General features: G+C 47.0%; 1 protein-coding gene and 1 pseudogene across 1 annotated transcript; both read right to left on the reverse strand.

Moving 5' to 3' along the window:
- Positions 1 to 13735: 13735 nt before the first annotated feature.
- Positions 13736 to 15590, reverse strand: LOC124691896 (zealexin A1 synthase-like). Its single transcript, XM_047225179.1, has 2 exons — positions 14637 to 15590; positions 13736 to 14539 (listed from the first exon to the last, which is right to left on the reverse strand). The coding sequence occupies exons 1-2, from the start codon at positions 15549 to 15551 to the stop codon at positions 13913 to 13915; spliced, it is 1542 nt and encodes a 513-aa protein (XP_047081135.1). The 5' UTR covers positions 15552 to 15590; the 3' UTR covers positions 13736 to 13912.
- Positions 15591 to 42340: 26750 nt separating this feature from the next.
- On the reverse strand, positions 42341 to 44169 carry LOC124686648 (annotated as a pseudogene).
- Between the last annotated feature and the right edge of the window lie 27920 nt (positions 44170 to 72089).

Raw genomic sequence — 72089 nt, forward strand, 5'->3', positions numbered from 1 at the left:
AACAGACTCATTAGAGGGTTAGTGCATAATCAAAAACTCACATGTTCAGAGGTGACACAATCATTCTTAACACTTCTGGACATTGCTCAAAGCTACTGGAAGGTAATGGAACAAAGAAATCCACCCAACACAGCGAAAGAAGCAATGCGAAATAAAAGGCAGAATCTGTCAAAAACAGAACAGTCCGTAAAGACGAATTTTAAAATGGCACCAGACTTGCTCAAATGGAAAAACTCAAAACTAATGAAAGTTGCGTACATATCTGAGGATCACTCACGTAAATTGGCATAATTTTCTGAGTTACCTACAGAGAATTAGACCCAGATTCGTGACAGACAGCAATGCTATTTCTGCGCAGCAATCCAAATCTAGCATCAACTTTACCATAGAGACTTTACTTGGCACAAAAACATGATAAGGAGAGGTTTCTACAGTAGTAAACAACTTCCAAGACACAGATATAAAACAAAGTACTGTAGCAAAATAAACACATGGGTTATCTCCCAAGAAGTTCTTTCTTTATAGCCATTAAGATGGGCTCAGCAGTTTTAATGATGCATTTGCAAGAGATAGTATTTGAAGCAAAAGAGAGCTTCAAGAGGCAAATTCAAAACACATTTAAGTCTAACATGCTTCCTATGAAGAGGAATCTTGTACACAAATGAATTCATGAAGAACAAAGTGACAAGCATAAGAGGATAAAACACGAGTAACTTCAAGATTCTCAACATAAAGAGGGGAAACTTAATATTATTAAGATGCATATAACCATATTTCCCTCTCTCATAATAACTTTCAGTAGCATCATTGATGAAATCCACAATATACCCATCACTTAAAACATTCTTATCATGGTTCATATGCATAGAAGTATCATTAAATTTGGCATAAGAATAATTATTCTCATTAATAGTAATTGGAGCAGGATTATTATCAAGAATTTGAACATGGTAAACAAGTTGCATATTAAGGAAATTGTTTTTGGTAAGCCTATCATAACTATGACAAGTTTCATAAGGATAATTGTAACATGTGTCATATCCATCTCTATAGCGATTATCTAGACCAGAATATGTGATATCATCATTTTCACTAAAAGTAGAGGTCTCAAGTATAGGATCTTTGAGCACAACATCCCCAAGCTTAGAGCTTTCAATATCATCGTTTGAGGGGACATGAATAATGCTATTATCATTACTTTCATAATCAGTACCAAAGAGATTTCCAACATCAAAGTTAGTGTGCTCTTCCAAATCATGATCATTAATATGGGTAAAGGGTATAGGAAGATCATCGTACTCGGATTCATTATCACAATAATCATCGGGAGCAACATACTTACGGTTACCTATCGTTATCTCATATACGCGGGGATATGTTGTTACCTCTTTCTTTTTATTCCCCTTATTCTTCTTCTTCTTCTTCGTTCCCTTCTTCTTCTTCTTCTCCTCCTCCTTTTCCTCGTTCCCTCCTTTAGGAGGAAGAGGCTTGGGTGGCTTGTCCGCATAACCTGATTTACTTTCGTAAACAATGGAAGAAACTTGGGAGGATCCCTCCTTTTCATTAATTAGTTGAAAACACACAGCGGTCCTATCATATTTTGGTAATGTGTCATCTTCTAAAATATTTTGTATGTAAGTATTTGTATGACTATTATCAATGCAATAAGAAAAACACCCATGCAGGACATCATCAATATCAAGATCACTCATATGTAACAAAGAAATTTTTCTCGACAATTCTTCACACCCCAAAAATAAAGTAAGTTCATCATGCTGATTAGGAGTAATTTCATCATCACAATACAAATTTGCAGCACTCATTGGGTTCAAATTATCATTGGAGGGGCATTGAAAATTAAAATGACCCACTTCATGGCAAACTTCACAAATAAAAGGATAGAGGGCACAAACTTTTTACCAAGATCATCTAGAGCCCTAAACCACTTTCTAGTTTTTTCATTAGCATGATGGATACAATATTCATCTTTGATTTGATTAACTCCACAAGGTCTATGTATTCCACAAAAATTAACATGCTTATAGGAAATAACATTCTTAGGAGTTTGAGCATGCTCATTACAATAATTAACAACAATTTCATTCTTCATGCAAGCCTCTTTAAAAGGTTCATGATACTTATCAAAATTCTTTCTGGGCAATTCAAAATGAGAAGCAAAGGCTTTATAAAGATTTGCAGCAACTTGAGAGTCAAGACCATAAGTAGCACTAATATTTCGAAATTTATCGGTATCCATAAAAGTTTCAATGCATTCATAATCATAATTTATACCCGACTCTTTACCTTTGTCGTTCTCCCAATCTTCAGCGTTCTCCTTAATCCGATCAAGAAGGTCCCTTTTAAACTCTTCTTTGTTGCGCGTGAATGATCCGGAACAAGTAGCATCCAAGCAAGGTCTTATCTTGAAAAGAAAGTCTTGCATAGAAATTATCAATGATGATATTACCCGGAAGCTCATGATTGGGGCATTTGAGCATTAAAGACTTCAATCTCTCCCATGCTTGGGCAATACTCTCTCCATCATGAGGCCAGAAATTATATATTCGGTTTCGGTCTTTGTGAATTTCACTTGGAGGATAGAATTTAGAATAAAATAGAGGCACAATATCCTTCCAATCAAGAGAATGCTCATCTTTTAGCAAGTTTATGCCAATGCGCCGCTTTACCGGACAACGACATAGAGAATAATTTCTTCTTCACTTCATCCATAGAGATACCTCGCACACTTGAATAACCCGCATAATTCATGCAAAAACAAGTAAATGATCTCCGGGATGCACAGCTCCATCCCCTTCATAGCGGTTATCCATAACACGTTCAATAATTTTCATAGGTATTTTATATGGGATACTTTTAGTAGGTGCATTTAAAATATCACAAGCATCATTAGAGTTATCGCATATGGGAGATAAAGTGTTATCGCAGCAAATTTTCTCACCCGAAGATGGGAAGCTAAAAAGATCACAAAAACTAGCTTCCCCAAGCTTAGACTTCTCCATAGCATTAGCAGTAATTGCATTCATACTAATAACATCGCTACTAGCATGCAAATGAGGTTCCATTGGTTTTTTAATGTTTGCACCAAACAATTCTAAATCAGGAAAAAGATTAAAAAGCTCACTAATTTTTTTGTTGTTTTCCATTATGCCTAACTAGTGTAAACAAGAAACAAAAAGATGCAATTGCAGGATCTAAAGGAAATAGCTTCGAGCACAAACACAACGGCGCCAGAAAAATACTTTACCTGGGACCGGAGTATGAGTGCCTTTTACCTTTCCTCCCCGGCAACGGCGCCAGAAAAGTGCTTGATGTCTACGGGTGCTTCTATTCTTGTAGACAGTGTTGGGCCTCCAAGAGCAGAGGTTTGTAGAACAGCAGCAAGTTTCCCTTAAGTGGATCACCCAAGGTTTATCGAACTCAGGGAGGAAGAGGTCAAAGATATCCCTCTCATGCAACCCTTCAACCACAAAGCAAGAAGTCTCTTGTGTCCCCAACACACCTAATAGGTGCACTAGTTCGGCGAAGAGATAGTGAAATACAGGTGGTATGAATAAGTAGTAGCAACGGCACCGGAAAAGTGCTTTGCCCGGGACGGTAAACAAGCAGTAGTAACGCAGTAGTAGTAACGCAAGTAAACAAGTAAACAAGCAAGCGATAGCAGATATTTAGGAACAAGGCCTAGGGATTACACTTTCACTAGTGGACACTCTCAACATTGATCACATAACAGAATAGATAAATGCATACTCTACACTCTTGTTGGATGATGAACACATTGCGTAGGATTACACGAACCCTCAATGCCGGAGTTAACAAGCTCCACAATAATGCTCATATTTTAGTAACCTTTAGTGTAAGATAGATCAACGAGACTAAACCAAGTACTAGCATAGCATGCACACTCGTAACCTTCATGCATATGTAGGAGGAATAGATCACATCAATATTATCATAGCAATAGTTAACTTCGCAATCTACAAGAGATCATGATCATAGCATAAACCAAGTACTAACACGGTGCACACACCGTCGTCTTTACACACGTGCAGGAGGAATAGAACTACTTTAATAACATCACTAGAGTAGCACATAGATGAATTGTGATACAAAACTCATATGAATCTCAATCATGTAAAGCAGCTCATGAGATTATTGTATTGAGGTACATGGGAGAGAGATGAACCACATAGCTACGGCGAAGCCCTCAGCCTCGGGGTGGATTACTCCCTCCTCATCATGGAGGCAGCGATGGCGGTGAAGATGGCGGTGAAGACGGCGGTGGAGACGGCTCCGGGGCAATTCCCCGTCCCGGCAGGGTGCCGAACGAGAGACTCTCGTCCCCCGAATTGGAGTTTCGCGATGTGGCGGCGCCCACGGAGTCTTTCTGGAGGTTCGTCTTTTCTGTCGATGTTTTTAGGTCACGACGGCTTAAATAGGCGAAGAATCGGAGTCGGAGGGGCCACGGGGTGGTGCCACCATAGGGGGGCGCCCCCCCCTGGGCCGCGCGGCCAGGTGGTGTGGGCCCCCTCTGGCACCCCTCCGACTCTTCTCCGGTGCTCCGGAAGCTTCCGGGAATTATAAGGCCTTCGGTCTTGATTTCGTCCGATTCCGAAAATATTTCTTTACTAGGATTTCTGAAACCAAAAACAGCAGAAAACAGAATCGGCCTTTCGGCATCTCGTCAATAGGTTAGTTCCGAAAAACACATAAAAATGATATAAAGTGTGAACAAAACATGTTGGTATTGTCATAAAACAAGCATGGAACATCAGAAATTATAGATACGTTGGAGACGTATCACCCTCCAAGACTGCATGTGAATAAGCATATGATAGAAAGCATCAGCCGGGTTGCCGATCAAATTCCCTTCAATAGTTAGTTTATTCCTAATATTCCAAAGCGACCAGGTAAGGGTCGCAAAGGTGAACCAAACTAATCTACGAAGGGGGCCTGCCAAACCCTGAGCAAGCGCGATGAAATCCCCAGCCCTCGCCGGGTTCCAATCGCAATGTAGGAGTTCCCTAACCCCAGTCCACATGAATCTCGCCATGTGGCAGGTGAAGAAGATGTGGTTACAATCCTCAATCTCTCCACACAGAGCACAGTGACCGTCGGATGGTCCCATCCTCTTGGCCACTTGCTCGCAAGACGGGAGCTTCCTCCGATCATCTCGCCACATGAAGATCTTAATCTTAGGAGGCACCCTAGTCCGCCGGACCTCCTTGAAGTGAGTGACCGCCGCACCCTCGCATCAGGGCCGTGGTAAACGGACTTGGTCGAGAAGGTCCCGCAGTTGTCGAGAGCCCATGACACACTCGTCGTTCGCTCGTCAACCGGAAGGGCTCCGTACTTCCCGCGGAGGTTATCCCACTCCACGGTTTCCGCAAGACCGAATCGATGTCTGAACTGGATGCACCATTCACCAGGTATCCCACCTAGCACCCTGGTTGCATGCACCGTAATATCCGGGTGGGTGCAGCAGCTGAACAGGCGGGGGTAACGGGCACGCAGGGGCCCTGGCCCCACCCACCAGTCCTTCCAGAAGTAGGTCCACTTCCCGTTGTGAACCGAATGTTTCGCCCCAAGCTTGAAGTGCCACTTAATTTTCTGGATGGCATTCCAGAATTGTGACCCCCGCACAGGCACTTCCTTGGAAAAGAAATCATGTTCTCCAAGATACTTGGCGCGTAGGAGGTCTGCCCATAGACCCTCCTCCCCTTGGTAGATCTTCCATATCCACCGAAGCATGAGCGCAACGTTCATGAGTTTGGTGTTGAGGATCCCCAAACCCCCCACCTCTCTAGGTTTGCACACGGTCGCCCAGTCTACCATGTGGTACTTCCTAGAACTCCCGACTCCTTCCCAAAAGAATCGGGACCTAGACCTATCCATCGCATAATGGGTCGAGTCATGCAGCAGATACACGCCCATAGCGAACATAGGCAGGCTCGAGAGACAGGAGTTGGTCAGCTCAAACCTCCCAGCAGAGGCCAAGAAAAGGCCTTGCCACGGCTCCACCCGGTGTCCCACCTTCTCCGGGAGGAACCCCCAATCCGCAACCCTAAGCGAACCTCCGCTCACCGGGAGACCAAGGTACCGTAAAGGGCAAGTCCCCAGCTTGCAGTTAAGCAGGTTAGCCAGCCTGCGCTTCTCCTCGTCTGGGACCCCTGTCACCAGCACCTCGCTCTTGTCAAAATTAATCTTGAGACCCGACATGTTCTCGAAACACAGGAGGAGGAACTTGAGGTTGGCAATTCCAAGATCTGTGGGTTCGATCAAGATCATCGTGTCGTCTGCATACTGAAGATGGGTGACTCCCCTGGGATCAGATGCGACACCACCCCCTTGATGTGGCCTGCCGAGTTAGCCTTGGTGAGCATGGCCGCCAACGCGTCGACAAGGAAATCAAAGAGGATCGGGGAGAGGGGATCTCCCTGTCTAACGCCCCGCGCGTTCCGGAAGAAAGGTCCCACCTCTCCATTAACATTGATGGCAGTTTGGCCACCCCTGATCAACTGCATCAAGCGATGAACCACCATGGCCGAGAATCCCTTTCTCAGCAACACCTCCTGGAGAAAGTCCCAGTTGACTCTGTCGTAAGCTTTCTCAAAGTCAAGCTTGAGAAGGAGGCCCCCAAGCCTCTTAACTCGAAGCTCGTGCATAAACTCATGTAAGGCCAGCACCCCCTCATGTAGACATCTACCACGGATAAACGCAGTTTGACTACGGTCGATCGTCCTATGAGCAAGCGGCGCTAGACGGATAGCAAAAGCCTTAGCCACAAATTTGAAAACAACATTAATGAGAGCTATGGGCCTGAATTGCTTGATGGTGTCCGCTCCTTTGACCTTGGGGATCAGCGTAATAATCCCAAAATTGAGACGCGCCACATCCACCCTACCAAGGACAAAGTCGTTCAGAAGCGTGAGGATATGTCCTCGCAAGATTCCCCAAAATCTCTTGAAGAACAGAACTGGTAGGCCGTCTGGCCCCGGAGCCGAGTCCGGCTTCATGCTCAGGAGAACCTCGTCTAGTTCTTCTGGCGTGAAGGTGAGCTCCAGGGCCCGGTTTTCCCCCTCCGTGATTCTCATGTCCCTCTCCCAGAGGTCGGGAGCCAAGGAGAATACCCTATCCTCCCCAGGCGCCCCCATGAGCCCCCGATAGAAGTCATAGACATGCTCCATCAGGTCCCGTTGGTCTTCCACCTCCCCATGGTGTAATCAGCCGTGGGATAGAGCATTTCCTCCGGCGGCCGTTGGCGATGGCGTGGAAGTATTTGGTGCAGGAATCCCCCTCCAGAGTCCAGCGCACCCTACTCCGCTGCTTCCAATATTCCTCCTCCATCCGGTCGATCATGACCAACTGATCTTCCAAATGATACCTGAGGGCCCATCCCTCTTCGTCCAAACCCGTCCCGTCCGCCTGCCGGTCAAGTTCCTCGACCTGGCCGAGAAGGTTCTCTTTGAAGAGTCACTTCTCCTTGCCCAGATTGGCTCCCCAGCCCTTGAGGAACCGCCGCAGGTTGCGAGCCACACACTGCCAGAGATCAATGCAGTCCCGATGCGGACCCAAGTCCAGCAGAAAGTGGTTGAGTTTGGATCTCACAAGCTCCCCGAAGCCGTGGACACTGAACCACCAGGTTTGGAAGAAAAACCGTGGCGGTGGACATCTCGTCGCCTCCCCATTGTCCAGTAGGAGCGGGTTGTGGTCTGAACCAATTCTCGTAACCGCAGTGACCGAGCAAAGGGGAAAGCGAGCCTCCCAGGCCGTGGACACGAAGACCCGATCTAGGACGCACCTGATCGGGTTAATCTGTCGGTTGGTCCACGTGTACCGGGCCCCAGCCCGGTTGATCTCCCGCAGCGCCATGGAGGCGATGGAGTCATTGAAGCGGCGCACCCTAGGCCAATCAATGTTGTCGGTGCTCTTGTATCCCGCGGAGCGAATGAGATTGAAATCTCCGGCGATTACCAAAGGAACTTGACATTCGGCAACCGCCCGCTCCAGTTCTCCCAGAAACTCTTCCGTCCTCCCATGGTCGGCCGGGCCATACACCAACATGAAGCACCAAATCATGTTGATATTGCGTTGAAGAATCTTAGCGGAGATGAAGAAAACCCCTTTTCTCCATTCCCCCACCTCGAAGGTTTCATCCCGAAACCCCAGAAGTAGGCCCCCCGAGTGGCCGTTTGCTGGAAGCCAATTCCAAGCAAACTGTCCCCCGCACTCGAGGCTCCGGAGCTCGGCCGCCGTAAAATCCTGCCTGATAGTCTCTTGCAGGCCGAGGATGTCAAGCCGGTTGCTCCGCATGTAATCTCTGAGCTGGGTTCGGCGCCCCTCGCGGCCAAAACCCCTCAGATTATACGCCAGTGCTTTCATTTGGGTGCCTTCCTCTTCCCTTGCCCCTTCCTGACAGCCAAGGTCGCACGCCGTGGGCGAGTGGTGCGCGAGACCTTCCCCGGACCAGCCCCTTGTCCGTGGGCTGTCACCTCAGCTGGCAGAAGGGCGACAGCCTCCCCAGCTGTGCGCGCCTCCCCAACCGGTGTCACCGCCGAGCCGGCGGCAAGGGGCCCCTCCCCTCCCGTCGAGCTGGGCTGTGCAGCCTCCCTGGCCGCACACGCAGCCAGCTCCTGCTCCTTGCGGGAAGCCACCGCCGCAAGGGCCGCCTCAACACGTTCCTTCGCCCTAATGAGAGAGATGGCCTCCACCGGCGTCCCGGCCGCCGGTGTGAAAACCACACAACTGTCCGCCGCAACCGAAAGTAAGTGATCATCCGAGAGGGTATCAAGGGTGGTAAAGTTACCTGTCTCAAGGTTCTTCTCGGCTGCGCCGTCTCCATGACCGTCTTGTTCGCCGTCGTCCCTTTGTGCCTGGAGCTCTTGCGCACCGACTTGGCCCCGGGCTTGCTCCCGCCGTCATCCACCAGGATCGTCTTGGTGCGCCTTCCACGCGCCGCCGAAGGAATCACCCCCACCTGCACCAAGTCCACCTCGTTGGCCACTGTCGGGCCGCCAGTGGACGTCATCATCACCTGTGTGCCGGCCGTGGGGGTCGTGGGGTTCGGCGCAGCTTGGGCCCCCGGCCGGCCGTCCCCAGACGAGCTGGACATCACCCAGTCCGACGCCGGGTCCAGCACCTGCGACACCGTCTCCCCTGAGAGCATGTCGGAGTCCGTAGCCACGTCGAGGGTGCAGCACCTCTTCGTCGCGACACCCTCAGCATCCACCACCGTGGCCACAGCCTTGGAAGCCTCCCCGGCCACCAGCGCAGGGAAAGCACGCAAATTCGAGCCGTACTGATCGAACTAGCCGGCCACCTCCCTGCCCAGCTGCGGTGCGCTGAAAGAGCCCAGCACCGCCGCCAGCCTTGTCGAATCAGCGTCCCCCCTTTCTGCGAATCGACCTCGCCTCCCTGGCCCTGGTCCTTGTCGCCATTCTTCTTCCACCCATGGCGATTCCACGCCTCATGGCTGTGTTCCTCTGACTCGTCGTCACCGTCATCATCCCTGGGAGGCGCCGGCGGCATAGGAGGCCCGCCATCCCCGGACCCACCCGGGCCACGGCGTCCCAGCTCCGCCTGCACCCCAATGGTGTACGGCTCCCCGTTGACAGTGAGCTGCACCGTCCCCTTGACTCGCTCCGGGAACCGGCATTGGAACCTCATTCTCACAGGCTCCGTCGTCCACTTTCGAAGGGAGAGCTCGTCAACCTCCAACGGCCTCCCAATCATCACCATGCCGACCATCAGCCTATCCTTTTCTATCATATCCCTTGGCAGGCCCGTCAGCTGAACCCAAGTGGAGGGAAAGGCCTTCCCTGGCCGCGGCGCGAGGAAAGCCTCCCTGATGCTAACCTCGGCCTTGCTCAGCGGAAGGTATAGCTTGCCGCTGCCGGTGCTCATCTTGAGGGTGGCCCGAGAGGGGAAGCACACCGTGAACTCGGACTCCGACACCTTGGACACTTGCCAATCCCAAAGATCATCCACCAGGTTCTTCAGCTCGTCAGATAGTTGGATCGCCGAGAGTGGCTGTTGCTTGTCGAACTTGATGACCGCCATGAACTGATCATTCTTCTCCTCATCGCGAATCGGTTCCACCTCAATGTTGTAAAAGCCGCCGCCCGTGATGGCGAAGCCCATCGCTTGCAGCCGTAAAGCCTTCCCACGGGTTGGGCAGTTCGCCGAGATGTGCCCCTCTTTGCTACACAGCACGCAGAGGGGGTCGAACTCGCACTCGGATTGGAAATGCCCGGCACGCCCACACCGGAAGCATTCACCGCCGTTGCCCTGGCCCGGCTGCTGCCCACCGCCCCCTTTGGCCTTGTTCTTCCCCTTATGCTGTCCGGCCGCTCCCTGCGCCGGAGGTTTGTTCACCTCGGCCGCCGGATTACCGGGGTTGGCTCCCTGCCCACCCCCAGCCCCGCCACGATGCTGCTGACCCCTGTCGCGAGGCGCCTCTTGGGAGCTCCTGCGGCCCCCCTCCCTCGCCATCGCCCTGCCACGTTGATCCTCTTCTCCCCAGCGACCACCATCTTGGCGCCCCTCGGACAGCGGCCTCCTCCGGTCCCCCTCGTCGAAGCGCCGCTTGTGCCCTCCCTGGCCGGCGTTGCCGTGGTTGCTATTGTCGCCGGACTGCCGCTGACCGCCGTTGTTGGGGTAGTAGTTGTTGTAGGACTGGCGGCCGTCCCCGCCACCGCCACCGCGATCCGCCCCGCGCTCGGCGCCGCGGTCGCCGCCGGGCCCACCTCGCGCGTCGCTCCGGTCGCCTCCCCGCTCGCCTCCACGGCCTCCACCCCGTCTCTCCATGCGCACCACCTCCGCAAACGAGCGCGAGAACGGAGGTGGCTCAGGGATCTTGCGAAGCTTCCTCGCCCACTTCCGCCGCCGCCGCACCTCAGAAAGACGCGCAGGAAAACCTAGCTCAGGTGAAGTGCTGCCTTTGACCAGCCAAAGCCAGTTAACCCCCCCGGGCCGGGCCAACTGGATCAAGCCAGGCCCAGAATGGGCCTCCCCTTCAGCCTCCTGCACCACGGGCCGAAACAGACCAGAGGTCTCCCCCACCGGCCCACGCGCGGAGGGCACCAGGAGCAGCAGTGGATGGGCCGCGCAGGCCGACTCAGGGCCCAACCAGGCGGCCTCCGGAGGAAACTCCACCGAGGGGGCCCGTCCACCAGCCGCCGCCGCCTCCCTCGGCGGCTCCGGGCAACGACGACCAACCTCCGCCCGCTGGCGGCCCTCCCCGGTCACCGTAGCCGACGGGCGCGCCATCCCCTGGTGCGTCCCCAGCACCGGCCGCCGCACCGGCCCCTGCCGCCGCCCAGGAGCGTCACCCAGACGCCAGAAACGCCCAGCTCCACGGAAAAGGGAGCCCTTTCCGCCAGGAGCGAAGGCCGCCCTCCGCCGGTGACGGAGAGAACCCCCCAGCTCCTCCGCCCGAGCGATGAAGCTCCCTAGCGTCACTCGTTCCGGCAGCGAAGGCGACGGCGAGCTCAGGCCGGTGAGCTCCTCCCCGGAGGCACCAGCGCTCGCCAACACCTCAACCTCATCCTCACTCTCCAGATCTGAAAACGAGGTCCAGAACCTGCCCTGCGGTTCCTTCCCCCCGGTCTCCGGCGTCCGCCCCCCGGCGACCCAGTCCTCCGCGCCCTGACGCCTCGTCGGAGCGCCCGCAGGCCCGCCGCTGGGGCCGCCGTCCCCGCCTCTACGAACTTGTCACCACAAATGCTCTTGAAGGTGCATGATGCATCTCACGATTTCATCATCATTGCCCTCCAAACACGCAAGAAACTGCTCAGATAAACTCACCAGCTGCCGCCTCCATGTTTAAAAAGCTACCCTAGACAACCAGCGCAGTTGCCTGCTCGCGATGTCTTGCACCAGCCTTCACTTTGGTATCTGTCTGTTCCAGATTTTCCTTCTCTTTTTTTCTATTATCCTCTCTCTCATGTTTGTCAATTGTTAGGTTGCGCTCCAAATCTGCTCGACGTTTTGCCTCCCCGTGATTTGGTTGGATTTTCATTGCACTGAGCCTCCTGCTCACTCAAGGCCACTCCGATTTAATTTGGATTTCCGATGGTTTGTTGCAGCCGTTGTTGATCTTCCACAGTCCCTAGGTGTTCTTGATTTATTTGTTTTCCTTGGTTTTATTCTTTCAGATTGTATTTTAACATGATCTGTTAACTGTATAATGAGGCTGTCATCATCTTTGTAGGTCTGGTCCCAAGAAATATCATCAAATCCAACTAGGATATTTCTAGCTGCTGAACTACAACTCGGCTGGGCAGCTACTCGTGCCTTCTAGCATCCGTTGGGTAACTTGTCAGCAGTTTTTTTCCGTCAGAATGCCCACTGTGATAACATTTTACATCTCTGGTGTCAGGACAACGCTTTATCTTTGATGACACTTTGCTATCCTGATTTCCTTTTGATATTTGATATACATTCTACATAAGGATGACGCTTTGGCTGGGCACCAATCTGAAATGTATATACTCTACCGATTTGACTAGAAAGACAATTCTGAACTGCCTAGATTGCCAACAGATGTTGGATGAAATGGGTGAGAGATTTTTTACTCCACTTTTTCATCAGGTGCATTCCCCATGTCTATCTATTCTGTCTACTGGATCAAGCAATACTTTAATGAAGTTAATGAATTCATTTGACTGATTCTAACTCAAGTATTGCAATTTATTTTCCGACAAAATAGTATGGCAATTCTTTATGCAGTATTAACAATTTTCCGTTTTGCACCAGATATGTATAGCATTGTGAAATATGTACAAGATAGTATGAGAAAGGAATCTTTGATATCAGGTAGGTGCTAATTCTTTCTTCTCCCACACATTTTTCTGATAACATTTCAGTTCTTTGGGACATATATGAAACTCCGGTAACATTACCCTAATATTTCCTATAGTGTTTGTAATAAATTTCAGAGAGAGCAAAGAAAATTGGTTTTCTGACAAGTTATCTGGTCAGTTGAGGACTTCATGTAATGTTTGTGTCATTCGAATTTGGCTGCTGCAAATTGTATTTTTGTATGACACGCCACTTTAGGTTGAAGTTAGAACAAATGTAATGGTCAGTTGTTTTCTTCTCCTTTGTAGGATTCTATTGGTATAGGTTTGTGTAAAGTGATGTTGCACAAGTTGTCTAACCGGACAAATAGGAAAAGAGAGAAAGCAGAAGAAAATTAACTTATTTTACCTGAACATGTGACTATATTGCGTTCAGAATTCCATGGTTCTTTTTTCTTCTTGGAGGTATGCTATTCTGTCACTATGACTATATTGCGCTCAGAATTTCAGATATGGTTATTTAGAAGTAATTTTCAGTTATCAAAATAAATTCTGTAGAAGTAATGGTCAGTTGTTAAAAGAAACTCAGTTTTCTGCACCAAAGTGATATAGCTTAATTGTTTCCGCAAGTTGTGAGCAAAATGTCTTACCTTATTACGGTAGAACTGCAGTCTTATGTCAGGTTTGCTGCCTTCTGATAAGACACACAGCATGTACTTTCTTTTATAATGGGTCTGTTTTACTTCCAAATGAAACTTCCAAATGCAACCGATCTATTTATTCTCAGTATTGTTGTGTCTTGCATACTAACAAATGTGTAGAGAAAACGAAGTTGGACTTCAGATCTTGGATAGGATTATCATTCTATTGTGTTTTTTTCTGAAATTATTTTATTATGCTGTTTATGGGAAAGAAGATTTTATACATGACTATCGAGAATCATATATCAACTTCATCTTTTTTACTAAAATAAACTTTTCAAATGCAATTTCAAAACCCTCACATGATTGTCATTTTCTTCTATAGCTAATAAATTATGATGTGCAATATAGATTTTTACAGCAACCCGTGGGGTATCATCTAGTATAGATAGCCTATGTGGCCGTTTTTAGGGGCACACGAACAATTGGGCGCAGGTGAAGACCATTTTTCATTCGGCTTGTCATGGTCACTCCCATCTCCTCTGTCATGTCCATCTCGCTCGGCGAGACTCCAGCTGGGAGCTCCCAGTCAAAGTGGTAGAGTAGAGAGGCGAGCATAAGCTCGTGGCTCGCCAGACCAAGGGCCATCCCTGGACACATTCTCCGTCCAGCTCCAAAGGGTATGAACTCAAAGTCGGTGCCATTAAAATCAACTGCGCTGCTCTCGAACCGCTCCGGGATGAACTCCTCGGCGTCGACCCAGTACTTCGGGTCCCTGCCGATCGCCCACGCATTGACAAAGACGGTGGTGCCCTTGGGCACGTCGTACCCCATGATCTTGCACGTCTCCCTGCATTCCCTTGGCATGAGCAGCGGCACCGCGTTGTTCAGCCTCAGCGTCTCCTTGATGACAAGCTTGAGGTACCTGAGGTTGTTCAGGTCATCTTCTGTGACATTTTGCCTCCCCTGGAGGCTCTCGCGCAGCTCGGCTTGTGCTTTCTGCATCACTCTCGGGTTTCTCATGAGCTGGGCCATGACCCATTCTATCACCGCTGTCTCGCTCCCGCCATTGAAAAGGTCCTGAAGGATCGGGCGATCGATCAGTGCATCAGAATGATGGGGCAGTCAATATGAAATTGCAGGTACTAGTAGTATATACTATGATCATCAAGCTTACACGCAAGAAGGATTTGATGGTTCCCATGGTAAGCGGCTCGTCGAGGTCATCATCTTGGCTCTGCAACCTGAGGAGCACGTCCACCATGTCCTCCTCCTCCACGTTGCCTCTGCGCTCCTGGTGCTGCTTGATGGCACGGTCCATCAGCTCGAACATCTTGCGGTGGTTCGCCTCCACCCGGCGCATGTTGCCACTTAAAAGCCTCGCGATCCAGGATGACGGGAATAGGTCGCCGAGGCTGACTTTACCGGTGGCAAGCTTTTTCCCCTCCTTGAAGACCTGCAAGAACTCCTCTGGCCGATCGAAGCGGTCGCCGATCACGAGCCGAACCACCAAGTCCGTCATGGCCGCGCTTATCCGCTCGCCGACGTCGACAGTGGCTTTGCCCTGCGCCGCCGCTGCGGCGATGGCAGCGACGAGGCGGCGGGCCTCCTCCTCCCGGACGTGGCGGCACAAGCGCACGCGCCGGGCGCTGAGCAGCTCAAGGACGCATATTTTGCGGACCTGTCGCCATAGGGCACCGTAGCGTGCGAACATGATCCCCTGCGCGTCGCCGCCAGCCACCAGTACCCGCACGCTGGGGCTCCACGGCCGGCTCGCGAAGCTGAGGTCGTGGGTCTTGGTGATCTCCCGTGCGGCCTCAGGGGACGAGGCGACGACGACGGGGACCTCTCCGAGCTGCAGATACAGGAGAGGCGTGTCGAGGCGGCGCGCGAGGTCGGCCAGGGCGTGGTGCAGGAGCGGGCCGCTGGCCATCACCTGATGGAGGTTGCCGATGACCGGCAGCCGCCACGGGCTGGGCGGGAGGTTCTGTACGCCAGTGTCACCACGCTTCCACAGCTTGAGGATGATCCAAGGGAGCATGAGAGCCAGGCCGACCCAGAACCAACAGGCGACTAGCTCCACCGTGGCCATGGTGTGGTGCGCGTTGAGAGCTTGAAAGTTATGGAGCGACCTGATGGATGCAATACCAAAGCACTTGGCCCAGGCCAGCTTATATAGACCGAGCACCTTGTGTGTAGGTAAGCGAGACTGACAGAATCTGGCCAAGATCAGTCTATCCTGAGGATATATGAAGATAATTTCTATTGGAAATATGCAAATAAATGAACGCATCTTTTTTATTCTGAGGGGCTACAATTAATGGTTTATGTTGATACTATATGATATCGATATCTACCATGATGATACACGGATATTTTATACTTATCTATACATATATCTTATCTAATAATAATAAAAATAAGGCTTCCCGATCAATATATCTTATCTATATCAGGTGGTTCGCCCGTCCACATATGGTAACATCATGTTGGTGAGTTGGTCTCATTTGTACATAGATTTGTTAAGTTGGACTCTTTTATGCTAAAAAAACGTGTCTCTGAAAAGATTATTTTCGATTTGTGCAGACCATTAAATTAGGTGGTCAAATACTGATAATAAGTAATGAGGGCTGTGTAACAAAAGGTTCGGTCCTTATATTCACTGTGATCAGTGGAAGCAAAAGGGGCCATCTACAGATACACGATTTCGTACATAGTTATCAGCAAGGCTAGATTCATCGCTAGCCGAAGAATTTGAAAAAGGTTCGGCACAGGAAGAAGATGAAGGAATCTGCAGTACAACTTTCAGTTCAGAACATCATTAACATAAATCTCCCATCGGGAGCGCTGGAGTGTATATGTTACATTCAAAAGATTGTTCGAACTGGCTACAGAGCCAAAATAAAACAAGGTCGAGTCTAACTGCGTCAGGCCTTAATTACAATTAATAGAGCAAGCATTCAAGGAAGTGCAGACGATGAACCAGGGGCAGCCTCAGGTGTAGATTTGGTCTTTGCCTCATCAACCAGTTTGAGGAGCTGATTAGCGCATGTCACTGCCGATCGTTTGAAGGGCTCAAGGTCGATTAGATGATTGTTACAATTAATAGAGCAAGCATTCAAGGAAGTGCAGACGATGAACCAGGGGTAGCCTCAGGTGTAGATTTGGTCTTTGCCTCATCAACCAGTTTGAGGAGCTGATTAGCGCATGTCACTGCCGATCGTTTGAAGGGCTCAAGGTCGATTAGATGATTGTTGTCATCCACAGACAACGCCTTAGACAACTTCTCTAAGTCAGAGCCCATCCCATGACCCATCAGCAGCTGGAAAGTAAGTACCGCTCCAAACAGGCGGGAACGGCGTTTCAATACCTCTACAGGCTCAGAAGGGTCGACGAGGAAAGCATCTGCCATCTCGCCAAGAGTCTTGTCCTGCTTCACCTTTGGGAAGATCATCGAGTATAGCCTCGACAATGCTCCTCTAGTCTTCTGCAGAAGTCCAAGAACTTGGACATTGGCCTCAGCGGCGAGCGAAAGGGCATCAGATGTAGAGTCCTCCCGAAGCAGACGAGCCCGAGTGATGGTTATGTCGGCAGCCTCTGAAAGAGGACGAATCAGCAACCAGAAAGGAAATACTAAAGGAGGAGTTATGTGCTAAGAACTTTACCCAATAAATTAGTAATGGATTCACGAAGGACGCCTTCCTTCTTGTCGGCTGCAGCTGCAGCCTCGCGCCTGGCATCTTGTTCATCCTTCATCTGTTGCTTTAGCTTTTTCAACTCGTCCTTCAGCAAGGCGTTTTCGTTTTTAGCATCGGTGGCAAGCCTGTTGGCCTCCACCACCTGATCAGCCGAAGTTTTGACGGTCTTCCGAAGCTGAGCATTTTCAGATTCTAGTCGGGTGAACTGCTCGGCGAAGTCTACCACAGCATCAACTGTGGCATAAATCGGCTGCAACGGAGAAAACCAAGAAAATTCGATCGGATGAAGAAAGCTCGGCAAACCAAGAAAGAAATCAATACAAGTGAAACACTTACATAGTCGCGAGCAACCGACGAGGTGGGAGCGTCGCCAGAAGGAATAACCTTCGACATCGGAATCTTCTCTACAGTCGTTCGTGAGGGCGGCGTCGATTTGGCGGGAGAGGGCTTCGGTTCTTTGGCTGATACAGCTCTCTCAAAGGATAATTTAGCCCTCTTTGCGAGAGGAACGTCATCATCATCAAAGCTGCTTAAGAAGAGTAGATGATTAGCATACAGAACAACAAAGGATAAGTTACAAAGGGAAAATAGATGCTCACAGGTCCAGGTCGTCTTCGACAGCAAAAAAGCCTGTCGAACCTTTCATAACAGGGGAAGGCGGTGCGGTTTCATCGTCATCATTATCTTGTTCGCTAGGACTTGATTCAGCCGTTGTAATAAGGTCCTCGTTTATCTGTTTGCATCGCCTGCTCCTGATGAAGGCATCATCTTCGGCAGCTTCATCCTCTTGGACGTCACTGTCCTCAAGGGCATGCTGGACGTCCTCGGTTTCCTCGGAGTCATCATCATCATCCTCTGGTTCCACACCGCTTTCGGGTGTAGGAGGATAACATTGAGCCACGGTGGAAGCCTGCCGGCAGAAGCAGAATCAGCAAAAAGACGAAAAACAGCACGATGATGACGATAAAAGAACAAGAAACAGTAAAAGTTACCTCAGCTGGAAGATGGCGGAAATCATACGGGAGACGAGCCGTGGTCAGAACAATATTGTCCTTCATACTGAGGCACGTCAAGCGGCGAACTTCATCTCGGAGTTCATCAGCCGATAGGTCGGCAGAGCTGACCCTCGACTTGTCGTCCTTACCAAGTATAAAGCCACAAGCCGGTGGGGCCGAGACATTAGCGGTTGCACTCGACGCTGTAAGAACACTGAGACTACCTCAGTGCCGCACATTGTCAAGCCTCTCGTGTTCTTCAGATCCACGACCTGGTCGAACAGCTTGTCGGCTATTGCCCTCTCTTCGGGAGAAAGCGCGTTACGCCAGGACTTCTTCGGCTGAGCTATCAGGACATCTTCAAAAGGAGGGAGATTCGAGCGCTGCCCAGGCACCGAGGGGTCTCGCAGATAAAACCATTTATTGCGCCAGCCTTGGACGGATTCCTTCATCGGGTAGTCGAAGTAATCGACTTCCTTCCTGACAACAAAGCCAACGCCACCGACGACGGGGGGGCCATTGCTGTCGTTGTGACGCATAACATAGAAGATCTTCCTCCAAAGACCCCAGTGGGGGTCAATGCCAAGGAAGGCTTCACAGACAGTGATGAAGATAGAAAGGTGGAGAATGGAGTTTGGGGTCAGCTGCCAGAGCTGAATCCCGTAGAAGAAAAGGGAACATAGAAACTCGTGGGCAGGAAGAGAGAGACCACGGAATAAGAAAGCAGCGAACATAACAGTAAAGCCCTTCGGAGGCCTTGGGCGAGAAACATGACCTGGAAGACGAATGTCATCGTCAGATGAGGAGATGAGGCCTAGGGCTCGCAGCCTGTTCACGTCGCGGTTGGAAATGGCGGAGGCGCTCCAGTCACGGCTGACTTTGGTTGCGTCTGAGGCGCTGGTGCTCTTCTTCTTGCCCATGGCGCGTGAAGCTCTTGAGGGAAGAACAGAGGTGACAGGAAAGGCTGGGCGAGAAGATGAGCAGTGGGAGGCGTAAAAAGTAAAAGCAAGGAGGCTCTCTATTTATGCCGTAAAATTGATGCAAGATCATGGCCATAACTTCGCAGGCATCGTGGGAGGTGGATCAGATCTGGCTGTACATGTGGCATCTAAGAGAAGAACGGAACCAGCGGCCCATTATTCCCACGACGTGCGAAAATCGAGGAGATGCCTCGGTCAATGCGCGTGCACTGGTCACTTCCTAAAAACTGTCCGCGCAGAACTAGGGTGAGCCCGTCAGGTCAAGTCTTGTCAGTCAAACCACAGCAGCGATACGTCATCAGTGACGTCATGAAGACTGTCGTGAGCAGTCGAAGGAAAATGAAGAATCATCGGATGGTCACGCTTGAGTCTGCATCCGGTCACAAGCGCCCGTGTCCAGACTCGGGGGCTACTCCCATCGGGAGCGCTGGATGCGCACCCGATAAAATGAGAACTCAAACATATTCCTGTGAAGAAACGTCTGAAACGTCTGAAGAAAAGGATGGAATGTTGAGCTCGAATCTGCACCCGGTTGCAAGCGCCCGAGCCCATACTCGGGGGCTACTCCCATCGGGAGCGCTGGACGCGCACCCGATAGAACTTTTTGCACTCCAGGATCATGCCCGGGGACTTGATTCTGCGTAGGGTGACGTTGTTTTGCCATCAGCAGTTAACCAGCAAAAGTTGGGCACGTTACTCATTATCCCTTACGAGTTGAAAACTTATTGAAGAAAACAAGCCTTGGTACAAATGTATCGGATGACCCATGAAGACTTGCAGAAAAACTTCGGCAGAGTAAAACGTTCGAGTGGTACAACATGAGTCTACGCACGGATTGCAAGCATCCGTACCTAGACTCGGGGGCTACTCCCATCGGGAGCGCTGGACGCGCACGCGATAGAAGAAGAAGATGATGATACAAGATGGACAAGAACAATCGAAGAGAAGAACATTAGGTGGAGGCATGCTTTAGTCTCTACCCGAACTATGTTCGGCTAGACACTCGGGGGCTATTGACGTGGGCATGACCCGTCGGGTAACCGACATTGCCCTATCCTATACAATCTAACTGGAGGCCCATGAAGGTACTCGATGGCAAGGCGGGCCACTTGGATGGCGCATCAGAAGATTCTTTGGCGGACAAGAAAAAGGAGCAGCCGAACAAGGAATGTTTAGAGCTAGGACTCCTGTAAACCTAGCCGTACCCGGTTGGACCTCTTGAGACCTGGTGTCAACACCCGGATTTTTAAGTCCAGATGCCTGTTATGCCATACATCGCAATCCCAGGAATATTGTTGTTGCGAGACATAACAGTTGAATATCATAAGTCATCATTCCTTACATACCATAGTCGTCTTACAAATAGATCACATGATCCAATATTACACAAATAGTTGATCTACTGATCAACGGACATACACAAGTTCATAGCGGAAGCGTAAGATAGAAGGGACTCTCTAGTCCACGGGCCAACGTCTGACGTCGGAAGATTCCCTAGTTGTCGTAGACATCTTGGTTGCCGTCATCTTGATAGTTCTGGTCCTCTTCATAGTCCGGCCATTTGAATAGCCGGGGACTACGTACCGTGAGTACTTTAAAGTACTCGCAAACTAATACTAATGTAAGTACTAACAATTCTAGTAAGGGGTGCTAAGCTCTAGTTTATTTGCATAAAGCCAATTTTAGTTCACAAGTATTTGAGAAAAGACTTATTCATGTGCTAACTAACTCAAGTGGGAACATTAGTGTCATTCCCACAACTCAAGTGGTGATTCAAAAACAAGTCACCATTCACCATTCACTTCACCATCATTTTCAAACATTTGACATCGGACACTGTATGGCCTTTCCAACCGTCCGTAACCGTGGACACGGCTATTCGAATAGATTTACACTCTGCAGAGGTTGCACACTTATGCCACTACATTTGATTTCATCCGTCGGGATTACCCCGAATCATCGTAACACAGTACGCGGATCATCAACCATAACCTTTCACTTACAAATCCTAGTATGAGCATCTGTCCCCATAAGCTTGGCCTCCCAGTGAAGACCAACTGTCAACCTGGGAACTGCACAGGGCTTGGCCGTACAATTCACCTCAATTCACATCATTCATCAACAACGGAGGCAGCCTCGGCATAACCCCTATGATGTGTGTTCAGAGGGAACCCATACTAAGATGCATAAATTTCCAGTTAAGCCCTACCCATAATCAGGTATTGTGGGGGTACTCAAAATTGGAAAGGTATCGCATTCAAACCAATATCAGTTTTATATCAAAAATCACCATCTTCTCTTGGTCATATTCACCTTCAAAAAATCATTCAATGGAATGACTCATCATTCCAAGGTTTCAAATTCATTTTAAGTCACATGTTCCCATCTAGAGTAGTCAAGTTTTAATATTTAGCACTAGCACTAATCATGAGGGGTGCTATCTTGCTTGGCTAGCTTGAGACTAACTTTACTACTCTAGTAACCTTCTGTTGGCGTCAGAAACCCACTGGCGGGCAGCGACTGGCAACACAGTAGAGCCGGGAACAACTAGGGCTGCGGCTGGCCCCAGTCCCTCAGAGCGACGGCCCGCAAAGCCTCCTGGTCACACGTCCGATGCTATCGCAAGGGCGTGCCACCTGACCTATACCTGGTCAGGAAGGTGTTGGATGATGCCTCTCTTAGTTTCCTGCATGGCATACACGTAAACATTAAATACGAGCCTCGATCGGCTCTCGAGTTATCCTGTGAATCGGCTCAAAGAGCCGATCCACCCATGATTCATACAAGGTGTCCGAATATATGGTGGTCCTGCTTGATCAAGATAAAGCCGATGAGATCTACGACGATTTAGGGTTTTCACCGCATAATCGGATCATCCTACTCACGATTGGGCCTCGCGCTCGCGCACGGTGACCGTAAGCCGATCCTAGACAGGGCCTAAAAACCAACACAAAGTTGATCCCCGGAACGTCCCGTCTAGGGCTAGCAAACTCCACCCTACACGCCGCTGGATCCTCCAACCCTTTGTAAGGCCTAACTATTGCGGATGTTAAACTAATCCTTGATGAACAAGGAGCAACCGTAACGGATCGGATCTACTAAACTATGATCAAGCGGGTGCCGCCCCTACACCTAAGATAGGTGTAAGGGCGGCTAGATGCATGAGGGTTGCACTACGACGAGCATATGATACGAAGAACAATGCAAACCCTAACACATCTAAGATAACTACGTTGCTCGCCATCAAAAAGGCTTCAGCGACGAGCAACGCATGAACAACGAGATAGGCTTGTGCTGCCTAGATCGCAAGATGCGATCTAGGCAGCATGGTGCTTACCGGAGAAACCCTCGAGACGAAGGAGTTGGCGATGCGCCGAGATTTGTTTGTGTTGAACGTTGGTTGTTGTTTATTCCATAAACCCTAGATACATATTTATAGTCCAAGGGACTTTCTAATTCAGGCGTGCACCTAACCGTGCACGGGTAAAACTCTAACTCCTAACCGACACGTAATCTAATATGTTACAGATACAAGGGCAAACTAGCCAAAACTTTGCATGTAAGGCCGATTCACGTATTTCTTCTATATATATATATCTTCAAGTCCATGCGGCCCACCTCTGACTCGGTCAAATTCTGGTGATAACACATGCCCCCCTGGTTTTGGAAATGTCATTTCCAAAATCATTACGCTTTTCTTTCGTCGGGTCATATCGTGGCAGAGCAGAACTGCCGCAGAATCTTCCATCATTACGCCTCGCCTCCTGGGCTTCTCTGTACGAATTGACAATTTCGGCATCACATCCTCGAGAACCGTCATGGCATTAAATCTCCACTACACTCCTTTTATTTATCTGTGCCAAACGGTTCACCACTCCATCCCCTTGCTCTGCTCTCTGTCCACCAACGCCAAAAACCCTCTTCCCCCGTAGCCATGTCTTCCTCTTCCTCCTCCGCTTCGAGGCCTCCCTCTCCAATCGTCGCCGAAGAACAAGGAAGAGGACGACCCCCGCTCCGGGGCGAACCCCATCTCCTCTGACAGGGAGAAGAAAGAAGGAGAAGCAGAGAAGACCAGGGCCTCCCCCTCCGCCAGGCTTCCGTCGAAGAAGCGCTCCCGCATGTGGGCGGACAGCGAGGACGACGATGACGACGAGGAAGGAGAAGATGAGGAGGAGGAAGATGATTCCTCCTCCTCCGCTGGGTATCCTCCAACGAAGCGCTTCCGCAGCTGGGCGGATAGCGAGGATGATGATGATGACGAGGAGGAGGAGGAAGCCCCAGCCGACGGCTGGGACAGCAGCGGCGAGGACTTCTCCGGCAGTAGCGCCGATGGCGACGCCGACGACGACGCTAGCGAGGAGTAGTTATGTAGGACCAGTAGTCCCTTGAGCAATCGGCTCTTCTTTTGTTCTTCTTTTGAGCAATCGGCTCTTCATTGTAAGAAATCCCAATATTAATGAAGAATTTCCTTTTAACTTGATTTCGCCGATTTTTCCTCATCTGACCTTGTCGACTGTTGGCCTAATCCATGCTTAATGACTGATGGCAACGCATCAGTTTCTTACGATAATCTGCGAGACAGGCCAATTCAGTCATCCATCCAAGCTAGCCAACTCTGCCGATGACGATGGCACAGCCGATCTTAGTAGACTGGCGATTTGATCTTGAGCAGGCACCTTTAAGAGAGCCCTGGAACTGTCTTGGATGCTCAAACTGATGACTCCGTAACAAAAAACGCCACTCTCCAGACCAGTTGCGATGTAGGGCTAGCCGATTCCAACCAAATCGGCTTCTCAAAGCAAGGATCTTTAGGGCGAGCTGCCCCCCGAGCCTTAATCAAGGCGAATCAGCCAAATGTGCCGCCATTAGCCTCAAATCATGACGTAGCCAGCCGATCCGATACTGCAAACACGAATACTCGCAAAGAGAACCCGGAGATCCTTGAAGAGAGGATCCACTTCCTGCTCCATTGATCCTCTGATTATCACAGTTATACCTCTCGAGTCGATGGCCATGCATCGGCTTTATATCCTTAAGTCGATGTCTGCTGCATCGGCTGTGCTTAATTTTTTTTTTTACGGCCGATTTATGTATCGGCCCCCATACCTCCATACCCATCATCAAAGAATATCTTGGGCTGCTGGGCACTTGCAAGACATTCCTACTGCATATCCTCGTGTTTCATCCACCTAGGTGCCCCCCCGAGCCGATTCTGTCAAGAGAATTGATGGTATCGGCTCTTCAGGTATCCCCTGTTGGATTACATGCTGAACCCAGGCAGAATGGATGGTGAGGATAATTTTGGCCGATTGCTGGAATCGGCCTCCATGTTGCTTGCTCGATGAAGGTTTTGTAATGTTCCTCCATAAATTTTTGGGGCCGATCACAAGGATCAGCCTCGCCACGTTTGCTCATTGATTTGCTCCAGCTACACGGTTAGGCCAGTGGATAAAACCAGCCCAATCTCTGATTTTATCATGTTGGTGCGCTCGCTGTCGTCCACCTCGAGTGCATCGTGTAATCGTCGAGCACTAAGCTTCGTCGGAAGGACGAGCACCATGTTTGTGCCAGCCGATGTTTCATCATCGGCTTTCCTTTGCTTGGGGCGCCACTCCATTTTCCGTGGACGACCCTCTTCATCCAGGGTTCGCTGGACTTTCGCGGCCAGACCAGGTCGTGCCTTCCTCAGTGTATGCAAGTATAGCCTTTCGGCTTCCTCTAGGCCGCGCAATCGCTGAATCCTGCGCTTTTGGGAACGGCTGAGCCCATCAGGGCACCACCTTGGTCGGTGGTACCTGTCTTCTTCTTCCCCCTCGTCTTCTGAATCCTCGAGATCTTCTAACCGAGGGAACTCAGCACGTTTGCTTTGTGGCGGGAGAGGTCCTAGGCGCTTGAACACGGACACGTTGGCTGTCTCCTTCTTCTTCTGGTTGCATTCTGGGCAATTGCCGATTGTGGGCAATCGGCTCATTCCTGAATCCCAGCAGTGTCCGAAGAAGGGGCAGTCCCGGTGCCTATCCACGTCGTCTCGCTCCCTGACTTTTCCTTGGCACGGCGCTCGTGCATCTCCTCATCGCGATCGTGCCGACGATGTCTTCTGGCTTCTCTGGCCAGACGATCTCTTTCATCATCATCGCCGTATCGCCGGCGTTGGTCATACCGACTCACATACTTGTTGAGGAGGTGATCAGAGAGAGGTCGCTGATATCTTATGTTCTTCACTTCTCCCTCTGTGACGTAGCGCTTGCCGTCTTGGCGGAGCCGATCGCGTGGAGCGGCTTCCTTTGTATCTTTGCTATGAGAGCAGCTACCCTCATCTCCGTCCTTACCAGAGTGGTTTCCAAGCTCTACCATGTTGATATTGCACGAGATATCTGGCTGGCACCCACCATGGTAAGTATACTCCACCATGTTCACGGCGGGGAAGGGGTGTGTGTCGACTTTCATGGCGTACTCGGTTGAAAATTAGCCGTCCATTCTCTATCGCCATTTGGATCGCTGCCGCCACACCCTGCAAGTCGTTGGTGGTGTGGGTGAACGTGTTATGCCACTTGCGGTATGGCTTTCCGTTCAGCTCTTGCACCGTGGGGATCTTGTGGCCTTCGGGTACCTTTATATGCTTCTCCGTGAGTAAGAGATCGAAAATCTGCTCGGTTTTGGTCACGTCGAAGTCGAACCCTTTGGGGGGCCTTGTGGCTTCACCCATTTGCGGGACACGGGGCCTCGCCGCTCGAGTCCATTCAGCCACTCGCCACCTCTCGATCTCCCGCAACACCTTCATCCTCGTCTCGCCTCAACCAGGGTCACCGCACGCTTGAATTTGTCCTGGTAAACATCCGGGTGGCGCCTGTTCATATGCTGACAGCCTTCGCACCATGTGCGCCAATGAAGGGTAGTCTCGCTTGGGAGGCCACGTCCTTGATCGATGATGAGAGACCCACCACCGCCAACTCGATCGCTTCTTTTTCACTTACGTGAACCGAAAAGCATCGGTTCCTAATGGTCCTAAAGCGCTGGATGTACTCTGACACTGTCTCCCCGCGCTTCTGTCGTACTTGTGCTAGATCGGCAATGCCAGCCTCGGAAGCCTTTGAGCGATACTGTTCATGGAACTGCTCTTCCAACTGCTTCCAAGTCCGGATGGAGTTCGGTGGCAGCGATGTGTACCACCCGAAAGCCGATCCTGTGAGGGACTGTGCGAAGAACCTCACACGCAACTCGTCTGATGCTGAGATCGTGCCCAGTTGTGCCAAATATCGGCTCACATGCTCGATGGAGCTGGAACCATCTGATCCACTAAACTTTGTGAAGTCCGGGAGCCGATATTTGGGTGGTAGCGGGATCAGTTCGTATTCGTTGGGGTACGGCTTGGTATAGCCGAACGTCTTCCTTTTCGGCATCATGCCGAACTGATCTTTCAGGATTGCACAAATCTGATCCGCGGTGATGGCTGAAGGTGTCGAACCCCGAAGATTCGCCGGGGTGGCATACTTAACCAACCATGCTTGCTTTTCCGGTTCTAAGCCAAGCTGCAGGAGCTGGGCTCGGAGGTTTGTCGGAGTGGCGTACTTAGCTAGCCACGTTAGCTTCTCAAGATCTGCTCCTGACGTTCCTCCTGCTGTTCCAGAGGCCCTGCTGTTGCAACCTGGTTCGAGAGTGCCCAGGTATTGCAGTCTGGTACGTATGCGCACGCGTATCCGTGCGGGATCTCCTTGGGTGCCTCAAGTAGGAATTGGTAGTCACAAGGATCACCACCAATCTTGTAGACGACGTATGCCGATGAGTTCGGCAGTTCCGGTGCTGCCCATGCGAACGGCAGCGGAGGATGGGACCGGAGTGGCATCTCTCCTTTGAAAGTCCCCAGAGCTGGTCCCGACGGAGAATACCGGTGGCTCATGCTTTCCTGGACCACGCGCAGAGCGACACGCTCCAAAGTGTTCACCAGGCTCTCCGAGTGGCGGTGCAGCGAATGAGCCACCATGTAGTTGATCTCTCGACGCAGCGACCTGGTGCGTTCTTCTGACGGGGCGGACATGTCCACTCCATCGAGTGCGCCTTCAGGTGTGAACCCCTTCCACCTAACGCCATGGGAGCGGGTTCGGTGGAAAGAGCCGATGAGTTCGGCTTCGAGGGTTGCCTTGATCTCGTCATGTTTCTTCTTGAGCTCATCAGGCAGATCCTCGTACTTGACCGGAGTGCTTTCCGCCATCTCGGATGTAGATGGCGATGTGGTGGATGTCGAAGGTCGTCCCACCGGGCGTGCCAGAATGTGTTGGCGTCAGAAACCCACCGGCGGGCAGCGACTGGCAACACAGTAGAGCCGGGAACAACTAGGGCTGCGGCTGGCCCCAGTCCCTCAGAGCGACGGCCCGCAAAGCCTCCCCGGTCACACGTCCGATGCTATCGCAAGGGCGTGCCACCTGACCTATACCTGGTCGGGAAGGTGTTGGATGATGCCTCGCTTAGTTTCTCGCATGGCATACACGTAAACATTAAATATGAGCCTCGATCGGCTCTCAGGTTATCCTGTGAATCGGCTCAAAGAGCCGATCCACCCATGATTCATACAAGGTGTCCGAATATATGGTGGTCCTGCTTGATCAAGATAAAGCCGATGAGATCTACGACGATTTAGGGTTTTCACCGCATAATCGGATCATCCTACTCACGATTGGGCCTCGCGCTCGCGCACGGTGACCGTAAGCCGATCCTAGACAGGGCCTAAAAACCAACACGAAGTTGATCCCCGGAACGTCCCGTCTAGGGCTAGCAAACTCCACCCTACACGCCGCTGGATCCTCCAACCCTTTGTAAGGCCTAACTATTGCGGATGTTAAACTAATCCTTGATGAACAAGGAGCAACCGTAACGGATCGGATCTACTAAACTATGATCAAGCGGGTGCCGCCCCTACACCTAAGATAGGTGTAAGGGCGGCTAGATGCATGAGGGTTGCACTACGACAAGCATATGATACGAAGAACAATGCAAACCCTAACACATCTAAGATAACTACGTTGCTCGCCATCAAAAAGGCTTCAGACACGAGCAACGCATGAACAACGAGATAGGCTTGTGCTGCCTAGATCGCAAGATGCGATCTAGGCAGCATGGTGCTTACCGGAGAAACCCTCGAGACGAAGGAGTTGGCGATGCGCCGAGATTTGTTTGTGTTGAACGTTGGTTGTTGTTTATTCCATAAACCCTAGATACATATTTATAGTCCAAGGGACTTTCTAATTCAGGCGTGCACCTAACTGTGCACGGGTAAAACTCTAACTCCTAACCGACACGTAATCTAATATGTTACAGATACAAGGGCAAACTAGCCCAAACTTTGCATGTAAGGCCGATTCACGTATTTCCTCTATATATATATATATATCTTCAAGTCCATCTTGATCGCGGCCCACCTCTGACTCGGTCAAATTCTGGTGATAACACCTTCTTTCACTTTGACCAAAGTTAACTATAAAAGTAACTCTTTAAATAAACAAGTCAAAACTTGTAAGGTAAAAACTTGGGATAGGCTTATGGTAAGAAAGGTAAGAATCATTGTGCCTTGCCCCAAGGGGCTTTGCACTTTGTAAGAATATTAGCTTGCAACATTATAACTTGCAGTAGTCTAGCTTGCCTTGGTGGTTGAGGTGATCAAAGTGCTCTTCTTCTTCTGGGTAGAATCCTTCCTCTTCCTGGTATTCTCCGGTACTAGCGTCTATACACGAATACGAGGACACAATCACCAAGCAATACTTAAGTAGTCTTAATTAGCATGAATGGCTCACTCCAAATGATCTAGCATCATCACTTAGCATTGCTACCAAAATTATTCTAGGGTTTTCTTACTTAGTGTTGGAGAAATAATTCCCTCTCATTACATATGTAAATGATAGTTTCCATTTAGTTTTTGAGGAATAATTTCCTCTCATTGACTCTTCTTAAGATTTAACTTCTCAAATAATCATACATAAAATCAGGTTGACCTAAGTCAACCATTCATCATCATCATTTGAGAAAAATGATTTAAATGAGGTAGAATACCTCATACAATTTAATAATGCCTATTATGATTTAAAATCTCCAAGTATTTCATGTGAGAGTATTTGACCAGGGGTCAATACTTCATATGAAAGTATTTGGGAGAAGATTTAAATAATGTGAAACACTTCATATAATTTGCATAATAGTTTTGGACAATATCAACTAACTAAAATAGCCATATAGTACTTTATTTAATTTGGGCCATGATCACTCAAGGTAACCATACCTTATTTTTGCATAAACAATTAGTGTAAGTGAAATGTGAACTATAGCAATTGGATTCACTTCAAAATTCAAATTGGTTGATTTTTAAGATTTAATTGAAGTCACAAAAGTCCCTGCCTTGTTATTTTTGTCACATTAATTCTACAAAAGCATTCAAGGTGGGACCAGTGGGGTTGGATAGATCTTTTCTCTAGCTTTCCTACAACATAAAATTCATCAAATTTGGTTGGGTAGAATTGAAACTATTTAATTTCTAAGACAGGACCAGTATTTAAATTTCTCTGAAAAGGATTAAATTAATTTGAAAACGTGGGCTTGGGCGGGAAAGTTAACAGGCCAAAACGGGGAAGAGAGAGGTTGGGCCGGCCCAGTAACGCTTCACACGCCACGGGCCGCCTGACAGAGGGGCCCGCACGTCAGTGGGTCAGTCTTACCGAAGCGGTACGGTTTGATGGTGGCCGTGCGATTAGATGCAGATCCGACGGCTGGCAGTCGTCGTCATCGTCGACGAGAGGGAGGCTCTGGCGCGGCGGAGGTAGGGGGGTCGGCGGCGCTTCTGGACTCCGGCGAGGGGTGGCGACGGTGCTAGGCGAGGTTGTCATCGACGACGAGTCGATTGGTACTGGTGGCGTCTCCGATGGTGCCCGAATTCGTCGGCGGCGATCTCAGCACCTCTGCGGGCTTCCGGCGAGCAATTGGCTGGCTAGCGGCGGCGATGTGCAGTGGAGAGGGGCGGAGGAGGTTCAGAGAGAGGAGAGGAGCGAGTTTGCTGTGGAGGTGAAGGCGCGGGGGCGTCTCCTTTTATAGTATGTGAGGTGGCCGTGAGGGGTGCGGCAAGGGCGACAGCAGAGCGGCGGCTCCGGCGAAGGAATGGGGTCGGCGAGGTGGAGCGAGGTAGGCGGCGTCTAGGCGGTGCTAGAGAGCTAGAGGGCGAGGTGGGGGACGGCCTGGCGAGCTAGTGCAACGGCGATGTTCTGGCGACAGGGTTGCGGGAAAAATGGCGATGTGGTCATCGGTGATCGGCGGCGCGAGAGCACGGGCGCATGTCTGGCGGTCGTGTGTCGCGGAGGCGAAGCTCGTCGTGCAGCTTGGGGGTCCGGGGGAGGCGCAGAACGTCGGGGCGCCGCGTGGCCGTGGTGCGCGCCGGCAGACACGGGATGGCATGTCCATGCCGCTCGTGTCGCGCCAGGACATCGCGGGCACGGGCTGGCCTGAGTGTTGTGGTCCACCATTTGAGGCTTGGCGCCCATGAGCACGATCAGGGGATCAAGGAGAGTCAAATTGACATGGTGGCAGGGTTTGGTGGTGAGGGAGAGGGAGAGGAGTGTGTGCACATGCATGTGGCCGGCATGGCATGGCTATGCCATGTTTGGCTAGTTCCTCTAGGGTTGTTGTGTATTGGTTGGGTGTAGAGGGGACCAGGGAGCAAGGTGGAGGGAAATGGGGCAATAGGGTTTAGGCCAAACACTATTTTAAATAGTGTTTGCATAGTTCCCTATTTGCAATTTGCTAAATTTCACCAAATTTGGTTGGATTCCTATGATTCAAAATTTTGAGAATGTGGTATTTGGATAAGTTGCAATTGACCAGGGGCAAACATGTGTGGTGGTGGAATTTAAAAAAAACAAAGAAATGCAATTTTTGACAAAGTGAGATTGTTGCATTTGATAAAAAGTTCCAACTTTGGATGAGCATAGAATTTAATACAAGATGAATTTGACATGGTGGTCTTTACCAAAGTTGTTCTCCTTCATGTGATCTTGGATGAGGTGCAAAGAATTGGGAGAGTTTAGTTTGAAAAACTTGAAATGCAAAGGCTCAAAGTAGGGACCAGATTATAAATGGCAGATTTGACCATCATCACATGTGATCCCATTTTGAGTTTGAATTTGGTTTGATTTGTGTTTCTTTGATTCCAAAAGTTGTAATAAGTGTTTAGTAACATATTACAACTAATGGTGAAGGCCAAATTGGTCTAGGTCAAAGATTTGGAAAAATGGCATAAGCCATATGTGAGGGTTTTGTGATTTTCTAACTTTTATTCTTTTCTTTTTCTTTGCTTCACTTAAGCAAGTGTGAGGTTTATTTGGTATTAGAAAGAGTTGGGTAAAGGGTTCAAACCATTTTGAGGCAATGGGGGTGCCTAGGTCAATATTTGATATTTTGGCTAAGTGCCACATATACCTCTATGCATATGTTTTACTTAGTTTTGTGTTTCACTTGAATTGGGTTGGTAAACACTTGGTTAGGTGTGTGGAAGTATTTCCATTCATCTACACAAGGTAGACAAGGAAAAGTTTAGCATTTGCAAAAATAGCCATAGGCTTGCATATGCCTTTTTCTTAATTAAGATCATTTCTTTTTATTTTGTTTTTCAAAGGTTGGTGACAAGAGGGATGAGGTTTAGGGTTTAGTAAGTTTTGCAATGGTTCACCACCATTTAGCAAAGTAAGAAAGGTAGGGTTCAAAATTTACATATTAGGGCTACATGCCCACATATGTCTTTTTTCTTTTATTTTGGTTTCTCAAAATAGATCCAACTGATTTTTGAGAAGGTTAGGGTGTAGGGTTTTTCTTATTTGATTTCTTTCTCTTTTATTTTATTTGGTTTGTGATCTTCACTTGATCACTTTAGGGTTTTATCACATAAGCATAAGAACACTCATCATGGCAAAACATAAGTATTAGGTATGAGCACTATGCATAGCACTCTATGTAAGAAAAGTTTTTGTTGGTTCTCATTTTTGGAATAAGGAAATTCATTTTCTCTTTGTTTTGAAATTTGGGGTGTTACAAACCCTTCCCCCTTAAACAAATCTCGTCCCGAGATTTTAAGAAAAGTTAGGTTCCTAAGAGAGATTGGGCGATATGATTTAGCAGGGAAACATACTTGGCATGGCCTGAGGTGCTTCTCGGGCTTCTGTGGCAGTCATGTTGTAGAGGCGGCCGTTGTTGTTGTTCTGGTTCCTTCTTGCGGCAAAGCGGCGTTGGTTCTGAGCAGGTGCAGCGGTGTTGGCGGCAGTCTTGGCTAACCTCTTGGGGCACTCATTGGAGTAATGCCCAACCACTCCACACTCATAACAAGTGATGGTGGCCTTGTCCTTGTTGGCGACGGGGATGGTGTTGCTTCCAGTCCTAGGGCCAGTGTTGTTGTTGTTGTTGTTGTTGGCGGTGTTCCCTTTGTTGTTGTTGTTGTTGTTGTTGTTGTTGGGGTTGTTGTGGCTGGTGCGATTGTTGTTGTTGTTGCCTCCGGGCTTCGGGGGTCCTCCGTGGTTGTTGGTGTAGTTTGGGCGGTAGTTCTGAGTAGTGGGCTTGTTGTATTTTGGAGTAAATCCTCCAGATGAGTTGTTGCGGTACTTCTGGGTATTGCTGGACCCATGCTGATTCATCATTCGGCGTTTGCGGTTCTCGTTGGCTTGGTGAAGCTTCCCTTCCATCTGGATGGCGGAGTCCACCAGGGCTTCTAGGTCAGCAAAGGGAATGTTGACCAGTACAGTCTGCATCTCGTCGTGGAGTCCGTTCAGAAATCTTTCCTTCCGCTTCTCATTGGTGTCGGTTTCGTCCGGGGCATACCTTGACAGAGTAAGGAATCTGTCGCGGTATTCTACCACAGACATTCTGCCTTGCTTGAGTTCGCGGAACTCGTCTCTCATCTTCTTAATTAGTCCTTGGGGCACATGGTACTTGCTAAACTTCAGCTTGAAGTCTTCCCAGGTCATCATCTGTCCCGCATTCATTGCGCGGGCGCTCGTCCACCAGGCTCGTGCAGGTCCTGACAGGTAGTGGGTGGCAAACAGTACTTTCTCGGTGGCTTCAACTTGTGCAACCTCGAGGTTGTTCTCCATTGTCTGGAGCCAGTCATCGGCGTCTAGGGGTTCTTCGGTCTTGCTGAAAACAGGTGGGTTGGTGTTCTGAAAGTTCTTCAGTTTGGACCCAGGGTGGTCGTGGTTTCCATGGCCGTTGTTGTTCTGAGCAATCTGCTGCAGTGCAACAATGTTGGCTTGGCGTTCAGATCTCTCGGCTTCTCGGTCGGCCATCATCATCTCTAGCATCTGCATCATGGCGTCTTGGTTGGCGCTGCGGGTTGGTGGGGCCATCTGAACATCGAAGTGGATGATAAGATAAGAGGGAAATTTCTATGGTTTGTTTAGTTTAAAGTTTAAGAAAGTTCAAAAGTTCAAAACTCGAAAACTTGAGTAGTGTTGAGGGGGTAAAAACCAGCAACACTTTTTCATTCATACCAAACATCACACATTACAATTCTAACACACTGTTGGTTTGAAGAACCATTCATTCGCTCTACGATTCAAGGGGATCCTGATACAACTCACACCTACTTAAGTGCTGGGGTGATACTACTCTTTTAGGGTGGATACTTCGTTGTTACGGGTAGTGTGCTTGGCGAGAGGCGAGGGCGTTGTCAAACTCCTTGCGGGTCTTGTACAACATGAAGTCGAGGTGTGCTACATAGTGGTTCATCTCCGTGTGCGGGGGCATGGTCATCGGTCTTCCCATGGGGTCATGTCTTGGGTAGTAAATGAAGCGAGTGTTCTTGATCTTGTTCTCATTTTGTCCACATAGACGGGCAATTGCTTCTTGCATGGCTCGGACTAGTCCTTCCTTCCAAGTGTTTCCCGTTACAGAAAACCAGATGGTTTCCCATACCGGGGCTCCAAGCTTTCTTCGTAGATCTGCAGAAACTTCCCACCGAGGTGGTTCTCCGGAGTGATTGTTGAGGGGTGTTCCGAAGAACTCGGGATACGGGCGTCCTAGATAATCCACTAGTTGCTTCAAGTCTTTCTCGAACATCAGGTTTCCTCCGTGACCAAGCTGATAGAACTCCCATTTGTAATCCATCTATGAACAATGAGGATGAGTAAGTTAAAGAAGTGGTCAAGTGTGCAAAATTTTATGTAGGCTTGCAAAGAAAAGTAGAGCATGAAATTCTCATTTTGAAAAAGATCTCAAGGATAAGAGTGAGAATAAGTTTTCATAAATATTCACTTCATTTGTATTGAAACTAAGTTTTGCAGACGTCCATTCTAACTAGGTCTTCTAAGGTCAAACAATGGCTCTGATACCAACTTGTCAACACCCGGATTTTTAAGTCCAGATGCCTGTTATGCCATACATCGCAATCCCAGGAATATTGTTGTTGCGAGACATAACAGTTGAATATCATAAGTCATCATTCCTTACATACCATAGTCGTCTTACAAATAGATCACATGATCCAATATTACACAAATAGTTGATCTACTGATCAACGGACATACACAAGTTCATACGGAAGCATAAGATAGAAGGGACTCTCTAGTCCACAGGCCAACGTCTGACGTCAGAAGATTCCCTAGTTGTCGTAGACATCTTGGTTGCCGTCATCTTGATAGTTCTGCTCCTCTTTATAGTCTGGCCATTTGAATAGCCAGGGACACAGCCGTGAGTACTTTAAAGTACTCGCAAACTAATACTAATGTAAGTACTAACAATTCTAGTAAGGGGGTGCTAAGCTCTAGTTTATTTGCATAAAGCCAATTTTAGTTCACAAGTATTTGAGAAAAGACTTATTCATGTGCTAACTAACTCAAGTGGGAACATTAGTGTCATTCCCACAACCCAAGTGGTGATTCAAAAACAAGTCACCATTCACCATTCACTTCACCATCATTTTCAAACATTTGACATCGGACACTGTATGGCCTTTCCAACCGTCCGTAACCGTGGACACGGCTATTCGAATAGATATACACTCTGCAGAGGTTGCACACTTGTGCCACAACATTTGATTTCATCTATCGGGATTACCCCGAATCATCATAACACAGTACGCGGATCATCAACCATAATCTTTCACTTACAAATCCTAGTATGAGCACCTCTCCCCAGGAGCTTGGCCTCCCAATGAAGACCAACTGTCAACCTGGGAACTGCACAGGGCTTGGCCGTACAATTCACCTCAATTCACATCATTCATCAACAATGGAGGCAGCCTCGGCATAACCCCTATGATGTGTGTTCAGAGGGAACCCATACTAAGATGCATAAATTTCCAGTTAAGCCCTACCCATAATCAGGTATTGTGGGGGTACTCAAAATTGGAAAGGTATTGCATTCAAACCAATATCAGTTTTATATAAAAAATCACCATCTTCTCTTGGTCATATTCACCTTCAAAAAATCATTCAATGGAATGACTCATCATTCCAAGGTTTCAAATTCATTTCAAGTCACATGTTCCCATCTAGAGTAGTCAAGTTTTAATATTTAGCACTAGCACTAATCATGAGGGGTGCTATCTTGCTTGGCTAACTTGAGACTAACTTTACTACTCTAGTAACCTTCTTTCACTTTGACCAAAGTTAACTATAAAAGTAACTCTTTAAATAAACAAGTCAAACTTGTAAGGTAAAAACTTGGGATAGGCTTGTGGTAAGAAAGGTAAGAATCATGGTGCCCTGCCCCAAGGGGCTTTGCACTTTGCAAGAATATTAGCTTGCAACATTATAACTTGCAATAGTCTAGCTTGCCTTGGTGGTTGAGGTGATCAAAGTGCTCTTCTTCTTCTGGGTAGAATCCTTCCTCTTCCTGGTATTCTCCGGTACTAGCGTCTATACACGAATACGAGGACACAATCACCAAGCAATACTTAAGTAGTCTTAATTAGTCTGAATGGCTCACTCCAAATGATCTAGCATCATCACTTAGCATTTCTACCAAAATTATTCTAGGGTTTTCTTACTTAGTGTTAGAGAAATAATTTCCTCTCATTAAATGATAGTTTCCATTTAGTTTTTGAGGAATAATTTCCTCTCATTGACTCTTTTTAAGATTTAACTTCTCAAATAATCATACATGAAATCAGGTTGACCTAAGTCAACCATTCATCATAATCATTTGAGAAAATGATTTAAATGAGGTAGAATACCTCATACAATTTAATAATGCCTATTATGATTTAAAATCTCCAAGTATTTCATGTGAGAGTATTTGACCAGGGGTCAATACTTCATATGAAAGTATTTGAGACAAGATTTAAATGAAGTGAAACACTTCATATAATTTGCATAATAGTTTTGGATAATATCAACTAACTAAAATAGCCATATATTCCTTTATTTAATTTGGGCCATGATCACTCAAGGTAAACATACTATATTTTTGCATAAAAAATTAGTGTAAGTGAAATTCGAACTATAGCAATTGGATTCACTTCAAAATTCAAATTGGTTGATTTTTAAGATTTAATTGAAGTCACAAAAGTCCATGCCTTGTTATTTTTGGTACATTAATTCTACACAATAATTCAAGGTGGGACCAGTGGGGTTGGATAGATCTTTTCTCTAGATTTCCTACAACATAAAATTCATCAAATTTGATTGGGTAGAATTGAAACTATTTAATTTCTAAAACAGGACCAGTATTTAAATTTCTCTGAAAAGGATTAAATTAATTTGAAACGTGGGCTTGGGCGGGAAAGTTAACAGGCCAAAACGGGGAAGAGAGAGGTTGGGCCGGCCCAGTAACGCTTCACACGCCACGGGCCGCCTGACAGAGGGGCCCACACGTCAGTGGGTCAGTCTTACCGAAGCGGTACAGTTTGATGGTGGCCATGCGATTAGATGCAGATCCGACGGCTGGCAGTCGTCATCATCGTCGACGAGAGGGAGGCTCTGGCGCGGCGGAGGTAGGGGGTCGGCGGCGCTTCTGGACTCCAGCGAGGGGTGGCGACGGTGCTAGGCGAGGTTGTCGTCGACGGCGAGTCGATTGGTACTGGTGGCGTCTCCGATGGTGCCCGAATTCGTCGGCGGCGATCTCAGCACCTCTGCGGGCTTCCGGCGAGCAATTGGCTGGCTAGAGGCGGCGATGTGCAGTGGAGAGGGGCGGAGGAGGTTCAGAGAGAGGAGAGGAGCGAGTTTGCTGTGGAGGTGAAGGCGTGGGGGCGGCTCCTTTTATAGTATGCGAGGTGGCCGTGAGGGGTGCGGCAAGGGCGACAGCAGAGCGGCGGCTCCGGCGAAGGAATGGGGTCGGCGAGGTGGGCGCGAGGTAGGCGGCGTCTAGGCGGTGCTAGAGAGCTAGAGGGCGAGGTGGGGGACGGCCTGGCGAGCTAGTGCAACGGCGATGTTCTGGCGACAGGGTTGCGGGAAAAATGGCGATGTGGTCGTCGGCGACCGGCGGCACGAGAGCACGGGTGCATGTCTGGCGGTCGTGTGTCACGGAGGCGAAGCTCGTCGTGCAGCTTGGGGGTCCGGGGGAGGCGCAGAACGTCGGGGCGCCGCGTGGCCGTGGTGCGCGCCGGCAGACACGGGATGGCATGTCCATGCTGCTCGTGTCGCGCCAGGACGTCGCGGGCACGGGCTGGCCTGAGTGTTGTGGTCCACCATTTGAGGCTTGGCGCCCATGAGCACGATCAGGGGATCAAGGAGAGTCAAATTGACATGGTGGCAGGATTTGGTGGTGAGGGAGAGGGAGAGGAGTGTGTGCACATGCATGTGGCCGGCATGGCATGGCTATGCCATGTTTGGCTAGTTCCTCTAGGGTTGTTGTGTATTGGTTGGGTGTAGAGGGGACCAGGGAGCAAGGTGGAGGGAAATGGGGCAATAGGGTTTAGGCCAAACACTATTTTAAATAGTGTTTGCATAGTTCCCTATTTGCAATTTGCTAAATTTCACCAAATTTGGTTGGATTCCTATGATTCAAAAATTTGAGAATGTGGTATTTGGATAAGTTGCAATTGACCAGGGGCAAACATGTGTGGTGGTGGAATTTAAAAAAAACAAAGAAATGCAATTTTTGACAAAGTGAGATTGTTGCATTTGATAAAAAGTTCCAACTTTGGATGAGCATAGAATTTAATCCAAGATGAATTTGACATGGTGGTATTTACCAAAGTTTTTCTCCTTCATGTGCTCTTGGATGAGGTGCAAAGAATTGGGAGAGTTTAGTTTGAAAAACTTGAAATGCAAAGGCTCAAAGTAGGGACCAGATTATAAATGGCAGATTTGACCATCATCACATGTGATCCCATTTTGAGTTTGAATTTGGTTTGATTTGTGTTTCTTTGATTCCAAAAGTTGTAAGAAGTGTTTAGTAACATATTACAACTAATGGTGAAGGCCAAATTGGTCTAGGTCAAAGATTTGGAAAAATGGCATAAGCCATATGTGAGGGTTTTGTGATTTTCTAACTTTTATTCTTTTCTTTTTCTTTGCTTCACTTAAGAAAGTGTGAGGTTTATTTGGTGTTAGAAAGAGTTGGGTAAAGGGTTCAAACCATTTTGAGGCAATGGGGGTGCCTAGGTCAAGATTTGATATTTTGGCTAAGTGCCACATATACCTCTATGCATATGTTTTACTTAGTTTTGTGTTTCACTTGAATTGGGTTGGTAAACACTTGGTTAGGTGTGTGGAAATATTTCCATTCATCTACACAAGGTAGACAAGGAAAAGTTTATCATTTGCAAAAATAGCCATAGGCTTGCATATGCCTTTTTCTTAATTAAGATCATTTCTTTTTATTTTGTTTTTCAAAGGTTGGTGACAAGAGGGATGAGGTTTAGGGTTTAGTAAGTTTTGCAATGGTTCACCACCATTTAGCAAAGTAAGAAAGGTAGGGTTCAAAATTTACATATTAGGACTACATGCCCACATATGTCTTTTTCTTTTATTTTGGTTTCTCAAAATAGATCCAACTGATTTTTGAGAAGGTTAGGGTTTAGGGTTTTTCTTATTTGATTTCTTTCTCTTTTATTTTATTTGGTTTGTGATCTTCACTTGATCACTTTAGGGTTTTATCACATAAGCATAAGAACACTCATCATGGCAAAACACAAGTATTAGGTATGAGCACTATGCATAGCACTCTATGTAAGAAAAGTTTTTGTTGGTTCTCATTTTTGGAATAAGGAAATTCATTTTCTCTTTGTTTTGAAATTTGGGGTGTTACACCTGGCCTCCTATATAAAGGCCAGGAGAGGGGCTGCCGAGGGACACGATCAATCTTAGCAACTTTAGCCACCAGAAGTCTAGAACTAGGTTGCCGCATCACTTAGCCTCTCGACGAGATCTCAGCCGAAACCTTCGGCACCCCATTGTAACCCATTATTTTCATAATCAAGATCAGACAGGCAGGACGTAAGGGTTTTACCTCATCGAGGGCCCCAAACCTGGGTAAATTGCTCTCCCCGCTTGTCTGTGAACCGATGTCTCGTGTCAGCCTACAGGATTCCATCAACCCTAAGCTCCAATCGAAAGGCATTGCCGAGGAGTACCCTCGACACACGCCTAGCAGAATACAAACTAAGAGTTGGAGAAAATTCATCCAAAATAGCACGAATGCCTGTGCGACTTTCTATACTAAAAGGGTGGCATCAGTTATTCCTAACCGAAAAAAGAAAGTCATAACCAATTCAAAGGGCATCAATCCATTTGTTGTGTCAGGTTCAGCTTCATATGTTCCAGGTGTCTGGGTTGATTTTGATGCGGACAGTGGTAGCGTTAGTGCAATATCAGATATCAATACTGATGAGAAGGCATGGCAATATGGATGTTTGTAATTTGTATAGTAATATATAGGCGTATGAAATAAAGTATGACAGAAAAAATAACCTTTTATATTAAGATTCGAGATTATAAGCTCACCTTGGTTGCATGCAGTAAGTTATTACAACAGCAGTGCAATAATGAGTCTCCAGACATCCTTAAAACCATCGTGCATAGTAAAATTCCAAGAACCATCATATACATCCCTAGTCTGTCACTCCCTGCTCAACCTCCAGGCCGCCACCATCTTGATTGCTTTTCATGTATTACCCGGACAGATGTGGAAGACCAACGTGGAAGCCATCTCATCTAATCTCCATCCTCCCTTGAGAAGTTGAGGAGAAACTGCAAGCGCAATGATCTGAAGACAGCGTCGCCTGCGGTGTCATGAAGGTAGAAGTTAAGGAGAAACTGGTAGCGCACTCCACATAGGCCGGCGTCGCCGGCGGTGTCGCCAAGGCGGACGTCCAAAAGCTGCAACGAGAGAGCCGGTTGCAGATAGACATCTACCCGGCAAGGCAGGCACTTCGTGACATACTCTCGCCGGAGCCCACTCCGTGCCGCGAAGGTGCTAGCGGAGGCGGACGACATCACACAACTGGACAACATCGGGCACCGGACTTTCTTGACGAAGCGATCAAGAACCGGCTGCATCGCCGATGTTGACCAGAAGCAGCTACACCGGAGACGGAGAGCTTGTCATGCCGCTGATGATCTGCGACCGAGAGCTTGCGGCTTCTTGCACGTGGGACTCGCTCCCCCCTCTCGGAGGAGCCCGCCGCGGTTCCTCGGAAGATATCTCATATCTAACGCACCGAACCACCGCAGTAGGGTGCCGTGTCACGCTGCCATGCGAACCTCGCCTCCCCCGTGGGGCACGTGCTGCCTCGGACGACCTCACGGAGTACCTTATACCGCTCATGCTATCATTGGTCCTGATCCGTTGCCCGGGAGAGAAAGGATTGGGGAATTGGGGACTTCTCTAGTTAACTTCCTAATCAACTAACCTGGCGTGCAGCAATCAACATAAGTCGCCGATTGCAGACCGGTGCTGAAGAGGTTGCCCACGGCAGCCCAATCGTGCATACACCTAAATCAAGTAAACATGCAAGCATGTAATTTACACGGAACATAGCAGAGCATCAGCACAATAGTTCTAACTCCCACGGACGAGTCTACTGAATTTTGCAGAGATGTACTTGCAGACTTGAATAGGTTACAGTATGCTGATGCAACTCCTTTTTCCATCTAACTCAATATTTTAGTCTCGCAACCATGTTTCGAATAAACACAAAAGCAACCTAGAAGTCAATTGTATTCAGATTCTTGGTGCCCTTCCATGTAAAATTTTACCTGATTGGTTCGGGATTTGGGGGTGTGTCGATCTTGTTAGGGATGGACTTTTGGTCTCCCATCCAATTTCTCCTCTACAGCATCAGCGGGGACAGCTAGCCTCGACGGGCTCCAGCGGCGAGGACGACGACCACCTCCTCGCCGATGTGGTTGGTGGGAGCGGCCAGGAACAGGCCGACGTCGGAGGAATAGAGGTGGATCCCCCTAGTCTCGAGGCTCCATAGCTCGTCGGTGGAGCGGCGTCGACAGGATGGGCAGAGTGCCGAAGGTAGAGTAGCACGACAGGATGAACTGGTCGCACGGATGGTCGCACCTCGCGGGCACAGGCAAGCCCCGTCCCAGCTCGTAGCGGTCGATTCCGTAAAAATAATTGTTGATTACCAATTATTGTCTATAAATTGATTGTGACGATTCGGGCATCCCCTGATTGTGGGATTCCACGATTAATACTCCAATTTATTTGCTTGCCATATGTGCTGGAGAGTAGATCACACGGGTGGGAAGAGATCAAACGAATGTTTTGAGCGGTTAGACGGTCAAGATGTCTCCAATCTTTGACATCAAACATTTTTGACGACGTACCAACTCGTATATAATAGTAAAGATATTGCGCTCAGAATTTCAGATATAGTTATTTAGAAGTAATGTTCATTTACTAAAATAAATTCTGTAGAAGTAATGGTCAGTTGTTAAAATAAACTCAGTTTTCTGCACCAAAGTGATATAGCTTAATTGTATCCGCAAGTTGTGAGCAAAGTGTCTTACCTTATTAGGTAGAACTGCAGTCTTATGTCAGGTTTGCTGCCTTCTGATAAGACACACAGCATGTACTTTCTTTTATAATGGGTTTGTTTTGCTTTCAAATGAAACTTCCAAATGCAACCGATCTATTTATTCTCAGTATTGCTGTCTCTTACATACTAACAAATGTAGAGAAAACGAAGTTGGACTTTGGATCTTGGATAGGATTATCATTTTATTGTGTATTTTTCTGAAATTATTTTATTACGCTGTTTATGGGAAAGAAGATTTTATACATGGCTCTCGAGAATCATATATCAACTTCATCTTTTTACTAAAATCAACTTTTCAAATACAATTTTAAAACCCTCACATGATTGTCATTTTCTTCTATAGCTAATAAATTATGATGTGCAATATAGATGCTCACAATAACACGCGGGGTATCATCTAGTATAGGCAGCCTATGTGGCCTTTTTTAGGGGCACACGAACAATTGGGCGCAGGTGAAGACCATTTTTCATTCGGCTTGTCATGGTCACTCCCATCTCCTCTGTCATGTCCATCTCGCTCGGCGAGACCCCAGCTGGGAGCTCCCAGTTAAAGTGGTAGAGTAGAGAGGCGAGCATAAGCTCGTGGCTCGCCAGACCAAGCGCCATTCCTGGACACATTCTCCGTCCAGCTCCAAAGGGTATGAACTCAAAGTCGGTGCCATTAAAATCAATTGCGCTGCTCTCGAACCGCTCCGGGATGAACTCCTCGGCGTCGACCCAGTACTTCGGGTCCCTGCCGATCGCCCACGCATTGACAAAGACGGTGGTGCCCTTGGGCACATCGTACCCCATGATCTTGCACGTCTCCCTGCATTCCCTTGGCATGAGCAGCGGCACCGCGTTGTTCAGCCTCAGCGTCTCCTTGATGACAAGCTTGAGGTACCTGAGGTTGTTCAGGTCATCTTCTGTGACATTTTGCCTTCCCTGGAGGCTCTCGCGCAGCTCGGCTTGTGCTTTCTGCATCACTCTCGGGTTTCTCATGAGCTGGGCCATGACCCATTCTATCACCGCTGTCTCGCTCCCGCCATTGAAAAGGTCCTGAAGGATCGAGCGATCGATCAGTGCATCAGAATGATGGGGCAGTCAATATGAAATTGCTGGTACTAGTAGTATATACTATGATCATCAAGCTTACACGCAAGAAGGATTTGATGGTTCCCATGGTAAGTGGCTCGTCGAGGTCATCATCTTGGCTCTGCAACCTGAGGAGCACGTCCACCATGTCCTCCTCCTCCACGTTGCCTCTGCGCTCCTGGTGCTGCTTGATGGCACGGTCCATCAGCTCGAACATCTTGCGGTGGTTCACCTCCACCCGGCGCATGTTGCCACTTAAAAGCCTCGCGATCCAGGATGACGGGAATAGGTCGCCGAGGCTGACTTTACCGGTGGCAAGCTTTTCCCCTCCTTGAAGACCTGCAAGAACTCCTCTGGCCGATCGAAGCGGTCGCCGATCACGAGCCGAACCACCAAGTCCGTCATGGCCGTGCTTATCCGCTCGCCGACGTCGACAGTGGCTTTGCCCTGCGCCGCCGCTGCGGCGATGGCAGCGACGAGGCGGCGGGCCTCCTCCTCCCGGACGTGGCGGCACAAGCGCACGCGCCGGGCGCTGAGCAGCTCAAGGACGCATATTTTGCGGACCTGCCGCCATAGGGCACCGTAGCGTGCGAACATGATCCCCTGCGCGTCGCCGCCAGCCACCAGTACCCGCACGCTGGGGCTCCACGGCCGGCTCGCGAAGCTGAGGTCGTGGGTCTTGGTGATCTCCCGTGCGGCCTCAGGGGACGAGGCGACGACGACGGGGACCTCTCCGAGCTGCAGATACAGGAGAGGCGTGTCGAGGCGGCGCGCGAGGTCGGCCAGGGCGTGGTGCAGGAGCGGGCCGCTGGCCATTACCTGATGGAGGTTGCCGATGACCGGCAGCCGCCACGGGCTGGGCGGGAGGTTCTGTACGCCAGTGTCACCCCGCTTCCACAGCTTGAGGATGATCCAAGGGAGCATGAGAGCCAGGCCGACCCAGAACCAACAGGCGACTAGCTCCACCGTGGCCATGGTGTGGTGCGTGTTGAGAGCTTGAAAGTTATGGAGCGACCTGATGGATGCAATACCAAGCACTTGGCCCAGGCCAGCTTATATAGCGCGAGCACCTTGTGTGTAGGTAAGCGAGACTGACAGAATCTGGCCAAGATCAGTCTATCCTGAGGATATATGAAGATAATTTCTATTGGAAATATGCAAATAAATGAACGCATCTTTTTTATTCTGAGGGGCTACAATTAATGGTTTATGTGGATACTATATGATATGGATATCTACCATGATGATACACGGATATTTTATACTTATCTATACATATATCTTATCTAATAATAATAAAAATAAGGCTTCCCGATCAATATATCTTATCTATATCACGTGCTTCGCCCGTCCACATATGGTAACATCATGTTGGTGAGTTGGTCTCATTTGTACATAGATTTGTTAAGTTGGACTCTTTTATGCTAAAAAAACGTGTCTCTGAAAAGATTATTTTCGATTTGTGCAGACCATTAAATTAGGTGGTCAAATACTGAAAATAAGTAATGAGGGCTGTGTAACAAAAGGTTCGGTCCTTATATTCACTGTGATCAGTGGAAGCAAAATGGGCCATCTACAGATACACGATTTCGTACATAGTTATCTTCGTGCCGAGTTATTACAAGAATAATAATGGATAACATGAAACCTGATTCCATCAGGCCAAAAACATGTACAAGGACTTCTATGGCTTCACTCTTTTTCTTGCTACAGCTCATAGTATTGCATTTGTTTGTCCTTCAAACAACTATTTTTTCGAAATGGAGGCATAAGCCCCAGCCTCTGCATCGATTGATGCATGCAGCTTTTATTTCATTATTGAAGTAGCGAACTTAGGTTTACAAAAGATTACATTATAGGTCACACAGGATCGATACATGTATCAACCATCTAAACAAAGAGTATGACAAGAGATGCATAGGCACTAATATGCTAGGCGGAAATCAAAACGCCAGCTGCACTGGTTGTACATATCCCGCGCAACCCTCTCTAGCCGGTTGCACTGGTTCAAACAATTATACTAATGGAATCTTCCGTCTTTTGTTTCCTGCTGATTGATCCAGTTAGCAACTTCACGGGTTTTCTTTTTAGTTCATATGTATGCTTTATGCTGTGTTGTGTTCATGTATAGGTCAAGGTGCATAGATCAAGTGAAGACGGCCTTCCTGTGTTGTCAGAAGATTACGATCGAGGCCTATCAAAAATGCCTGAATACTATATGGTATATCTAAAGGTTTGAATACAACTTAGTTGTTTTCTTTGTGGGGTTTAGACGTTTAGTTTATCTCTATATGCCCCGTTGAAATTCCATGATATGGCGAATAACAAGCTTTATCACCGTATGGATGTTTCCAGTGCCTCTTACTAGGAACTCATCAAATGTGTAATCGAGAAAGCAGCAGAGATGTTCTGCGGTTTCTGGCTTACTGCTGAAACATCAATATCGAGGACCTCAACCACGGTGAAACGGTTCGAGCTGTCAAAGGCAAGTCCACGGCAGAACTGCACCAGGATTTGTACAAAGACGCCTTGGAGGTGTGGATTAAAACAATGTGTAAACAAAACCATGATTTACATTTTGTACCCAAGGATATTAAGGCGATCCAAGCACCATGTTTATGTGTGTTTGCATCCATCCTTCTGAAAGTGCCTTATTTAGTTTACTATGTGACACTTCTTTTTTTCTTAAAAGTGTTTATTTTAGAAATGTAGTCGCTAACAGGAATACTACAGTTTTTTATATCCTGGCTTCAGCGCTATCCAATATTTCTTAGAGAGTTTAGGTAAATAAATAAGAATTAGATTATTTGTAGACTTTATTTGATGTTTTTAGAGGTAGACACAGCTGCTACAACTTATAAAGATTAAATTGGTTGTTTTTAAAATGGAGAATTTTTTTGCGAGAGAGATCATATAGGATTGTGCATAATTGTTTTTATCTTACATGTATGTGAGGTTCTTGTAGCATGCCTGCAATCATCATTTATGGACTAGCTTCTGAATACCCATTTAGCTATATTTGTGTCTAGATACTCGCAAACTGCAGTCATCAATCATGTGCTGCAAAACTGTTTTTTTTTATAATAGGCGCTTTCATTACTCAAAACAAGCAATTACACCCGGTCTCTGCATATCAAAGATGTACACAACCGTCCAAAAATCTCATGTTTCACAAGATGTAAAAACAAAAAAGGCGAAGTACATATCAATCATGAGCAATCGTGCAAACGCCTAGGTAACCATAGGTGGATCGATCTGTAGATTGTAGATTATGCTGCAACCTATGTTGGGAAAAAATATCACTCGCCATAGCCTCCAACCGTGTATACACCTCCATAAAGAGGTCGCGGTTCGCCACCTTTTGCAGTGCAGACCACGAACGGAGAATACTGGTACATATGTAAATAACCTGCAAGAGAGAACAGTTCATATCATTAAAAACCTTGTCATTTCTACACAGCCAAAGCGACCATACAACGGCAAACGCTCACATTAATAAGCGTTCTAAATCTATGATCAATACCATGAAGTCAATTCCCAAAGATATTGGCAACACTAGTCGGAGGATACAAATCAAACACTACTTGGATGCATGACCATATAAACCAGGCAAAGCGGCATTTGCAGAATAAGTGTTTGATCGTCTCATCATGTTGACAAAACACACACTGTCTACTTCTATGCTATACGTTTAACAAAATTGTCTTTGGTTAGGATTACCCCTCGACGTAAATACCATACAAAAATCTTAGTTTTAAGTGTTATATTTATCTTCCAAATTTTCTTGTTATCATCGACTGGTAAATGAGGCTAGATAATCGCATTGCATAATGAACTTACAGAAAATTTCTCATTGGAATGTAAGTTCCAACGAAATTTATCAGGGCCTTCCGAAAGGTGAATGGATTCCAATCGAAGAAGTAAGGCATTCCAGGCGGCTAATCTCGGATTATATAAATCTCATCTAAACGTCACAGACGGAGGTGAGGTCGTCATTACCATGGCAATGGTATCACTTTTGCGACGAATAATACTATATAATGCAGGATATTGCTACCTAATAGGTATATTCTCTAACCAGGACTCCTCCCAGAACCGTATCTGCGATCCATTCTTTATCAAAAAAGTACCATATTGGAAGAAAAACTTCTTCGTAGCCCTTAGGCCAGCCCAGAAATGCGAGTCCCCAGGCTTCCATAGAATTTGGGATAATACACACTCGTTGATATACTTTCTCTTAATGAGTGTCTGCCATACCTCATCTTCGGTAAGAAGCTTAAACAACCATTTACCCAGTAAGGCTGAGTTTTTTACCTCAAGATCATGGACACCCAACCTACCGTTTCTTTGGGACGACAAACTACAATCCATTTAACCAGATGATATTCTTTTTTTCGCTATCCCCTTGCCAAATGAATCTCCATCGATAATGACTGAGCTTGTGTAAAACACCTTTAGGAAAAAGGAAGAAACGTATCATATACATTATCATATTAGTAACTACTGAATTAATGAGTACCAATGTACGTTCCTCCTATGGACAACAATTTACCTTTCCAACTACTAAGTCTCTTCTGAAGTCTTTCCTCTACAAGTTTGCATTCAGTCATTGTTAATCACCGAGAATGTATCGGAATCCCCAAATAACTAATAGAAACTGACCTTGCCCACATCCAAACAAATCTGCATATGCAGCTACTGAATCTAGGGCTATGACCAAAAGAACAATTCACTTTTATGAAAATTTATTTTGAGACCCGACAATTGCTCAAAAGCTGCCAATAATAACTTGAGATTCGTGATTTTCAAGGTCATGTTCCATAAAAAGAATTGTGTCATCGATATATTGAAGTATTGATAAACCACCATCAACAAGATGTGAAACAACCCCTTCAATCTGACCATCAACCTTACCACGTTCGATCAAAATAGCGAGCATATCAACCACAATCTTAAATAATAGTGGTGATAGATTATCGCCTGGGCCAAACCTTTTCGTGTTTGGAAGTACCGCCCCGTGTCATCATTAACACGGATTGCAACACTACCTCTAGAAACAAAATCATTGATTAACGCATACCACTCTAATGAAAAGACTTTCATCCTTAACATTTGCTGAAGAAAACACCATTTAATTTTATCATAAGCCTTCTCGAAGTTAAGTTTTAAAAATAAACCTATTCATCTTTGCAAAATATGGTGTTGCCACTGGTGGCAATACCCCCAAATAGTTATCGTTCCGATTGATCATTTAGATTCGGTCTGCTAACAACCGTGCTTATTCTAATTACTCTCGCTGCAAACATGTTGCTGACTAGTCAAGTCAGACGACGGCTGCGAGCAGGTATTCAGAATTCTCACGCGTTCAGTCCAAATAAATGAACAACAATCTGACAACGGCCAAGCTCCAGCTTCATCATTGCACGCAATTAACACGTCGCTGGCTCTCTCGTGCCTCTCTCTTGTTCTTCTATGCATTGAGACTTCACACACGCACAAGGTGGCCATTTACACGAAAATGATCCTTCTGGGTAAGAATTGCACAAAATGACCCTCTAGCCAAACTATTTCACGCTTCTAATTTTTTTTGTGTGGCTCCCTTCGCAAGGGGCGTCACACCCTTCTGTGTGGCACCCTTCGTAAGGACGCCACACCCTTATGTGTAGCTTCCTTCGCAAGGGCGTCACACACATTCTGTTATACGTGGCGGCTCGAGCCTGCCTGCCGACAATGTGTGGCGCCGCTCCTACGGGCGCCACATAAACAGGTGTGGCGTTTTCCACAACGACGCCACACAAAAGGGTTAGAGATGTGAAATAGTTTGACGGGAGAGTCATTTTGTACGTTTTTTCCCGCAAAAGATTATTTTTGTGTAAATCATCGCACAAGGTTGCGCAGGCGCATGCGAGAGAGGCACCCACCCGTGCATTGGCTATTGATCTATGCATGATGACCATGCATTGGCTATTGATCTATGCATGCGAGAGAGGCACCCACCCGTGCATTGGGTACTGTTGCATGCACTGGATAAGGATTAACAGAAAAACATGAGCATACGCGACATAAAACAAGGATATTATTGTTCTGCAAACATGTAGGAGATGTTTTACAATGCTCGAAAATTTTGCAGCGGCCGTTGAGTAATCGATTTGGAGGAACGCATGTTGAAAAGATCTTAATGTTTTTTAAATTTTTGCCCCCATTCTTTGCATATAAAGCATTCGACAAGAGAGCTCACTCAGTTCACTGAACACACTTTTTTTCACACTAGCATGTGGCAATGAAAATGGACGGGGTAGATCTCAATGCAGACGAGTCGGTGGACGCAGGCGTCGCGGCGAGCCGGGTAAGGGAGACGCAGGGAAGGCCGACACGGCCATGGAAGGAGAGTGTGTGGGCGTTTAGGCCTTGCCAGATGCGGTCGAGCACCGTGCGTCATGTGGCAAGGTGCCAAGGTGGCCCGACGGATCGAGGTGCCACCGCCAACGGGAACATGAACGGCCACGCCGATGACAATGCCAACGTCCACGTTAAGGACGATGACGCGCGTGGACGGCTACACACGAAGGCAATACTGATGGCCACGCCGATAGACATACAAATGGCAGTGGCATGGTCGGGCGCCGAGCATGGTCGCGTACATCTGTTCTGATGGATAGTTATTTTCGGTATGTGCATGCAAGTATGCAGCGAAAGAGGCAGTTGAATAGAACGCTTGCACACGCGTGCTGAACAAAGGGATATGTCAAGATGTTACACGACGGGAAAATCACACGGAGAATTTACTGGCGCCGGTAGGTAAAGGAGTCCAATCCACCGTCCACTATCTGCTTTGAGATTGGTGAGGCTTTTAACATTTGTCTAATATAAAACTAATAATTGAAACACAAGTGAAACTTTTATGAAACTAAAGTGATACATGGAAAATATTGTGAAACAGTCTGACAAAAGTGAAACTAATGACATCATTGCTGACGTCACTACGGTTTGTTTCACAAAAATATTAGTGTTTCAGTTATGTTTCAATTATGTTCCAAATTTGTTTCACAATTTTGTGGAAAAATTAGTCAGCACATGGCTGACGTCATTGCTGACGTTACTCCGGTAGGTACCGGCGCCTGTAAAAACAAGTTTTGGACGGGAAAATATGATGATGAGAGGGGAGAGAAGAGAAAACGAGCCATGCATGCTCTAGCATTAACTTCTGGCATGCATGCTCTAGCATTACGGCTACATCTGCCTTTTGACCGGTCCAATCTCAACAAACAATTTCACTGACACACCATGATAATATGTACATATATTTTGATCTGACAACTTCGGATGTCCCGCTGCAAAATATAGAAAAATTCTGACACTTTCACTTGTGCATTGTCGCATAATTAGGATCCAAGTCAGTAGTTTACGTGAAATTAGGAACTTTGACTTGGTTCTACAGCTTTTCTCCCACTCTAGAACGAATCTCCAGTGCATCATCCAACGGTTGTGAGTAGGGTGGCATTGCCACCGGTGGCTACAAATCCACTTTTTGGAGTGCAATTCATGGACCGCCTCATGTAGAACAACTACCCCATCAAGGATAGTAGGACCTTGCAAGAACGCGGACTGTGAAGGCAGGACCACATGATTAGCCACCATATTCAATTTAATGGTGGCAACTTTCGTGAAAATCTTGAAACTTACGGTTAAAAGGATGATAGGTCTATACCGTTGAAATCTTTCTGCCTCCTTAACCTTCGGTACCAAGATTACCTCATCAAAATTTAGACGAAATAATTCTAGTTGTCCAAATTTGGAGAAGGTCTACCTTGCTAATTTCCCAAAATGTCTGATAAAATTCAGTAGAAAAACCATCTAGCCCCAGAATTTTATTGTGTTCCATTTGCAAAATTGCTTTATTGACCTCATCCTCTCTGTAAGGAGCAGTCAATAAATTATTTTCCGCCATAGATACTTGAGGTATATCGGCTACTCGAGCTTCCTCCAGAGAGAAAGAGCTCTCCTCCGGTGATCCAAATTGGCCTTTGTAGTAATTTGTAATATAGGATTTGAGTTGTTCATGTCCTTCGATCAACTCATCCTCTTGCAGTAGACATTGAATACACTTCACATGTGACGATTATTGGCAATCCCATGAAAATATCTAATATTTGAATCTCCTTCGAGAATGAATTGATACCATTTCAACTCTTCCTCCCAACGAAGACCCGCTAATTGTGCATTAGACTGAATCTTCAGGTCAATCTCCTGACTCGATAGCGGTCTTACTTCAGCGAAAGCCTCCAACTCATCAATAACAGCTGATAAGAGAAACTTCTCTTTTTTTAAGAATACCAGCTGTATGGCTAGCCCATCCAGAAAGGTGTTTGCGGTGGGCACGCATTTTATTATTCTACCTTAAAATCAGGGTGTTACCAGACACTAGTCTTTCCGATACATTTTTGACCATATCCTGAAAACCATCCCGCTGTAACCATCCAAGCTCAAACTTGAATGGACGTTTACACAAGACACCATAGGATATTTATCTTTCCAATCCGTGTCCATTGACACACGGTCTATTTTCTCGTATGTCGGGTCAGGTAAACTATTATCCCATGTAAATTATCGACAAACCACCGAGACCTCTCGCAAGTCTAAGCTATTGAAGACAGCGTTAAAAAGGTAATGGCAATGGCAATAAAAATGGCTTCTACTTTTTTTGTGATGGAATCTAAGCAAATTGAAATCCCCACCAATAAGAATTGGGTTAGGGTTATCTTTCGCTAGATTAACCAATTCACATAAAAATTTGGCCTTAAACTCATTCTGGGCTGCACCATATATGGCAACCAGACTCCAAACGAAGTTAACAGACCTATTCCGAATAGTGAGTTTAATATGATACTCACCACCAGAACTAGTCAATACTTCCATTGTGTCTGATCAAACGCCGACAAGCAGGCCCACGGGCCTACTGCGAGGAGGGCGTGAAAACCAATCAAAGTCTAATCCCCCGGCTAAACGGTTTAAAAAACTTTGAGAGTAATTTCTCTTCCCCGTCTCAGAAATAGCTATAAAATCCAAATTATAATCCTTAGGCAATATGAGAATGTTTAGCCAAGTACCGAAGACCTCTGCTATTTCTAAGCATGCCATTCATCTGGAAACTATTTTGGACTTTGCAGCTATCTTAGACCTACACTTATTTTTCTTGACAGCGGAAGCCCTAGAATTACATCGAGAAGCTTTTAGATCACAAAAGGAATCAAGCCTCGGTGGTTCCAGGCCCACCTCTGAAATGCTACCTACTAGGGCAGAGAGAAGCCGACCAATCTGAGATGACATCAGTTTCCTCATCCTCAATAATAGGTGTTTCAGGCCCATCGAAGCCTTGGGAATAACCGTGATACAGTGATATTCCAAGTGCCTCAAGACGTTAGCTGAAACTGCAATATTCTCGGGACATCGACCCAAGGAAACACCTAGCCTACTCAAGTTAGACGTAATTTCGGAATCTGAAAAATTTATAAAAGATGTTGTGGATCTCTTCATACCAGACAAATCGAGCTTCTTGGCGGCTTTGCGACGCATCGCCTTCTGCATCATGTCCTCGTCCATGACCCCCGACCCATCCTCAGCCAAAGCGTCTCGCCCACTCCGCATGGGGTCCGGCTGGAGAGTAGGAGGGGGCACACGGCTGAGAATGAAAAGGAGTTCCCTCGCCGGAGATGGAAGAATAGTTGACCGAGGCGAAGGACAGGGAGAGGGCGGCGTAGACCCCTCCTTGCCCCGATCAACCTACCCAAGCGGCTCCACCCAGAGACGTGACGTGTGTAGCACATTTTCTTTTGTCACTCATTTTAGAAGTTATTGCCTGAGTCGCATGTCCCTGTTGAGATCAGAGCAGTTAACCCATTTTAGAGCTAAGAGCATGTATCAAGTGCCCCATTTTGCTCTTTTGAATTATAGTTTGGTTATTTCTACTTCAATATCAATTCATAGTAGTGAATCATTGTGCACTGCTGACCATAGGTAAATCGGGCACCCCTAGCTAGCGCTCACCCGTCAAGAAGAGATGGAGCGGTCAGTTTCCAACCACTTTTCTTTTCATTTTAGGCAAATTTTGGACTGTAGTGCATGCTATTGAGGGAAAGTTTTTCATGCATACACGCACAGACGAATTTGCTGATGTCAGCCAGAATCTTTCCCAATTTCGTATATTCAAAACGTTTTATCTCCTAAATGAAAACTTAGATTTAAGATCCGCTTTCACCAACAAATCCGTCTCGACGAGATCTTCAAAACTAGCACCCATGTTAATATGTTTCGACAAACTTTTTTCTGGCTAAAAGTTATCAACCCTCTCTATTTAAATAATCAACCCCTTCGTACTTGAGTGATCAATGGTAAATGTATAAAATTATCAACCTGGTGCATGCTATTGAGGGAAAAATTCTGCATGCATGCACAAATAGACGAATCTGCTGATGTCAGCGGAATCTTTTCCAAATTTGAAAATTCAAAAATATTTAACTTTCAAACGACAACTCCAAATTAAGATTCGCTTTCACCAATAAATCCGTCTCGACGAGATCTTCAAAACTAGCACCCATGTTGATATGTTTCGATAAACTTTTTTTCGGGCTAAAAGTTATCAACCCTCTCTGTTTGAATAATCAACCCCTCCGTACTTAAGTGATCAACGGTGAATATATAAAATTATCAACCCCAAAGTTAATTTTATTTTAAACATTTTAGCGAATCTTTTTTAGTTTAGAAGCTATCAACCCGGTGTCCTGTTATTTATCCACAGTAAATATAAATAACTATCAACCCTAAAAATCTAACTTCATTTCGAATATTTTGGCGACTCTTTTTAGTTTACAAGTTATCAACTCGGTGCCCCGTTATTTATCAATGGTAATTATAAAAAACTACCAACCCTAAAAAGTATTTCATTTAGAATATTTTAGCGAACATTTTTTTTATTTTACAAGCTATCAACCCGGTGCCTCGTTATTTATCAACGATAAATATAAATAAATAATAACCCTAAAAAGTATTTCATTTAAAATATTTAGCGACTCTCTTTTAGTTTAGAAGCTATCAACCCGATGACCCGCTATTTATCAATGGTAAATATAAATAAATATAAACCCTAAATATTTAATTTAATTTAAAATATGTAGCGACTCTTTCTTTGTTTACAAGTTATCAACCCGGTGCCCCATTATTTATCAACGGTAAATATAAATACCTAGCAACCCTAAAAAGTAATTTTCATTTAGAATATTTTTGCAACTTTAATTAGCTTACAACTTAAAATAGTACTTAATTTGAGTAGCAAGTGGTAGTTCATTTGAGTTGTGATTGCGCGTAGATGACACGTCCGTTGGGAACCCCAAGAGGAAGGTGTGATGCACACAGCAGCAAGTTTTCCCTCAGTAAGAAACCAAGGTTTAATCGAACCAGTAGGAGTCAAGAAGCACGTTGAAGGTTGATGGCGGCGGGATGTAGTGCGGCGCAACACCAGGGATTCCGGCGCCAACGTGGAACCTGCACAACACAACCAAAGTACTTTGCCCCAACGAAACGGTGAGGTTGTCAATCTCACGACTTGCTGTAACAAAGGATTAGATGTATAGTGTGGATGATGATTGTTTGCGGAAAACAGTAGAACAAGTATTGCGATGGGTTGTATTCGATGTAAAAGAATGGACCGGGGTCCACAGTTCACTAGAGGTGTCTCTCCCATAAGATAATAGCATGTTGGGTGAACAAATTACAGTTGGGCAATTGACAAATAGAGAGGGCATGATCATGCACATACATGATATGATGAGTATAGTGAGATTTAATTGGGCATTACGACAAAGTACATAGACCGCTATCCAGCATGCTTCTATGCCTAAAAAGTCCACCTTCAGGTTATCATCCGAACCCCTTCCAGTATTAAGTTGCAAACAACAGACAATTGCATTAAGTATGGTGCTTAATGTAATCAATAACTACATCCTCGGACATAGCATCAATGTTTTATCCCTAGTGGCAACAGCACATCCACAACCTTAGAACTTTACGTCCTTGTCCCAGATTTAATGGAGGCATGAACCCACTATCGAGCATAAATACTCCCTCTTGGAGTTAAGAGTAAAAACTTGGCCGAGCCTCTACTAATAGCGGAGAGCATGCAAGATCATAAATAACACATAGGTAATAGATTGATAATCAACATAACATAGTATTCTCTATCCATCGGATCCCAACAAACACAACATATAGCATTACAGATAGATGATCTTGATCATGTTAGGCAACTCACAAGATTCGACAATGAAGCACATGAGGAGAAGACGACCATCTAGCTACTACTATGGACCCATAGTCCAGGGGTGAACTACTCACTCATCACTCCGGAGGCGACCATGGCGGTGAAGAGTCCTCCGGGGATGATTCCCCTCTCCGGCGGAGTGCCGGAGCGATCTCTGAATCTCCCGAGATGGGATTGGCGGCGGCGGCGTCTGCGGAAAGTTTTCCGTATCGTGGCTCTCGATGCTTGGGGGTTTCGCGACGAAGACTATATGTAGGCGGAAGGGCGGGTAAAGGAGCGTCACGAGGGGCCCACACAGCAGGGCGCGCGGCCAAGGCCCGAGCTGCGCCGCCCGGTGTCTGGCCACCTCGTGGCCCCACTTCGACTCTCCTCGGACTTTTGGAAGCTTCGTGCAAAAATAGGCCCATGAGGCGTTGATTTCGTCCAATTCGAGAATATTTCCTTACTAGGATTTCTGAAACCAAAAACAGCGAGAAAACAGCAAGCTGGCTCTTCGGCATCTCGTTAATAGGTTAGTGCCGGAAAATGCATAAATATGACATAAAGTATGCATAAAACATGTAGATATCATCAATAATGTGGCATGGAACATAAGAAATTATCGATACGTCTCCGATAATTTCTTATGTTCCATGCCACATTATTGATGATATCTACATGTTTTATGCATACTTTATGTCATATTTATGCATTTTCCGGCACTAACCTATTAACGAGATGCTGAAAAGCCGCTGTGTTTTTTGTTGTTTTTGGTTTCAGAAATCCTAGTAAGGAAATATTCTCGGAATTGGACGAAATCAACGCCTAGGGGCCTATTTTGCCACGAAGCTTCCAGAAGACCGAAGAGAAGATGAAGTGGGGCCACGAGGTGGCGACACAACAGGGTGGCGCGGCCTGGGCCTTGGCCGCGCGGCCCTGGTGTGTGGGCCCCTCGTGACGCCCCTTTACCTGCCCTTCCGCCTACATATAGTCTTCATCGCGAAACCCCCGATGCCGAGAGCCACGATACGAAAACCTTCCGAGACGCCGCCGCCGCTAATCCCATCTCGGGGATTCAGGAGATCGCCTCCGCACCCTGCCGAGAGAGGAATCATCTTTCGGAGGACTCTTCACCGCCATGGTCGCCTCCGGAGTGATGAGTGAGTAGTTCACCCCTGGACTATGGGTCCATAGCAGTAGCTAGATGGTCGTCTTCTCCTTATGTGCTTCATTGTCGGATATTGTGAGCTGCCTAACATGATCAAGATCATCTATCTGTAATGCTATATGTTGTGTTTGTTGGGATCCGATGGATAGAGAATACTATGTTATGTTGATTATCAATCTATTACCTATGTGTTGTTTATGATCTTGCATGCTCTCCGTTATTAGTAGAGGCTACAGCCAAGTTTTACTCTTAACTCCAAGAGGAAGTATTTATGCTCGATAATGGGTTCATGCCTCCATTAAATCAGGACGATGACGAAAGTTCTAAGGTTGTGGATGTCTTGTTGCCACTAGGGATAAAACATTGATGCTATGTCCGCGGATGTAGTTATTGATTACATTACGCACCATACTTACTGCAATTGTCTGTTGTTTGCAACTTAATACTTGGAAGGGGTTCGGATGATAGCTGAAGGTGGACTTTTAGGCATAGATGCATGCTTTGGATAGCGGTCTATGTACTTTGTCGTAATGCCCAATTAAATCTCACAATACTCATCATATCATGTATGTGCATGGTCATGCCCTCTCTATTTGTCAATTGCCTAACCGTAATTTGTTCACCCAACATGCTATTTATCTTATGGGAGAGACACCTCTAGTGAACTGTGGACCCGGTCCATTCTTTTACATCGAATACAATCTACTGCAATACTTGTTCTACTGTTTTCTGCAAACAATCATCATCCACACTATACATCTAATCCTTTGTTACAGCAAGCCGATGAGATTGACAACCTCACTATTTCGTTGGGGCAAAGTACTTTGGTTGTGTTGTGCAGGTTCCACGTTGGCGCCGGAATCCTCGGTGTTGCGCCGCACTACATCCCGCCGCCATCAACGTTCGACGTGCTTCTTGACTCCTACCGGTTCGATAAACCTTGGTTTCTCGCGAGGAAACTTGCTGCTGTACGCATCACACCTTCCACTTGGGGTTCCCAACGGGCGTGTGCTTTACGCGTCATCACCGGGGGAGTGGGAGAGACTCGAGAGAGAAAGAGAAGAGGAAGAAATGAGAGCTCCCTGGGGAAGAACATTATTTTTGTCGTTCTGCTCGTAGCTTGAAACTGAAAATTTCGGCCGCGCGCCAAATCATCCCGCCGCATCCATTCGAAAATCCCGTGACCAGTTTTACCCTTTTAACCCCGGTCCGGAAGCTACAACCCACCGACCATGGAGGGCTCATTCGGTAAAAATGAAAAATCTTGCCTAGATCCCGAACCCTCCCCACAGGCCCACACCCACCCACCAACCATTCGCCCCATTAGCTAAAAAATACTCTCACACGCCAAAGCTCTGACTCTCTACAGTACTAGATCCAGCCCGCCGCCGGCATACTCCTCCACAGGCGTAGCCTTGATCGTGTGGGCTGTCCACCCACCTGATCCGCTCCCCGCCGCCCTCGCCACCGACGGATCCGCTTCACCGCCGACCTCGCCACCGATGGATGCCGCTTCACCGCCGACCTCGCCACCGACGGATCTGCTTCACCGCCGACCTCATCCACAACGTAGCAATCAACGCCTTTCCTGTCGACGCACCGGATCCTCTCCAACGGAACCGTGTCTACTTCACGTCTCCACAGAAGCCGATCTATTCCACCGACTACCTCGGTGCAGTGGCTGTATCAACTTCACCGAATCCCTTGCCAGCCAACCAGATCTGCTTCACTAACGCCCGCTTCTACTGAAACAGGGTCGACTCATCGTCTCCCGCGTTCGCCGCCGCTGGAATGCAAGTTGCCGCCCCCGTCCACCCCGCCGCAGCTTGGTTAGTACGCTGGCCCGTTAGATCGCGGTCTTTCTTTAGCCATGTTTTGTGTAGTTATTTGCAGATCTCATATGCCATTAAATTTCTTGATGTGTTACTTCGCATGAAGTTCGTTTAAATATTGTACAAGTACAAAAGCATTATCCGGTCGCTACCATCCTGTTCATTCTACTGACACTCGTGTGCATCCACATATTTAAAGCCTTATACCCATTCATTTGCTGCCAACTGTTTTTGTACTGCATGCTATTCCTTTTATAGTCATGCTATGGGCATTTCCAATCTGGTTGTTCTTATACCACGTCATTAGATCACCGTTAGCCGCTAGCGGTTTTCTCGTGTCTGCTATTCTCACACTGCTTTTATAATCATGCTATGTGCATTTCCAATCTGCTTGCTCTTATACCACGTCTTTAGCTTATAGCTATTTTTTCCCATGAATGCTCCTGTCGCACAGCTTGTATAGTTATTGCTTGCGTGCATGTCCGGTCTTTGTATTATCGTAGACTAACTTGTCAATGTTATTTTTCCTAGGGATTGATCATGCGAACCACTTATTAGAATATCCAACATTAACAGCGGGGACGCTAGGGAAGGTTGGAATCTGAGTTCTTGGTTGGTAACTTTGGCAGTTTACTTCCGTTATTATCTATAACCTATATGCATTGTTCCTTATGCAAGAGATTAACACTTGGAACCCTGCCATAGCAATGCCATCCATGCTTTACTATGTTTCTGCCTATTTGATATGCTTGTCTTGGAGCAAGCTGCGAAGGTGATTTGAACCTGACATTTGGTCATTCTTAATGCCAGTTTACTTTATGTGGAAAACCTTGGCATTACCCTACTCTAAATCTGAATGTCTGAAATTCGTATCTCATGCAAAGCAACATCTAGTTGGTTTTAATCTGATATCTCGTAAATATTGGCTTATTCAGTTGGCAGCTCAAGTTTTTTGTTATTTGAAACGAGCTGACTTGGTCTTAAATGTGATATCTAAACACAGATTAAGGACAATGGAGCAGGAGGATTAGCATTTCACTTGATGGCTGAACCTAAAATGACAGGCATGTCGACCACGACTAGTGCACGCAAGAGAAGGACCTGCGGCGAGCCGGTATGTTCTGCTACATGTCTGTTATCCGATCTCTACATTGCGTAATACATGTTTGAATAGTTAATTGTTGTAACTATTTTTGCAATATTACCGAATGCATTTTTAGTGAAGCGAGTCATCATTAGAAGATAGTCGCTAAAGCGACCTCGTGCAACATTATGATGTAAGTCCGCTTAGTACAAGTTCCATACATTGTCTTATTTATGCAACTTGTTATTATCTTATATCTACATTGCATAATAAATGTTTGAATAGTTCACTTGTTGTAACTATGTTGCAATATTACTAGAATGCAGGTGTAATGAAGAAGTCCTTAGTAGAAGATAAGAGCGCAAAAAAGGTTTCGGGGTGAGCCTATGCAACGATATAATGTAAGTCTGTGCTTAGTACTTGTGACTATCTCATATCGACAATGCTTAATACATATTTGCATAGTTCATCGTTTAACTCTTTTTGCATTATTATCGAATGCGGTTCCGATGAAGCAATCTTCATCGAAGAGAGGCCCACAAAAAGTTCTGATCTTTCTTTCCGATGCATCCTCTCATAGCCGTCAACCTAGACCATTCCTTTCATCAAACAGTAAATATCTCAAGGCTGTACTTTATAAAAGACATGGTATTGCTGCTTTAAGGTCTGTAGCTGATATGTTGACCGAGAGTACACAAGATTCAATCAAGGCGATTGCCAAATGTCAACGTGTTATTGATGATGCTAATAGAAGTCCTCAATGATTCTATGTAATTTTTTTATTTGGGCACATTAATTGCCTTGTAATTTTCCTAGTTATTTTATTTGTGTATGTAATTGTGTGTATCATTGATATCAAATTTTAGGCTCATGAAATTTAATGCAAGTTGACTAGTCAAACAACCAGGGCCCTACAACAGATTGGGCCGGCCCATTAACAGTAGTGTGGGACCCACTTTCATTTTGGGTCGGCTCACTTACTTATTGGGCTGGCCCGTTAACACGATAGTGGGCCCACATGCTAATTGGGCCGGCCCACTAACTTGGTGGGCCAGCCCAATTGCTTTTGTGGTGGACCCCACATACTAAATGGCCCGATCCTTTAACAGGAAAGTGGGACCCACCTGTGTTTTTGGCCCGGCCCACTATCTTGTTGGGCCGGCCCACTTGCTATATGGTGGACCCCACATACTAAATGGGACGGCCCACTTGCTATATGGTGGACCCCAAATACTAAATGGGCCGGTCCTTTAACAGGAAAGTGGGACCCACCTTTGTTTTTGGCCCGGCCCACTTACTTGTTGGGCCAGCCCGCTTGCTATATGGTGGACGCATACTAAATGGGCCGACCCTTTAACATGAATGTGGGACCCACCTGTGTTTTTGGCCCGGCCCACTATCTTGTTGGGCCGGCCCACTTGCTACATGGTGGACCCCACATACTAAATGGGCCGGCCCTTTAACAGGAAAGTGGGACCCACTCGTGTTTTTGACCCGACCCATCGGCTTGTTGGTCCGGCCCATTTGATCTATTGTGGACCCCACGTACTAAATGGGCCGGCCCGATAGCAGGATAGTGGGACCCACATGCTAATTGGGCCGGCCCAATAACTTCTTGGGCCGGCCCACTTGCTTTAAGGTGGACCCCACTTGGTAAATGGGCCGGCCTGATAACAGGAAAGTGGGTCCCACATGTCTTGTGGGCCGGCCGTTTTACCTGTTGGCCGGTCAAACGAGTGCATTCGGCCCGGCCCACATGCTTAGTGGGCCGGCCCATTATAGTTTTGACCAGTCAACCTTAGAGGTTAGGCCCGGCCCACGTAACTAATGGACCAGCCCAGCTATATAGTTGACCGTTCAAACTAAGTCAGCTGGCCCGGCCCGCAAACTTAATGGGCCGGCCCGCTTAAGACGTGGCAGGCCTCGTGTGGGCCTACCATCTACCACAGGGTTTCAGCCGGTTAACGCCGTTAACTGCGAGTTAACGGTGTCTGCCACGTATCAGATTGCATGACGTCAACAGTCAACGGGCTCCCGGAAACACTTCTGCAACGGTCCGATTTTCCGTGGCGGAAGGGCGCCCAAGCGCGACGGACCGAAAAAAATCGTCGTAGGACTTTGCCTGACGCAGTTTCGACAACAGAACCCATATCGTCGGGTTAGGCCCATAGGCGACGAAAAATACCCCTTAGCGGACGATTTTGGGACGTTGTCTATCCGAACTTTTCTTGTAGTGCCAAGTGTCTCCGGAAGAAAATGCTATTCTTACCTCCCATTATTTTGAAGAGGATTGAAGGAAGGATATTTTTCAGATGGAGCACAATAAGGCGCCAGGCTCCAATGGTTTTTCGGTTGAGTTCCATCAGTCCTTCTGGGATATAATTAAAGGAGATTTAGTGGAGATGCTTGCCGAACTTCACGCTAGGCAACTTGATCTGTTCCGTATCAACTTTGGAGAGATTATCTTACTACCAAAAGTTAATGATGCGGAACAGATTCAACAATATAAACCAATATGTCTTCTTAATACTTGCTTTAATTTTTTCACCAAGGTAGCTACTATTAGACTAAATTCGGTTGTTGATCATGTGGTGCGTCCTACTCAAACTGCTTTCATGCAAGGTTGATATATCCTAGATGGAGTCGTCACCTTGCATGAAACAATCCATGAGATACATCTAAAAAGTTGAATGGGGCGATTCTCAATATCGCACTGAAAAAGTCTATGATAAAGTCAAGTGGTATTTTCTTCAACCAACTCTTAGAATGAAAGGATTTTTGAGTGGTGCACTTTAATTAATAACTTTTTTTTGTGAAAGTGTTGCCATTAAAGTCAATGACGGCGTTGGTAGATACTTTCAGAAAAAAGGGTTGAGGCAAAGCGATCCCCTATCTCCAATGTTATGTTACATTGTGGCAGATATGCTTATTATTTTAATTGAGCGTGCTAAAGTTGATGGCCAGATTGAAGGAATCCCCATTTGGTTGATGCGGGGTTGTCTATTCTTTAGTATGCCGATGACACAGTTCTATTTATGGACCATGACTTGGAAAGAGTGAGAAACCTGAAGTTAATACTATCAGCGTTCGAGCAGTCGCCGGATCTTAAGATTAATTTTCATAAAAGTGAATTGTTCTGTTTTGGCGAGGCTGAAGACGATGCCAACCTATATGCCGAACTTCTCGAATGTGGGCTCGGCAGTTTTCCAATTACTTATCTTGGCATTCCGATACATTATCAGAGGCTCGCGCTGGCTGAATGGAAACTGGTTGAGGAAAGACTACAAAAACGTCTTAGTAGCTGGAATGGAAAATTACTTTCTCTGGGTGGAAGATTAGTCCTCATAAATTCAGTACTTACAAACATGGTATTGTATAAGATTTCGTTTTTTCAGTTGCCCAAAAGAGTAGATTGGATGATTTTTGACCCAGAGACTTTTGGCAAGGAGATAGTGAGAAGAAAAAATACCGGTTGACCAAATGGAGCGCTGTTTGCCATCCAAAAGATCAAGGTGGACTTGGTGTTTACGATCTAGAGGTTAAAAACAAGGTCTTGATAGGAAAATGGCTGACCAGGTTGTTAACTAAGGATGGCGTATGGCAACAACTTTTGCAAAAAAAGTATGTGGGATCAAAAGTGATCTCTGAGGTTCTTTGATAACTAGGATATTCGCATTTTTGGGCTAGCATTATGGCAACTAAGAGGCACTTTTTTCATACGATTCTTTCTCCATTAGGGATGTGTTGGAGATAAGGTTTTGGGAAGATAAATGGTTGGAAACAACCACTCTTCGTGAACAATATCCAACTTTGTACAATATTGTTCGACATAAGGATGGTACCTTATAGAAGGTGATGGAAACATCTCCGCCCTCTATGACGGTCAGGCGTCATCTTATTGGGTTAGCTTCATTCCAGTTGATACAAGGGACTGATGAATTCCGTCGGGGACTTACCAAGAATGGTGTATTCTCGGTAGATTCCATGTAAAAACTTTAATCGAACCCATTCAACCAGTGTAAAACAGTAAATCCATTTGGAAGATGAAGATACCTTTGAAACCAAGGTTTTTTTGCATGGTACCTTCATCGGGGTGTTATTCTTATTAAAGATAATCTTGCAAAATGCAATTGACATGACAATCATTCAGATAGGTTCTACCTTATACCCTCCTCTAAGCATTGCAAATATTTTTGATAATTGGCTAAATAGGGTGGATTCTAGGTTTAAAACTTTTATCAGAGTGGGAGCAATTGTTGTTATATGGTTGCCATGGCTATGTAGGAATGATAACTTGATAAGGTTTCTAACAATAAAAATTCTTCTCTAATGCATGTCATTTACCAGTGTACGGCTTTCCTCTTTTTATGTTCGTCGCTTCTGCGATTGGAGGACCGTGACTTCTTTACGGAGGTTTCTACACGGTTGGAGAATTCGGCCAAGAAGTTTATTTCCCAACATGGGTGGCTTCATAATCGTTGGATTGCAGCTTGCATGGACTAGTTGGCTATCTTCGCTTTTTTGTTGATGCAACATTTACTTTCTTTTGTAATATACTTGGACGGCTATTTACATCTTAGCTATGTAGAGGCTGTGTAATGCTTAAACTTTTGAGTAATAAATCGCCCTTTATCGAAAAAGGCTACATCTACTACTGGTGATATTATGTCAAGACAATAGTCTTAGCTATGTAGAGGCTGTGTAATGCTTAAACTTTTGAGTAATAAATCGCCCTTTATCGAAAAAGGCTACATCTACTACTGGTGATATTATGTCAAGACAATAGCTCTCCTCGTCTTTGATTTTCCATGGAAGATATGATGGGTTCCACATTTATAATCTAGCAATTCCAATGTCACGCACAAGCAAACTAATGATCCACCCGGTAGAACTTGATGAGTTGTCCGGTTGTACCCGCTTCACAAGAAAACAATATAAGTTGCACTACCTCGGGACGTAGCTTTGGTAACACACTTGTGACACTATATGCAGAAAAAGTGTTACATTAGGCTGTATTACGGAGAGGTATCCACCATTACACATAATGATTGTTACTCCATGTTGAAACCTACATTACAATTTTGCTATAGTAACACATCATATGTGCTACTGAATACCCTAATAACATAATTTTATAACTACCACGACATAGATAGTAACATATTTTTGTAGCTGTACCAACATTATTATTAAAATAGTTGTATTGCCATATATAGCAACAACTCGGTAACATGTTTTATTATCTCTAGCAATACGGATTATAGCGTACTAGTTTTTTAAGCTTTTTTTTGAAAGGAATACGGTAGGGGAAGTTCCTACAGTGATTTTGTTTTTTTAAATAATAAGAACTCAAATTCACGTTCCTAGGAACTTGAACCTGGGTAGCTGGGTTGTACATCCACTTCCCTAACCAAATAAGCTAGGCTCACTTCTTAGTTTTTTAAGCTTTTGTAATATCTCTCCGTCCCAAGATAAGTGACTCAACTCAACTTTATCTAGATACTTATGAGTATCTAGACTACATTTTAGAAAAAGCTGAGTCACTTATTTTAGGACATAGGGTGTCGTTGCCTATTCGACGGTACCTCGAAGGAGGGATCCTCACGAGGGGGAGAAGAAGTAGGGGCCATAGGGCGGAGTGCACACGGGACGGTGGTACGCGATTTACCCAGCTTCGGAACACCTGCACGATGGCAAGGCCTACTGCTGCTTGTCTGGAATTATCTGGGCGCTTTCGTGTTGTTACAATGAGTTGTGGTTGTGCCTCTAGGGCTCCCGGGATCCGGCTTATATAGGCGCACGGATCTAGGGTTTACATGGAGAGTCCTAGCCGGAATACAAGTTGCCTAACTACGGTACAATATCTTGCCGTGTACGTCAAGGATCCGCCTTCCGTCAGGACCGTGCTGAATCCGGATACTTCGTGGGCCTTCACGGATCCGGCCTCCTTCGTAGGTCGGTTGGGATCCGGCTTCCTGCTCCTAGGCTGGACTTCATCCTTCAGGATCTACAGCAACTGGGCCGCCCGATGGGCCACATGCCACATCACCATCTGTGGGCCACCCGGGCTTGCCGGATCTAGGCCATGCCGTTGATATACCCATAAAGTATACCCACAACAGTAGCCCCCGAAGTTCTCCGAGATTCATCATTCCTCCGACTTCAATTGGCTCGGCTCCGAAGAGAATCTTGAAGAGCTTCAAAACTTCACTCGTTTCCGATATATCCTTCTCGGAAATCTTCTTTTCTTCAGTAACGGCAATGCAGTAGATGTTGCACTTTTCCCGCGCACAACTTCCACTTTTCCCGCGCTAAATTTTCGGAGATGCGAATTCATAGTCGGAAATTTCGGGTGTGCACGGTTAAATCATCTCCACGTCGTTTTACCGCTTTTGACCTAAGACACGTGTCACGCATCCAACGGTGCAACCGTTCAGTTTCCGTCGTAGGATCCGAGTCACGAATCTCCGTGCGAGGTCTATAAATACTCCCACGCGCGGTAACTTCTCATTCTTTCACCTTCTCACCACTTCATCTTCTTCCCCGCGACGCGCCGCCAGCCAGATCTCATCTCCGGCGAGCTACCTCCGCGGGAAACTTCGTGCGCCGCCGCTCCGAGCCTCTCCTCACGCCAAGATCACTGCGGTTGATTGGGAAATCCCTTCCGCCGCCGATTCGTGGTCAAGAAGTGGAGTTTGCTGCAAGTCCGGCAACCTTCACTCCACCGGAATCTCGTCGGACCACCGCGCCATTAACGGTACGTGCGCCGGCCTTGTAGAAGAAGAACTTAGTGTAGATCCGGTTACTCAACTTAGTCTCGGATGGGTGCAGCCGGAAGCATGTCACATAGTTCACCAAACTGTACTGGTAGTTATCCGAGTATTCCGGAACCCAGCACATTAGAACCAATCTGCCCGGATCCCATTGCATTCTTGCCACCATTTGTTTCCGACATCAGGCTAGCTCAACCGCTCTCCGCCTCTTCCAACACTGCACTAGGCCGGATCCCAACTGCCAAAGAATTCCGAGAAGAACTCGAAGGACAGGCCAGGATGGCAGCCAAAGTTCAGGAGGTGGAAAACAAGAAGGCCTCCAAAGCCCGGATCCGTGAAGGCGAAAGGGGTCAGTGGTGGTCCTGTGAAACTACCGATGCGGAGCTTAGGGAGCTCCAGAACGAGGGTATGATCTCCTCTCACTGGAGTTTCATGCGCGACTCCGACGTCCCCAAGCCGGATGCGGACGAAAGGGTCATGACCAAGGCTTGGGTCGAGCGGGGTCTGTCGCTCCCCTGTTCGGAATTCTTCCTTTCTATTCTCAACACCTACGGTCTTCAGCCCCACAACATCTGCCCAAACTCATATCTCCTTCTTTCCAACTTCGCAACTCTCTGCGAAGGGCATCTCGGAATCCGACCAGATGTCTGGCTATGGCAGTTCTTTTTCCGGGTGAAGAAGGAAACAAAGGACAAGGCCATGGTGAACTGCGGGAGCATGACCTTTATGCTCCGGCCTGGCCGCATGTATCCGCCTCATGACTCCCACGAATCCGTCCGGTACTGGAACGCCGGATGGTTCAATGAGAAGAACAACTCAGTTCCGAAAGTCCACGAAGGACTGCCCAAGTTCAAGAACCAGCCTCCGGAAGAACTCGCTAGCTGGAGCTTCATCCCTACGCTCGCCCAAACTCCGATTTTGGAGAAGGCTGCGCGGAGAATATCTTGGTTAGTCCACGACGGGCTGACCGGAGCCCAGCTGACCCTTAGCTGGTTTTCTCGGGGGATCCAGCCTCTACGATACAACGCACGTTTAATGTGCGAGTACACCGGGGCGGACGACCTTCTCCGGGTAACACGCCATGATCTCCCTGCGGATTCTCTCAAGAGGAGGATCAAGACGCTTGTGAAGATAGGCTGGGGCCAACCGGCCCCGGAACTGATTAAAGACATCAACACGAACAACCAGTGTCCTCCGGTAAGCACTTGCCCCTTTGTCATATTCTTCAACCTCTCATATTTTTTTTTGAAGTGTTCTAACTTATTCTCAAATCCTCCTCACAGCTCGATACTTTGGCGGAGGAAGATCTACGCAACATACTTCGAGTCCCTGTCAGCGGCGATGCAGCGGAGGAGGATCCGGAAGACGACGAAGAGGAAGAGGAGCGAGCGCCTCGAAAGGCTGCCCCTCAACCTTCAAAGCGTCCCCGCACCAAAACTTCCGGCTCTGAAGCCGGAGCTAGCGGCGAGGCCTCCGCCAAAAAGCCTAGAGTTACCAAGCCACCTCCGCTGAACTCCAAGAAAGCGGAACGTGAACGCCTTAAGCTGCTGGCAACAGCAGGAAAGAAATCACGCCCCAACATCCATGGCGCCATGTGAGTCTCCGAGTATTGCATGCCTTTATCTTGATAGAACTTGTTACTTAAGATTTTTCTTCGCTTATCTGCAGGAATACGAGTACCACCACCGCACGACCAATATCCAAGAACCTATCACAAAATACATGAAAAAGTCTCCAGCCGTTGGGCCTGCAACTCCAGCTCCGCCAAGCGCCTCCCACGCCACTCCGCAGCCATCTCCTCCTCAAACCGAGCAATCTCCCCTCCTGCTACAACAACTCCACCTGAAGTAATTCCGGTAAGCAGCGAGAAAGTGGACGGAGAAAGCTCTGGGGCAAAGGAAAATGTTCCCCCTGAAGCTGGAGCAAAAGGCCAGGAGGAGGCGGAAGTCACCTGTTTGGGAAAGGCTGAAGCTACAACAAGCAATGTCGTTGTGTTTCCAAAGAACTTTGGAGATCCGGCCGACCTAACCTCCACCCCCAAAGCATATGCCACCAAGTTATTCAACAAGCTAACTGAAGCGGAAAAATGGGAGCTTGAGCAAGATCTGCTCAACTCTATGCTGGATAATGCCTGGGGTAAACCTGACGCCGAATCATCGGAGATCCAGGATTTTAAGAAGGAAGTTGGCCAGTTCCTCGACAAGCTCCTCTGCAAGCGAAAGGTACTCCCCAGTAGCCCCCAAGTATATAGGCGGAAACTAGTTAATAGTTAGCGTCTAAATACTTAGAGAAAAAACTCAAACTGAAGTAGTTGTAAAAAACGTCGTAGTATCCCCCAAGCATTAGGGCGGAAAATGTTTCCGGCGTCAATGCTTCAGAAGGACATACTTTATGAAATACCCGGAATTTACTCCTGCTCTTGTTTGCATTTACAGGAACAGCAGGCCCTGCACTACGAGCTCCACAAGAACATCGTTCTGCAGCGCCGCGTGACCTTGAGCCAGGAGAAAAAATTCAGCTGTTCAAGCAAGAGAACGCGGATTTGAAGAAGCATCTATCAGACGCCCAAGGTTGGTTTTCGGCTTCGCATGCTAAAATTCATGATCCGAATTTCCGAGCTGATCTTGATTTATCTTGAATAGGTGCATCCACTTCCCTTGCCGCCGCCTCCTCCGAGCTCAAGACTCTGCGCTCCTCCCAGAAATACCTAGAAGCGAAGCTCGCAGAGACGAAGAAGAAGCTGGCGGAGAAAAGCTCAGAGCTCATCCGTAAGGAAGGTGAATTCCAATTGAAAAGGAAGGCTGATAGCGAAACCATCCAAAGGCAGCAGAAAGAACTTGGCGGTCTCCAAAAGTACATGGAAACGGCGGAGCAGCACTGGAACTTGCTCAACACAGACGTCATGGGTAAATTCTCGAAGTTTATGTAGTAATGCATGTGCTAACTTCAATCTGTTATGCTTATCGGATTTTTTTTCCTCCAGAGCCTCTTGGATATGATGAGGAACGTCGGAGCCAGTTCCCACGTGATGATCTGCTTCAACTCACCGGAGAAGACTGCAAGGATCTTGTCTCCGCCTGCCGGAAAATTTGCTACAACTTATCGATTAAGAAGAGCCGCACCTGCGACGTGCGCAAGCTTATCCAGAGGATGGACATCCTGCCGGAGCTGGTGGTGGATCTGCAGGCGTCATCGGCGCGAGGTGTGATATGTCCAATTTGCATCACTATTTTATATCATAATTTGCTGTTATTCATTGATATATTTCATATTTGAAGAGGATACTTATGTTATTTCATCTATTTTGCATGTTTCATGATTATTTGGGGATCGCGCACCGGAGCCAGGATTCTGCTGGAAAAAGCATCATCAGAACGCAATATTTCGGAAGATCAACAATTGATGGGAATTACACGAAAACTCCTATTTTTCCAGGATGACGAAGGGAGCCGGAAGGGGAAGCCGAGGAGGGCCGCCACCCGGAACTAACCTATTGACGATGATGCCGAAGGGGCCGCCTCCCGTTTTCGCTTGCTTTTGTTCTAAATCTTAGTAAGGAAATATTCTCGACTTGACGCAAATCAAGGCCCAGCATCCTATTTTTCCACTAAGCTTCCAGAACACCCGAGAGGGTCACAGGGGGGGCCACGAGCTCCCCAGGATGACATGGCGGCGCTGCCCAAGGGGGCCGCGTCTCCTAGTGTGGTCGCCAGCCGTCTTCCGACTGCCGCCGTCACTATAAAGGTCCCCGACGCTAAAAACACCTATACGCTAGTGCTGCACTGGTACGAGAAACCTTCCGTGAGCCGCCGCCATCGCGAAGCCAAGATCTGGGGGACAGGAGTCTCTGCTTCCGGCACGCCGCCGGGACGGGGAAGTGCCCCCTGAAGGCTCCTCCATCGACACCACCGCCATCTCCATCAACGCTAGCCTCCCATGAGGAGGGAGTAGTTCTCCATCGAGGCTCTGGGCCAGCACCGTAGCTATGTGGTTAATCTCTCCCTATGTACTTCAATACAATAATCTCATGAGCTGCCTTACATGATTGAGATTCATATGATGATGCTTGTAATCTAGATGTCATTATGCTAGTCAAGTGGGTTTTACTTATGTGATCTCCGGAGACCTCTTGTCCCACGTGTGTAAAGGTGACAGTGTGTGCACCGTGTGGGTCTCTTAGGCTATATTTCACGTAATACTTATTCACTGTTATGAATGGCATAGTGAAGTGCTTATTTATATCCCTTTATGATTGCAATGTGTTTTGTATCACAATTTATCTGTGTGCTACTCTAGTGATGTTATTAAAGTAGTTTATTCCTCCCGCACGGTGTAATGGTGATGCGTAGTGTGCATCGTGTAGTACTTGGCGTAGGCTATGATTGTGATCTCTTGTAGATTATGAAGTTAACTATTGCTATGATGGTATTGATGTGATCTATTCCTCCTTTCGTAGGTGAAGGTGACAGTGTATGCTATGTTAGTACTTGGTTTGGTTATGTTGATCTGTCATGCACTCTAAGCGTTATTTAAACATGAACATCGAATATTGTGGAGCTTGTTAACTCCGAGCATTGAGGGTTCGTGTAATCCTACACAGTTAGTGGTGTTCATCATCCAACAAGAGGGTGTAGAGTCTAGCATCTATTTATTTATTCTGTTATGTGATCAATGTTGAGAGTGTCCACTAGTGAAAGTATGATCCCTAGGCCTTGTTCCTAAATATCGCTTATCGCTGCTTGTTTATCAATGCTTTCATCGCATCTCTACTTCCTCCGCAATATTACCACCATCAACCACACGCCAATCCTGGACGGCAAAGCACTTTTCTGGCGCCGTTACTACTGCTCATATTTATTCATACCACCTGTATTTCACTATCTCTTCACTGAACTAGTGCACCTATTAGGTGTGTTGGGGACACAAGAGACTTCTTGCTTTGTGGTTGCAGGGTTGCATGAGAGGGATATCTTTGACCTCTTCCTCCCCGAGTTCGATAAACCTTGGGTGATCCACTTAAGGGAAACTTGCTGCTGTTCTACAAACCTCTGCTCTTGGAGGCCCAACACTGTCTACAAGAATAGAAGCACCCGTAGACATCAAGCACTTTCTCGCGCTCGCTGCCGGGAGCGATAAGGTAAACGGCACTCACACACCGGCAACCCCGGCAACTAGCCACTATTTTTCTCGCGCCGTTGCCGGGAGTGAAAGGTAAAGGCACTCATACTCCGGTCCTAGGTAACGTACTTTTCTGGCGCCGTTGTGTGTGTGCCTCGAGCTATTTCCTTTAGATCCCGCAATTGCATCTTTTTGTTTCTTGTTTACACTAGTTTGGCATAATGGACAACAATGAGCTTTTATTCTATTTCCCGATTTAAGACATGGATGGTTTGATGCGAAAATTAAAAAACCTATGGAACTATATTAGTATGAACGCTTTGAACACCATTGTTGCTAATGATATAGAAAGTTCTAAGCTTGGGGAAGCTGGTTTTGATGAGCATGATCTTTTTAGTCCCCTAAGCATTGAGGAGAAAATTTACTTTGATTGATACTTTGCCTCCTATTTATGATGATTATAATGATAGTAGTCTTTTAGTACCACCTGTTATGGAGGATAAATTTGATTATGATTACAATATGCCTCCTATATTTGATGATGAGAATAATAATGATAGCTACTTTGTTGAATTTGGCTCCCACTATAACCAATAAAATTGATTATGCTTATGTGTGAGAAGTAGTGATAATTTTATGCATGAGACTCATGATAAGAATGCTTT

This window comes from Lolium rigidum, chromosome 2 (genome assembly GCF_022539505.1).
Source record: "Lolium rigidum isolate FL_2022 chromosome 2, APGP_CSIRO_Lrig_0.1, whole genome shotgun sequence".
NCBI lineage: Eukaryota > Viridiplantae > Streptophyta > Magnoliopsida > Poales > Poaceae > Lolium > Lolium rigidum.

Excerpts from the sequence above, each read along its gene's own strand:
- LOC124691896 (XM_047225179.1), bottom strand. The coding sequence starts at position 15,551 with ATGGCCACGGTGGAGCTAGTCGCCTGTTGGTTCTGGGTCGGCCTGGCT. Across the intron at positions 14,540-14,636 it reads CCATCAAATCCTTCTTGCGT|GACCTTTTCAATGGCGGGAG; the intron begins GTAAGCTTGATG and ends CCGATCCTTCAG.